This window comes from Lepeophtheirus salmonis, chromosome 13, assembly GCF_016086655.4.
Source record: "Lepeophtheirus salmonis chromosome 13, UVic_Lsal_1.4, whole genome shotgun sequence".
Classification (NCBI taxonomy): domain Eukaryota; kingdom Metazoa; phylum Arthropoda; class Copepoda; order Siphonostomatoida; family Caligidae; genus Lepeophtheirus; species Lepeophtheirus salmonis.
Genome location: NC_052143.2, coordinates 21396283 through 21467785, shown reverse-complemented (window position 1 = coordinate 21467785; position 71503 = coordinate 21396283). Strand labels below are relative to the sequence as shown.

General features: G+C 31.3%; 2 protein-coding genes across 3 annotated transcripts; one reads left to right on the top strand and one right to left on the bottom strand.

The window, feature by feature from the left end:
* The first annotated feature begins 24935 nt into the window (after positions 1 to 24935).
* Positions 24936 to 68346, top strand: LOC121127746 (uncharacterized). Of its 2 annotated transcripts, none has more exons than XM_040723227.2 (4): positions 24936 to 25133; positions 64153 to 64442; positions 66715 to 66929; positions 66996 to 68346. In XM_040723227.2, the coding sequence occupies exons 2-4, from the start codon at positions 64215 to 64217 to the stop codon at positions 67708 to 67710; spliced, it is 1158 nt and encodes a 385-aa protein (XP_040579161.1). In that variant the 5' UTR covers positions 24936 to 25133; positions 64153 to 64214; the 3' UTR covers positions 67711 to 68346. The 2 variants fall into 2 exon arrangements, with proteins under 2 accessions (XP_040579161.1, XP_071748847.1); XM_071892746.1 differs by lacking the exon at positions 24936 to 25133 and adding an exon at positions 63970 to 64076.
* On the bottom strand, positions 62196 to 63898 carry LOC121127745 (lipase member I). Its single transcript, XM_040723226.2, has 4 exons — positions 63625 to 63898; positions 63278 to 63573; positions 62829 to 63218; positions 62196 to 62761 (listed from the first exon to the last, which is right to left on the bottom strand). Exons 1-4 carry the CDS (start codon positions 63881 to 63883, stop codon positions 62438 to 62440), a joined length of 1269 nt encoding a protein of 422 aa, XP_040579160.1. The 5' UTR covers positions 63884 to 63898; the 3' UTR covers positions 62196 to 62437.
* Positions 68347 to 71503: the final 3157 nt, after the last annotated feature.

The window sequence follows — 71503 nt, the reverse complement described above, 5'->3', positions numbered from 1 at the left end:
ATGAAGTCATCCCTCGTAAAGGAAGATCGAGGCAATCGAAGTAAGATTCTTCTTGATCATCAATCTCAAGAGATATTTGAATTCGGAATGCGAATTCCACGAGGGTCGATGGGAGGAGAATTCATCCAAGGAAAACTATCAGACCTCATAAGGGATTAGAGTGGGAATCAGATACCAGGATCGAAACAATAAAGCGATCCATTCACGATGATAGATAATTTTAATACTATAAAATGGGAGCACTTAAAAATACGAAATCGAACAAAAAATCCTTGGTGATGCATATTTAAAAAAAATTATACATTGAATATTTTTCGATAATATAAGAGGTTTACGATTTTTAAAAAACCGAAATATTGTCATAGAAAAAAATACTTATGACAGGTCCGAAAAAAATTGGTCCTGAATCTAGTCTAAACAGTATAGTCCATCAGTATTTTTATTTATAGGTGGAGGAGAGCGGGTACAATTCAGACACTTAATGCTATTTCATCATTTACTAAGAGTGGATTTAACTTGGGCACGCCAAAAATTAACAGAATATATCACCAACTGAATTTATTTAAATATTAGATTTTTATGCGATCAGTCAAATGTGGCAACTCTCTTCCTAGATAGATTTTGGTTTCGAGTTAGAAATTATGAAAATGAAACTGAATAATATTTTTTAAGAAACAAATAAATTATTTTCAATTTTCTAGTTATATTTTACTTTTAATACATTATGACATAAAATAAAATACGAAAAGACATTTCGTTTCATACAATAGGTGAAATAAAAATTTCTGAGCGTTTTTCGCTTTTATTTTTACAATAAAATTTACATAGTTAGGATTATTCGATTTAAATGGTTCCAAATAGTTTTTTGCTAATCTTCAGCTCCTGGACAACGGAATTAGTGCTTAAATGTCGGTCCAATTCCATTATTTCCATTATTTTATGAACATTTCTGACGTACATATTACCAGAACAGAATCGTTGGAACCACCGCTTTGCTGTGGCATTCGATACTGTATTGGATCCATAAACGGTAAAAAAATTCCCGTCTTTACCATTTTACCTTGATCGTAGTGTTAGTGAAGAATGTATGGATTTTTTTTTTTACTTCCATTTTGGAACGTTGTAACACACAGCTGTTTTCATCAAACACAAAACTGTAAATTAACTTTGTTTAAGTGTACGCTAACCCCTGAAGCATATTTTAAGCTATTTTTGAAGCAATGTATTCATCGTGAGATATCACTCAATAAAGACATCTAGCAAGAATAATCAAAACTTTTTAGTGAACCTAATATTATACAGTCAAAATTATTGATCAATTTTATAGCTAATCTTCAATTCGATCCACGTGTAAATTTTGTATAAAATGATTATCCCTTGAACATCTCTCAATGAAAAGTTAAGAGAAAAGCAAAAAATTAAAAAATCCCCTTTTATTAAAATACCAAGATTGGGTAATCAGACTGTGAACAATATCTGATATGATTTTCAAAACTTAAGCCTACAGTCTGTACTATTACTATGAAACAAAAATAAAATATTTCTGAAAGAAGTGTCCGCAGGGAGCGGGCTGAAGGGGCTGTAGCCCACCTTAAATTAAGTCATTTTTGCTTGGTACTATGAAATGTAGTATTTAAAATTTAATTTAATTTTGAAATTTTTCTAACAAAAATTAAAATAATTTATATTTTAAATTTTTTTAGTAAACATCTACGGATTTTTGTATTTTTTTACAAACAACTTAATTTCTTTGGAACAAAATGGATTTTGAACTTTTTTTCCAAAAATGTAATATTTGAAGGTTAATTTTTTTAAATTATTTCCAAAAAATTTAAAATTTGGAGATTAATTTTTGAAATTTGTTTCCAAAAATTGTAATACTTGAAGTTTAATTTTTGAAATTTTTTCCCAAAAATATTGAATAGGTTTTAAGAACATTTAATCCTTCACAAAGTAAAGTGATTTATTTATTCATGCTTATGTCGTATGTTTATATATTTTTCTCATCGGTCAAAATAGATGTCTATATTAATTTAATGAATAAAAAGCAAAAATAATTGAAAATAGATTGGTATATGCTTTCTAGGGTACACATTTTATTATTTCAATCCGGAATGACATTGGTTCAAAATTGCGGAGTAGTACAGATTCGAAATTTTCTCAAGGCAACGAAAATTTGCAATTTTCTGATGAAAATTTTGTTCACCATTGATGCCACAGTGAATAAGCTGATCTGCCACTACATCTTAAATAAAAATCCAGATAATGCCTCACCTTCAGTGAAACGTGTCCTCAAAACAAAAAATCCAGTCGGAGCCGTGTTTTTTGGTTGCTATGAAGTATTCCCTCCTATTTTTTTTATTTTTTATTTGGAGAGGAAGGAACGGCTCAATGCAGATGTTTACATCGAACTTCTGGATAAGAAAGTGCTACCTTGGGCCAGATAAAAGTTTGAGCACAACTTTGTTTTCACTCAAGATAGAGCATTCGTGTCATTGCACCGCTAAGACCACCCAGGCCTTCCTAAGAGACAACTTTCGGTACTTTTGGGATCGCAACACTTGGCCTCCCTCCTCTCCATAGGCGAACCCCTCTGACTACTCTATCTAGGCGGGGTTGGAGGAAAAGGTGAGTGCTACTCCTCACAGAAGTGTCTAGTCTATAGAGGCTTCCATCAAAAAGGGAGTGGAAAAAGGCTCAAGTCGGACTACATATTCAAGGTCTTCAAGGGGTTTAGGCATTTTATTGAGGCAATTATTAGAGCTTAGGGCTTACATATTTGATTAAATTTGTGCCAAGCACTATTTACAGATGATTTTGTTAACTAAATGTCTTCACAAAACCTCTCGTTTAAATTTTACTCTTGAAAAGTTGGAAAATATAAAGTGTGTAGCATTAGATAAGATCAACCCTGTACCTTTTCAAAGACTCTCAAAAGTTACTTCTTGTGCAATATATATTTTGCACAAAAAAATACATCCAAAGAGGTAAAGGCAACTAGGATCACGGTCCACATTTTTACGCATAGTTATCAGCCTACCCCGGGACATAACAAATTTAATAGGAGAGCGCCTTTAGTGCTACTATATATTTGAAATAGGATAATTCAAAAAAAAAAAAAAATCCGGATACCGAATCGATGCCATTCTAGTAAAAATTAGCAATTCCAATTCTGATTTATTAATATTTTAAATGGTATTTAAAAGATATTATTGTGTTATTGGGGGAGTCCACAGTTTTATAATTAAAGAAGGGCTTGGCTTTTGGAATTTTTTCGAAAACTACTACAAAATTTTAAAAAAATTGGAAAATAATTTGAAATATTAAATTGTTTGTAATTTTTTTTTTTTTTAAATTTAAATTAGATTTCAAATATTAAATTTCCATGTTAAAACCAAAAAACCTTAATTATATTTTAGGGGCGGGGCTTGATTTTTGGAGGTTGTTTGGAATTTTTTTAAATATTACATTTTTTGACGCCAATTTCAATAACACAATTTGATATTCCATTTTTTCAAAAATTCACAACCATTAACAAAAATTAAATTTTTTGAAAAATATTTCAAAAACTCGTAGTTATTTTTAAAAAAGATAAGAAAATTCCCAGTTTTTTCGAAAAATAATTTTTTGTAAAAAAATTCAAATATTAAATTTATAATATAAAATTTTGTAAAAAAAAAAATTAAATATAACTTTTTTGGAGAAAAATTTCAAAAATATATAGTTATTCAATTGAATAGACGAAGGTAATAATACGTTTCTCTGACAAATAATCAATATTTTGAGTCTATGTTTTTAACAATAGTAATTAAGAAAAAAAAATATGGAAACGGAAGCTGAAATAGATGAGGAGTTTTATGATGAATTTAATCCAGAAATTGAAGCCTTTCTCTGAAGTAGAATACATCACCAAGAAACAATTGTCGAGGAGTTTTTTGATGAATTTGATCCAGAAACTGAAGCCTTGCTCTGTAGTAGAATACATAATCAAGAATCAATTGACGAGGAGGTTTCAATTGTCGTGAGTAATGCAAAAAATAAGTATTTTATTACTGGAAGATATTATTGAAACTAAGAGTAATAATTGTATGAAGCTTCTTCAAACAGATAGTGGTATTTGCTCCCAAAGGGTAGTTGATCCCAAACTCCACTAGAGGAAGAAAAATCCAGATTACATACAATATTAACCACGACTAAAGCCATGATCTGTTATCAAGTTCCTCTTCAGAAGAGGATGATGACAGCATTAAAATCTAATATAAACACATGAAAGTTCTTAAGGAGTCTCACATTACTCAAAAGAAAAAAATAAGAGACTGTACGGAAAAAGGAAACCGTCAAACTTTTCGTCCGATTCATCATCTACATTGGATACTGAAGAAAAAAATAAAGATGTGAATGTAATATTAAATATTGATAATGTTAAAACTATGAGGTTTCACTCTTTTGAACCTATTGTTGAAGAAACACCGTCCTTGGGTAGACAAATTTCAAAAAACAAATCTTGGAAAGAGAACTTGAATCCTTTTTACAATGACGTTAATGATAAAGCAAAATCCCCATCTTTAGGAAGTGAATCTAGAAGATAAAATATCCTTCAACTCTTCCTTCAAAGATCTTAATCGTTATTTTAAAAAGCCTTTGTCTTGTATCAATTGTCGAGAAAAAGGGCATTCGATTAGATTTTACCCCTCGCCTCGTAAACAGATAAAATGCTTAATGTGTTGTGGTCAGCATCAGTCTATGTACCTTTTTATTTGACTAGATTTTATTTGACTAGGAATGTAGGGGATTTTGTACGTTTTGAAAAATTTGTTAATCCTAAAGATAAGTGGTGTACTAACTATGCCAAAAAGTACATTACTTACATCAATGCCCAACATATTACGTGTCTCCGTATCCAGCATCCATTGGACATATATCTGAATATTCTTTGGAAAATGTTCAAAAGAGTAACAATACAAATCCAAAGAATATATCTAAACGTCCATCATTCAAAAGGAATAAATCCCTTGTACTTAAAAGGAAGTTTTCTCTAAGAAAGTTAAAAAACATGATGACCACCTTAACCTTCAAATTCTCAGCTTACATATCTCCCAAGCTAAGAATAAAAAAAACTTGTCAAAAGGCGAAAGAGTAAGAATAAAATGTCGGGATTTGAAAATTATCTTGGATATTAAACAAAGAAAACTGGCAAAAGCAAATTTTTTGACAAATGAAAAAAAAATGTGTTTTTTATTTTAAGTTGGAATCTTAACTAAATGGCTTGGGTTTAAGTTTGATTTATATTCTAAAAGTATATTATTTTTGTAAGAATGTAAAGAATAAAAGTATATCTATTGAGAAAAAAAAAAATTTGGAGAAAAATTTCAACAATATATAGTTATTCAAAGAAAATTAATTTGTTTGGAAATTTTTTTTGAAGAATTGAATTAAATTTCAGTTATTAAATTTTCTATTAAAAAGAAAAAAATTGCTTAATTTGGGGGGGGGACTTTTTCATGACTTAGAAAAGTAAGAACATAAGAATCGAGATTGCAAATTAAACTTTATTTTCCCGATGGCGATTCTGATTCAAGAAAAAAACATCCGATTTTCCGATTCCAATTAATCTTCCCATCACTACAATATATATATATTGTTTATTACCTAAATGTAAAAACTATCAAAATATTTTTACATACATTATGAATGAAATGATGTTGTAAACCATAATGTAGTGTGTCGTTTGTTTGTAATGACAAAACAGAACATTTGTCCTTTGTCACTCTGCAAATAGTTAGTTATTATTAGTGTTGTGACGGTCCCTATTTGGGACAAAAGACTGCAGTCCCGTCCAGTTCACTCTCGGTTCGGTACAGTTCACTCCTAAAACATATAAAGTTCCGTCCTTGTTGACGTCACTAAACTTTATTCCTTCTTTTTGTTATCAGTTCTAGTACTGATAGTCGAAGGACTGACAGTCTCAAGGATTGATGGAATCGGTCATCAGCCTGTTTTAGATCGAATAAATAAAGAATGACACAACTACAGTTCTTATAAAAATTTGACCATCATTGCAAATATATAAAAACATTTACGATATTTCATTTTATTATGTCATTATTTTTTTATGTGAATTCCAAAAATTGTGTAATATGTATGAGGTATATATACATTGTATTTAATAGGCAGCAATACTAATCTGGAGCCTTTTGTGGGTTTCTAAAAATAGAAACGAAAAATTAACGTGGTAAACCTGGCAATTTAAATAATGTTTGAATAGATACCTGCTGAACCATCATTACGTTTCATAAAATCAGCTACAATCTGCTGTGTATGGGGGGAGGGGGAGGAGATGGAAATAAACAAGGTCATAAGCCAGATTTTTACTCCAATTTTGATCCTTAATTCTACTCCTGAGTCCAACAAGGACTTACAATTTTAACTCTGCAAAAAATCCTCAAGGTTACTCTTCGTTTTTTATAAGCACACGGAAATTTATAACCCAGTTTCGTAAACATCAATGATATCTGATATGAAGTAGAAATATTCTTCTCGGGAATTAAATAATAATGATAACAGCTTAGGAAGATAATATTTACTTTTCAGTTTGCAAATTAAAAAAAAAAGGACCTTTTAAAAAATGCAAACGATTTTCATAACTCTTTATATACATCAAAAGCAGAATAAAGGCAAAAAAATAATTGATATCAGTTAGCCCATTCTTCTCAACTCCGAAATATGTATTCAATATTTTTGGGAATTGTTTACGATTTAAAAAAGCTCATTCAAAGTCAATACATAAGGTTCAGAACACTGATATCACAACGTTACCTCGCTAAAACAAAAATACTCTATGTATTTTGTTGGCAGCTGTCGATTCACTTATTTAGTTAATAGCTATTTCATAATTTATACTTTTTGAAATTACACGAAGTAATATTGTGTTTTATACTTATACTCCATTTCCAAAAGGACAGGAATACAATTTCTTCTTGATACCTTCGTCATATATATATATATATATATTGGCCATCAAATTTTCTAAGAAGAAATTTTTGCAATCATCTACAAATAAAAGTGTATAGATACGGTAAAGAATAAAATACTATATAAGATATTTATATTATTGTGTAAGTAATTCATTTAAAAAATTGTTGATAAGTATTATGACAATGATAGTCTTGGAGGAGTTAAAACATAAATAGCAATTGGTATAATTGGCTTATTTGCTAACTACCAGATGATTTCAGGCCTTTTATCGGTTTCTTTATGAAGGAAAGGTTGCATAGTGTAGCTCAGCTACGGTAAACTCTTGTTTCGTTGTTACAACCACAGGAATGAAATAGGTATATTTATCACTATAAAAGATAGAGCTGATTCGCAGCTGTCAGATTCTACCTGGCCGTCAAAGTTGTCATTTTTGGGTGATATTGAATCCCACATGAATAAATTAAACTTGAAACTTCATGTAAAGGATACCCTTGTCTTTGATATTCATAGAATCATCAAGGATTTCTGAGAAAGCTGTAATTGTTTGAAGCACAACTGGAAAACAAAAACTTTTCTTCTTTTTACTGTTTCAAAAGTTTTGCGCTACAGTCACCGAATATGACAACCTCGATTTTCACAGCAAAAGTATTCATTACTTGAAGGTGGAAGACCATTTTGACACCAGCAATGAAAGAAAACCATCTCCTCGGGTACTTTTTTAAATAAGTATTTGAATTATTTTTAACACTTTTGGCCTCCCTACAGCTCTTATTCCAACCCTTTCGGCTACACCAAATACCAAGGCCCTCAAATCTACTGTCAGCCAGCACTGGGATGCAATGATAGATAACTACATCAGTAACAGGTGTCTGACCTTCAAATGCCACCTGGAAGCCATCATTACCACTAAAGGCGGCTACATTAATTATTACGAGAGCTCAGATACACATAAATTTACAATTTACATAGATAATATTAATTTTGTTAAAATTAAATGCTTAATTAATCAATTATATCTTGTTAAAGTTTAAAATTTAAAGTATTCAGATTTTAATGGACTACACAGTGAATGATTGTACTATTTTTGTAATTATTTGATAGAAAAATATATAGTAAAGAAAAATATTATTGTATCGTCATAAGTGGACTCAATAGGGATCAACTTGAGTCAATAAATTAGAAAATAACAAAAATTAAGTAGTTACACATGACCAATAGTACCCATTTATTAATTTATATACACGAAATACTATGATCATCACTTACTTACTTTTCATGTAACTATTGCGGCAATTCCCCCTGTCTGAACTCTAATATGAGTAATGAGCTCATATTTTTTTGTTTTTAATTGTGTGATCGTGCTATTTGTTATTTCATACAAATTAACTATCATATCTTGTAGGTTGTAGGTGTTCTTTTAAATCAAAAACTATTATGAAATCAAACTCCTTCATATTCAAATCATTATGGAGACCAAAAGTGCTATAAAATATCTCTTGTTTCTAGTAAGAGTGAAATCCCAAATTTAATGGTAGAATTCGAAAAAATGATTGTGTCCTGTAGAAAGGTTTATAAAACATGTCATCGAAAGCGGGAGTCGCTTTTTTAATTGATAATCTGAACAGGATTTTTTATTTTATTTTATTTTTCCAAAACGATTATTATTTAATTTTTGAAGATAACGGAACATTTAAGTATAAAGTAGTACAAGATGCTAATGCTCATGAAAGTAGTATTGTGTCAGTCCTTATTGAGGATTGAAGGATCTAGTACTGACAGTCCAAAGGAGTCTTAGTGAGTTATAAGTCCTTTTTAAACTCTGAGTAGAATTGAGAGTCGTATACGGAGTAATTACTTACTGTCTATATCGTTGCAAGATCTACATTGGGATTAATGTTTATATCCTTCCTCTCACCCCTAGTTGCAACTGATCCAATACAACGTCATGACAACAGCTGAGCTGCTCTCCTCCCAAACATTCTTCTAATTGTTTGGATGCCCACGTCAATTTAATGTTTCATTTATTTTTACAGACTGGCAAGACCTACCGAGTGTTACCTTAAAATCTCACCTAATTGAATTTTCAATTTCAGCAAGATATAATTTATTCATTAGAAATTGTGTGTCTGAGCTCCATGAATCATTCATGAAGGCCTTGCCCCCATTGCGGATGTAGGTCTTTCTCATGGCATTCCAGTGCTGGGTGACAGGGGATGGAGGGCCTCGGTGTTTGGATGACGGACACTGCAGGCCTTCCTCCTAACATGCACCCAATAGGTGTAGTCGATGGAGTTGACATCAGAGCTGTTGGAAGGGGGAGGGGCAAAAGTGTCAAAAAAGAGTTCAAAAGAACTCAAAAACTCAGTTCAAAAGAGTTTTACAACAAAGGATGTTGTCTTCTTTTTTTTTTTTAAATTGCTGGTGCCAAAAGTAGCCAGTCCACCCTAGTAAGACTATTTCCATACACTTTTCGGTAGCTCTCTGGATAGTCTGTTATTAGACCCTAGACCCGATATCTCTTGTATTGAACTTCCTGTGCTTGAGGGGATTGACCTGTTTTGGACTTGCTGACGGCGTAGAGGGTGGTCCTGGTTACGCCCAACTACTTGCAATGCGCGAATGGAAATTCGTTAATCACGTTCCAATGTCATTTTCTCGACTTGTACGTAAGCTAGAGAACTCGGGTTTGTTTTGTTTTGTAACTAATTGTTCATGCTTTAATATATCGAAATATGAATTAATTTAGACCACTCAATCTTTATTAATTATTGAATTAGAAAGTGTTCAAATTTCAATGGACCACCCGGTATATCCTTCAATACTTGCTGTATATCCTTAGGAAAGAGATATCCCTTTACTCAAAGCATTTCTTTGAATTTTCAAGCGATAATATGTTAACTAATCTATGAAAATTTTTACTGATATTAGCGAATGAATAAGAAAATATTTTAAATTTTAATTAACTAAAGGGACATTTGAAAACTTTTCTTGTATTGTTGATACATTAGGTATTTAAATAATATACATCTTTATAGATTTTATACCAAGTCTCTTAATCAGGGTAGGGCTTTGAAAAGGGAAACATTAATGAATTTCTCCTATCTATGAATAATAATTACTAGTAGTCTAAAAAAATATTATTATATTACAAAAGTATCCAAATGATATCTCCATGAGACTATTAATATTAACGGTTTAAGGCATCATAAAATAATTAATATAAAGTAATAGTTGTGTAACTGATCATAATTAAACCTATTTTTAAAAGGCTGTAAAAGATAGAGCTCCATATTTCCAGAAAAAAATATCTAAAATGTATAAAAAGCCGTTTATAATTTCATTTTTTTTTTTTTTTTACAATGGCTACGGCTCATTTCATTTTTAATCAACTCTATGGTGTTTTCCACCTTTTTTTTTTTTTTTTATAACCGTGATAAAGGTATATCAATATACATATAATATCACAAGAGTTGCACCTATGTTAGAAGAAAAGCTTCTTGCAACTCTTGTTTTCAACTTAATAACGAAGGTAATTTTTTTAGTTTATGAATTATTCATATGTATTGAAGATTTACATAAATTAATATAGATATCATAATTCATTTGTTATGACAATGTGATAATATATAGGATTGGAGTTAATTTATAGTAGTGATGGGACGATTCCAAATAAAATCTCCATGTCGATTCTGACGCGATTCTAGTAAGAATTCCGCACGCCGATTATTTAATAGTTATAAAAATATAATTTTGCTATTAGGGGCGCCCATAGGATTACATTTGGGGACCCGGGAGCTTGGGTTTCAGATTTTTTTTTAAATCCAAAAGTTAACATTTTTTTGGAAAAAAATTGAGAAATTAAATCTTTTGGAAAAAAATAAACTTCATATATAAAATTTTTGACAAAAAAATTTCAAATATACTATTTGATATTTAAATTTTTTCCAAACTATTCCGAAAAGATTTAATCTTTTGGAAAAAAAATTCAAAAATCCACAGCTGTTTGCATATTTTCTAGTTAGAAAGAAAAATTTCATAATTTAGGGGGGGGGGGAATGCAATTTTTTTTTTTTTTTTTTTTTCATAACTTAAAGATGTAATGAATAGTAAAAACTACCAGTACTAAATCAGAATTGGACTTGCAAATGAAATATTTTTTTTCCGATAGCGATTGCGATTCCAGAAGAAAAAATTTCCAATTCCGATTAATCGTCCTATCACTAGTTTATAGAAATTTAGTTCCTTTGCATATTTTTAATACTACTTTCACTATTTTTTCAGACAAACCATTGTATATTTATAGCTATTTTTTCTATTGGAATGATATCGAGATATTGATTCTTCTTTAAATTATATTCATTATTGTCTTTAACCATACCATATTACCTAGGGATTTAGCCATCCTTAAGTTTTGATGTTTCAATATTTTTTTTTAAAGATTGATTTCTTAAAAAAAAAAATACAATATTTCGATTTTTTTTGTGAATAACGATGGATTTTTGAAATTATATCCAAATTTTTTTAATTTTTTGTGAATAGCTATAAATTTTTGGAAATTGTTGTCCAAAATTTTAATTTTTTGTGAATAACTGTCGATTTTTGTAAACATTTTTCTATAAAAGTTTATTATTTAAAATTCAATTTTTAATTTTTTTTTTTTGAATAACTATGGATTTTTGAAATTTTTTTCAAAAACAATAATTTTCTAATTTTTTTGTGAATAACTATGGATTTTTGGAATTTTTCTTACAAAAAACTTAATATTTGAATTTTTTTTCCAAAAATATAATACATAAATTTTAATTTTTGGAATTTCTAAATTTTTGGATTTTATTTGAAAAAAATTTCAAAACACCAAGCCCCCCAAAAAATATTATATAGGTATATATAATCCTACGTACGCCCCTCTCTATTTAGGACATATAAACATTCAGTATGAGCAATACCAAAACATTCCTTGTGCATGAAAGATAGATTCTTAAACGTATACACTAAGGAGGGGAGAAAGGTTTGAAATTGCGAGCAAATGCTATTATAAAGTACGATCATATTATGTACCAAGATTATTGGAAATACAAGGTTATAGTAGAACGCTTTTTCTACAATGTTTGACTCCCACCTTGTTTTTTAATAGTGACATAAAAGAGTATAACTGTTACTAAGAATAGCTTTATATCGCCTTCCTTGACTGTTACTGTTAGAGTACCACTGTTATACTCGATGACGTCATATTTGTCTGTGTTGCTAAGCAGCCGGTACGGTACCTCAAATTGAAAATTCTAGCATGCCCGCTTAAATTACGCCATAATCTTGCTATGTAACAAATATTAACATAAGAGGGGGGGGGGGGAAGGTTGCCAGAGAAGACTTAAAAAAATATCGAGTTTAAGTAAGAAATTTTGAAAATTAAGTTAAATAATAACCTTTCAAGATGCTGATTATTATTTTCAGAGATATTATTGATTATAATTTTGCAATCAGTTGATATTGTTTTATTGAAACTTAAGAATTACTCATTAAGAAGAAAATTGAGAAATTCTAAAGAATACAATTAGTAGAAAAAGAGTAAATTACAACCCGTTTCACAATTTTTTATGTATTTTTTTTTTTTCCTTTCTTTTATCTAGTTGATCTTTCGAAAGCGTATTTGATTCTTCTTCCCAAAAAGTCCTCGCTTTTCATAAGTTTTTTTTAGCCAACTAAGGTTTAGATTTTTCCAAAACACTTCTGTGTCAACTAAACCCAGTCCCCAGCTATTGAGTGAGGTAATAAGGCAATTGTTGGAGATAAAAAGTCGTTCGTCTCCCCATACAAGTTATTTCTTGGAACAATCTTGGATCTTGCATTTTTTTTTGGAAAATGGTGGTATATCAAGAGATGGACAATTTTGGAAAGACCAATTTGTCCCAGATTCGGAGTTTTTCTATTTTTGTAATATTCAACAAATTATATCTGTTGACTTCCATTGTACTTATCTTAACAATTTTTTTCATAATTATCTTTAATTGCGTATTCTTGGGATATCAACGAGACCACAAATCCATGTAGAGTTCTTGAGGATGTGTGCCAAAAGTTGGGAAATGCCGTTTCAAGCTTGTTTTTTAGAGAGGTGACTAATTCTGTTTTAGTTATGTTTAATTTCAGTCCTAATGTTCCTTCATATTCAGCAAGTTCATCTATAACATTTATTAACGAGATTTGTATATCACTTTGTGATCCTGTTGTAAAAATTGTGAGATCATCTGCATATAAAAAAGTCTTAAATGATTAGTAGTTTGTTTTTAGGCCTCTCACGAGATAGTTTAAATCGATTCTGCAATAGAGACTGTTAATGGCAATCAGAAGCAACAAAGAAGCGAGAGGATCGCCTTGTTTGCATCCCCTTTCTATTACAAAATCCCCTTCACATTTGGTAAATCAAGTCTTGAGAAAGAGTATCTAAGGACACAAGATATCATATTGATGAATGTAGGTGGAAGTCCAATACTGTATAATTGGCTTATTATAAATTCATGACTAATCAAAACAAAGGATTTTTCAAAATGAATTAGCAAGGCAGCAAATTTTGTTTCGTTTGACTTGGCCGTTTTGATAGCCTCTTGAAGGGATCTTGGAACGTCTTCTGCTAACCGGCCTTTCATAAAACCCTTCTGAGCTGGAGGTTTGATCAGCTGGAGAGTTAAATTAATTTTTTGTTACGGATTCCAGTGAGGATCTTGTACGATGTGTCTGATAAATCTGTAATTGACGGGGTTGAGAGGATACAACCCCCCTTTTTGGGAACAAGCGTTATGATACCAGTATTCATGAACTGGGGCACAACTCCATTCTGAAAAATTTCATCGTAGCCTTTTTCTAAGACTTGGATATTGGTTTTTTGAACGTTGGATAAAATTCAAAAGGGATACCCGAAGGTCCAGGAGATTTAAAATATTTATTGTTGTCAACAATATATTTACTTATTTCGTTTTGTGAGATTGGGAGTTTGAGTTGCCGTTGTTCTTCCACCTGTCACTACATTTTTCTTGGCTTGTCTCCATTGCGTAGAAATATTGCATCTCGAAGAAAGAGATCCTTTATTTCACTGAAACAGAGCAGTATAAAATGAGTGGGCTTCTCGCGCAATTCGTTCTGGATCAGAGTTTATTTTTCCGGAAGTAAGAAAAAAGCCTTTAATTTTTTTTATATATTTGTTTAGAGCTCTCAAGTTGTTTAATTTGAATTTTTCCTTTAATGTTGCACTATATCAATTTGATACTCATTCTAATGAGAGAACCTCTTGTTTGGGATTCTAATATATAATTTAGTTCATTTTCGACATTGAAATCATAGGTGTCTTGAGTGTCTTTTAAGAGTTCTAATTTTTTTGTAAACTTGTCTTCTGACTGCTACTGCTTCCATTCCTTTAGTCTTAAATAGTGATTTAGAAGACGACTCAATTTTTTGTAATGACATAGATGGTGTATATTGACTTTGGTCAAGTTTTCTAAACGTTTCATTAATCATGTTTTCTATTTCTAAACAAGTCGATACATCTTCTAAGAGAGATACATTCAATTTCCAACAAGACTTGTAAGAAGTTCTACTTGATGAAAGGATACCCCCCAACCCCCTACACACCTATAGAGTGGAGAGTGGTACAAAATTTTAGCCATACCCATTTTAGAACTAGCAATCAGGAAGGGCCCCCAATCCTTAAAATATTTTATACACATTTATTTTTTCTATAACAAACTGTCATATATTGCGATTTATTCGTGAAGTAACTGAAAATTCCGTAAAAATATAAATTTCAAAGCTCCTACAAAACATTAATTAATTGCAAATCAATTCCAAAGTATTCGATCAAACAAATTTCACACCGTTATATAAAGTAGGTTTATGAACTGACCGTAATGAGACGGCTGGTATTGTAGTTTTTTAGCCAGCAATTCTATCCTGGGCTCTGTTGTAAAAAATGGCACTCCTCAAGTCGTCTTCCATATCTAATTTATTTGGGTACTTGTTTTTAAGAATGAGAAGTTGGGAGACTGTTGTTCCACATAAGTAAGTTGTTGAGAACGGCAATAAATTCCTTATTGCGATTTCTGATATTACTGGGAAATTTTTGAAATTTTTTGCCCAAAATTCTTGTTATTGCAATTCACCAAACCATGATTTAGCATCAAAGCTGTTTTTTAAGTCGATTTAAACTCTTCTTCTACTGCTTCAGGGACATCAGATACACTGGCATTAAAAGGGTTGATTGTAAGGGAGAAAGATTTGGAACATTCATCAGGAAAATGACTTCTTATTTGAACAGTAAGATTTTTCAAATGTTCTTGCATGCCATACAAGTATTCGATGTCAATTTCAGCTTCTTCAACAACTTGGGCAAGTGTTGGGAACTTGTATAATTTCTTTTGATTAATTTATTGATCCAGAGTTCCAATTTTATTTCGAAAGACGATATATTTTCCGACAAAGATATTATCGTATTATCTTTACCCTGTAATCCTCTATTAATACTATTAAATATTGCAAAAATTTCGACCCTGTTTGCCAATTTGCAAAGCGTAAATTCATCCGTAAACAATGATTCATATTCGCTTGCATTTTGAGAATCAATAAATATTTGCAGTTCTCCTCTCAATTACAAAATCTGTTCAACCCCTTTCCTTTTGAGAGTCACCTTAGCTCTGTGTGAAACAATAGTGTTTCATGGGCTGAACTCAAATCTTCATATAAAACTCTGAAGAGCCGTGTTGCAAGTGGTCTTGATTTAACGATATTTACTGCTTTATTAACTTGGTTAAGCAATTCTTTGAATAGTTCAGGCAACATCTTGGTAGTTAAAATATGTCGATGAATCATGCAGTGAGTCCTAACTACTTATGGACTCACCTTTTCAACTAACGATTGGAAGCCAGGCTTACAACCGAGCATTGCAGGTGGTCTGTCAGTACAAACTCCGCACTATTTCACCCATTCGATTGAATGTTCTATAAAGAAATCATCAATTAAATCAAAAATATCAGCAGGAGTAGTTGCGTTTGCAGAGGCTCAGAAAACAGAAATCTTCCTTTATTTTTTTAAATTTTATAATAACGAACATACACAAAAAGTTGTGCAAAGTTTGTCAAATCAGTCGTTTCATCAAGCTGTATTCTGACCAGCCTAGTAGGAGTGTCTTTTAATTCTTGAATAATTTGGCATCAAATATCCTCAGACATATCTCTTATCCTTTGCTTTACCGTATTGTTTGACATGGATAGAGTCGATAATTTATTTACGGCTTCAGGACCGATCATGATACGCACAATATCTTTGGTGCATAGAAAAATAAAATTCTCAGCTATTGTTTGTGGTTTTTTTTTAGCTTGTGCTATTCTTAATGCAAACGTGTACGAAGCTTCAATGGCCTCTTAATTTTTGTTTTGAAATAATCCACTGCTATCAAGGCGGTGACTTTTGATGCCATCAACTTTTGCTTTAAAAAAATCAATACTTTAATCTTTCAAAGCAGGGTGTTTAGTTTCTTTGAAGTTTATCTGGTTTCATAGACTCAAGTGTAAGAACTTCCAAACATACTCAATACTGTGGTCCTTCCACACCTGCATTAACTATGCATTGAATCCCCACTTCAAGAAATAATCGCTTTATTTTCTCTTTCTTGCACTCATTTTTAAAGGGTTAAGAATCACTCGAATAAAGCTAGCTACGTGTCACTGCATGTACGACACCAACTCTGATAGAAGGAGCGACAGCAGTGGCGAAACCAAAGCAAAACATGTTCAAACCATCTCAAACGTTGTGTTGAGTGTCTTACAAGGAGCGATAACGGTGGCGTAACCAAAACAGTAACGAAGCATGTTCAATACTGTCTTAGACGTTGTGTTGAGTGACTTTAGGAACTGTTGCATTTATTTTCATAGTGTGTATTTATATAACATTCTTAATTTTATTTATTTAAATTTCTTCATTTTTACTGTGTTTTATATAATATTCACGTTTGGGTCTAAATCGATTAGCAAACCCATGGCATTGGTGTCGCGAACCCTTTTGGGGTCGCAACCCACAGTTTGTACTGCTCTAAAAGATCACAATCCATTACATTTATGTATTGTTGATATATTGTCGTAATTTTTTTATATACACTCCACAACATGTTTGTTAATCAGGGTATGTCCTTGAAAAGGACTACAGAAGTGCATTCCTAGGATCTATAATACCTACTTATTAGTAATCTATAAGAGAAATTTAATCAATAAATTGATCATTTAGGTCTTGTTATATATTATGCATGACATATTATTTTGTCTCATTTTCTTCATTTTAAAGTAATACTCCATTTTTTTCAAATATCTGTTGCTCTGGGAACAGTTGACTAATTTGACGGGTAACATTCAAATGCAATCTGTAGAAAAACTAATGACTGATTTAATCTCTGCATATATTTCCCCTTCATACAGGTAACAATTAGCCTACAACATAACGACGTTTTTGGTTTATTTTGCAATAGGTAGTGCTAGTGAAAACATTATATTGAATGAATACTTTTTGGGTATATTCAAACAGCTTTTTTGAGGGGGTACTGACTATTAGATGAGAAACAGTCAATAATCATTTATCAGTCTATAATATATTTTCCAACTACCTCTTAATAACCTAGAATAAATTATTATACAATGATAACCATGGCAAATCCGGTCACTCTATAATTTTTTTCATCATCATAGCAAAACAAGGTTTTCACTCTGACAAGGTTTTTGTATATCCTGGAATTATTTTTATACTGAGAACTTTAAGACTTTATTTTAGAATGTCGTTATATTTTTTGACAACAAATGATCGAGTAATTTTTAAAAAATAATGAAAATTATTATATTTAAAAGCAATACTACATGTTTTAAATTACATTGATTGTCAGGGTCAAAAGATTAATTATAATTAACGAGATAAAAAAAAGTCATCCTGTCAACACCAAATTTTTCAAGGGTAAACTGATTTAAAAACTTTTTTTAAATGTTGGTTTTGCATTTTAGGGAAAATATATAAGTAATAATTTGCAAACTTTGGCTGATTTTTATCAATCTCTTCGTAATCGACACGTCGATATATCGGCTGTATAGTTCACTGTATACAAATGGAGTGTGGCTTCAGTATTTTTTAAGTGATACTCGAAATATTTTATTCGATTACAAAATAAATAATTTTGATAATTTAATCGTGATCACAAATTATATATACAAGGTAGGGCAGCAAAACGTGGACTGTTAATTAATGAGAAAGAAATATACGTAAATGGATTTCACCAAAAGATGCCTAAGTTAGATGGAGTAATTGTAATACTAATTAGTTTACTTATACTTAATAAATTCAACTACATCTAACAAATTAAAGGAACATTAAAATAAAAAAAAATTCGTGATTATTATTTGATATTTTGTTTCAATCGTCCTTTTTACATAAACCAACTTTACTATTTATTCAATCATTTCCTCATCATGAGCGAACAACTAGCAAAAAGGCAGCGCCTCTCAGATCTTATAGATGCTATAGCTGATGTGATGAAGATTGTGAACATTGTTATGTATTACAGTAGCTTGGTTCTTATGTTGGCCAAGAGGAAAAAAATAGCGATAACCTCTCAAGGATGTCAGGAAGTGGAAAACATAATTTAATTACGAAGCTCTTGTTATGTTTGGAAAATAATATCAAGGAGGATCCCACCAAGTCGATGAATAGCCTCTCCAACGACTTCTCTTTGGCTCAAAGGACCATCAGGGGGGCTATTAAGCACAACTTATGATTATTTTCTGTCAGAAGGATCCCACACTACCTTCTGACAGAGGGAATGAAAGCCAGGAGGCTCGAGAGGTACAAAAAAATCCTCACATTGATCAAAGATATGTGTTAATTGTGAAAATTTTCTTGCATAAGAAGATTTTTACAGTTGATGAATTCTACAATCACCGGAATGACCCCTGGCTTGTGGAAGCAAGAGAAGAGGTCCAAGGTCCAAATAATGGTCCTCGGCGTTGAGGCCTCTGATGAAAACAAGATGCATCTGTTCTTTTTCAAGGCTGGACATAAAATTGGGCATGATGCATACTATAAGGTGCTTAGGTACACCATCTTGCCATGGCTGAAGCCTAACTACCTGGGGTAGGCTGTGATTGATAATATTGAGTAATTTTTTTCATGCAAAAACCTTGTCCACATGTACAAGGTGGAATTTCTTCCCCTTAAAGTGAATTATTTAGTTAAAATATTGGTCGTTCTAATGACCATATATTAATTGATACTATCATTTCATTTTGATCTATTAAAATTACATGGTTATTATGTATTTATGAGCAATATAAATGTGGACATTTAATCTTTATTATATGTCATAGAATAATTATATTTTAGTAATTTTGATTCAAATAGTCATAAATGAGCCCATTAATATATCAATCATCCATGGAATACTCATTTCTTGTGTTATTCTAATTAAGTAAGTTGTAAACCCATCATTTAAAATTATTTATCTCATCTTTGGTTAGAACTTGCACAATTTCCTATTACAATTTACAACTATACAAAATCTCAATTTGTAGTCAACATATATATATACACACATACAGGGTGCACAAGCTATCTATGACGCCACTTAGAAGCGCGCTCTTGAGCAAACACGGGCACTTAGGCAAGTTAATTTTTTTTAGATAGTTTGTTTAAATTTCCATCAGTTGAAAAAAAAACTAGGAGCAATGGACAAATTTTTCGTCCCGAATATTTGGCGAGCGAAAACATAACAATTGCTCAAAACTATGGGACTCATTATTACTCAACTATTAAGTAGAAGTTTAAGACCTCTGAAGATGTTTTTGAGGCAACAACAATGCAAGCATAGTCTCAAAGGAGGCAATGCAATTTTGTCAACTTCATTTCGCTGGAATTTTGGACTCCAAACTCGCCACATCAGAATCCGATGGATATTTTTTTTTTTTTTTTTTTTTTGTGTGTGTGAGCGTGATCAAAGCAGTCGAACGTCCTGCAAAAACTAAATACGAACTTATCATTTGGATCAAGAAGCAAATCCAGGATTAGCCTAGGAACCAAAGGGTATCAGCCTGGTCAGTGCTCACACTTTCGGCCTTGTATAAATACTGTAATTGAGGTTGGAGATGATTTTATTGAATAAAATAATTTAGAATTCATCAAGCTTTGAGAATCGGGAATTGTTTTTGTTAATTTGATAACTGGATGGAAAGAAAATGGCATTTAAAAAAATCATTTTTGCGGCAAAGATAGCTTTGGCCTATGTCTAGCAAATTTGATAGAAAAAGTATTGCTAAGGCAAATAAAATATCTAAATTAAACTATTCAGTGGGCTAAATATATTCGTCGACAGTCTTCATTTATATACAACCATTTAAAAATATAACTGTATTTTCATTTATGAGTTAGTCAAGCGGAATACGCAGTCAGCCCATTTGTTGCTAGATAAAAATCTACATAAATGTGTAATATTTGTATTTTTATATATAATTTGTCAATTGTTTAACTTTTTCTCAAATGAATGCACTCATTATATAATTAACATTTATTAACTATATATATTTTTTTAAATATATTCCCCAAAAATCAAATACTTATACGTTTTTCTAATTTGCTCATTGTTAATTACTCGAGTTTCAAGGTAATATGAAGCATTCTGGATAAATGTTTATTTTTATTCATGTTTTTCTTCTTTACAGTAAACCTTACATGAGTGATTTATGAATTGAGTTAGCGGATAAAACTCACTCATACAACTCAAACTATCCATTTTTAGAGTCAAAAGAAAAATATATTCATTCAACATATTTTATGAAAAAATATCTAGATCAAATAAAACATTAATTATCAAATTGATCCGATTAGTATAAATGATGTACCTACAGTAACAACCATACAAAATTATATGATGATATATCATTATATCCATCAATAACAAGCACAAGGTCTCCACCATGATATATATATATATATATATTTGCAAATGATACAGGATTTTTATTATGATACGATTATGTGATGGAAAAACAATCAAATATCTCTATTAAAAAAATTAGATCATTGATTTGATCGCCCTAATTATAACATTTTGGAATTAATCAATGACTCTGAACACAGTCTTGATCTTCCATAAAATTAGGTTTAAAAAAAAAATCAAAAATCCACAGATGTTCACCAAAAATTCCATTTATAAAAGTTTTGGAAAAAATTTCAATAGTCCATAGTTATTAACAGAAAATTTAATTAATTTTTTTGAAAAAAGCTGGAATGGGGGGCTTACATCCCGCCCAACCCACCCTCAGTGGATGCCTCCGAAAAAGGACTTCAATTTGGACTCAATCAAAATATTTAAATTTTGAACCTCTGATTTTAAGCTATAGAGGATTTGTAATGAGATTACATCATTCTGGAAGTAAGCCATCTTAGAGCGGGGGTATCCGCAGAGGGTGCGCTTTAGGGGCTGTAGTTTGATAATGAGTTTTGAAAAAAGTTTCTAAATGAAGTTTTCTTCTAGTTTTTAAATACGTAATTTTTTTTTAATAGGTGTATTAGCAAAAATGATCTATTGCATTGATATTTTCGGGTATAGATAGAATAGAAATAGTTTAATATAACATACTTGGTTTATCTAAAAATAAATGTGAAAATACTTCCTCTCCCCTAAGGTTTATAGAAATACAAGGTTATACCATAACGCGTGTACCACTGATGTTTGACTTCCACCACGCATTTTAATATCGACGTCATAGACTACGAGGGGTTGCGTGTAAGAAAAACAAAATCTGATTTTCTTACCTTGCTGTTGGTAGGATACGTAAATTGAAAATTCTGCAATAGTCACGTCATAGACGATGTTTGGTTGCACATTTTGTCCAAATTTGCCCAGCAGTTGGTAAGATACATCAAATTGAAAATTCTAGTAAGCCCAATTGTATGATGGTCTAACCATGTATTCCTACTAACCTAGCATACCCCTAAATAATAGATATGTAGATATGTATGTATTTATAAATAACAAAGAGTTTATGCCGAACATCATATTAAACTTTTGGATGGTTTATAGAGTACATGACTGGAAGAGTTTAGGAAAAAATTACTTGTTTGATATTTTACAGGATGTGCAAATATAAACTTATTCTTTCCAAAAAGCAATAGAACAAGTTTTATAAATCAAAAATATTTTATACTGAATTTTATTTTACACAGTTACTTCATATAAGTGATGTTCCCCAGTATTCATACACTGAATAAACCAAACTTCAGCCTTTTAAAACCCGGTGATTTTTTTTTTTTTTTTTTTTGTTCTCTTTATATAACTTTTTATTGAGAGATTTTAGAGGGATAATTATTTAATACAAAAAGATCCCAAATTTTATAAACTTCATTTTTGTATGTAAATAAATGTACATGATTAGTAGATTATATAATTAGTCATTGTCGTTTGCGAAAAGGTCTTAAATATTAAATCCTTATCCGTTGAGTCATTTGTGTTCGAATATTTTTTCAAATTATATAAATGAATTGAAAAATTGTTTTTGTATATTAGAAAATGAAGGAAATAAATGATTTTCATAAATATAGCAACAATAAAAATTCAGGAGCTAAACTGCAATTAGTTTAATTTATAAAATATTATCTCAATATTATTGGAATATTTATTTTCGAAGGTAAACGTACGTTCCTCACCATAGCAACTTGAGAGTCTTGCCTCTAGAATGAAAGCACACTCACCCCCCTACTACTAATACAGTTTGATTACACATATAATACTAGAAACCTGCACCCGCTACAAATGGGTTAGAAGAACTGAGAAATTACAAGAATGACACACGATAAGTTCTAAAAGCCTTTTGTCATAATACCCATTTAATAGATTCAAATAGTCCATACCAATCAAAAGAGACCTATGATAGGCTTGATATTGAAATTAAATCATTCATGAAACTGTAATTTATGAATTTCTTAGCCTGAAAATTTGACTATTTAAATCTAACAAATACTATTTTTCCATAAAAGTATCACAAATAGCTTTGAACTTATGTTATGTCATTGTTGTAATTTCTCAGTTCGTATACCCCCATTTGTAGCAAGGCTTTGCTTACAGGTTTTTAGTATTATATTTACTGATGTAAATCCGTTGAATTTTTTAGCAAACCCATTTCTTTTGGAATTAGTAATCTATTATTTAATTCCTGAGTAATGATTTTACTTTTGTATTACGTTCAATTTCATTCAACCCCTGAATGAAGATTCGTGTGTGCTCATAAAACATTGACTGTAGCCCTCCTTTCCTTCAAAACATTCTTCAAATTGTCAGGATTACCCAGGGGGGGTCCTCAGAATTATATATATATTTTTTTTTTATTGGGGAGGGTGGACTTTGTTTTTTGGAATTTTTTAAAAGAAAATTCAAAAATAATATTTTTTTAGAATTTGAAAAATTAAATTTTTCTGAAAAAAAATTGAAAAAAAATTGAAAAGTTATATTTTCTGAAAAAAAAATTTTAATAATAATTTTTTGGAAATAATTTTTTTAAAAATCCATAGTTATTCACAAAAAATTAATTTTTTTGGAAAAACAATCAAAACTCCAGAGCTGTTAACAAAAACGGATATGTTTTCGAAAAAATTTCTTATATTAAATTTTGGGAGAAAAATTTCAAAAGTCCATAGCTATTCTCAAAAAATTTTAAATGTTAAATTTTTTTAGTAAAAATAAAAATTTCCATAGTTTAGGATGGCTACAGCCCCTCCAACCCTCCTTCTACGGGCGCCCCTGTTACCATGTTGATTTTTGAGGGTTTTTTTAAACATGCTTGTTGTACACAGGATTTTCATCACTAATTATATTGTTTAACACGCATTATAAAAAAAAGAGGTCATGTTGCCGCACCATATACAATGTTTATTATCGTAGTTCGGACTTGAATGAAAATGAATATTTGTAGAAAATTTATAATAATGTGAGTTACAGGCAGTATAGTGTAATCTCCTTTGAAAACATTAAGAGATATCCAAAAATGATTTACGTCAATATTTGTTTTATTGGTCATTTATGGACAGTTACTGTACAAACATTATGACCATATTATCTAATAAGGTCAATTTTCTTCTCGGGTATATGTATTTATGTACATATATTTTATAACATTTAAAAAATTATATGGTAATCAATGTATAATGTCATTATCTAGAACTATGGTTCTTGCAAGGTTAATAGAAATACAAACCTTGGGTTTTTGATTCTATTCAAAGTATTGAATTCCATCACTTCTTTATGTGTGAATAGTCACTGAACCTTTCTCCAGTGAAGTATAAAATATGATCACGACAGGGCGGGAATCTCTCTTTTGGACAAAGCAGGAGTAAGATATGAGAGGAATTCATGTCTAGAGCTCTACAAAACTCCTGAGAGTGATTCAATGAATCTCTAGGGGTCGATCAAACCAAGGTTAAGAACTGCTGATTAATATAAAATCATTTAAAAATTGGAAATCATTGTTATAGAGTTCGACTGTTAATAAAGGCGATAGTCATAGGTTTTCACATGTACATTGAACATGCTAGTACATAAAACACCCCCTGTTTTTAATCAAGAATTTCATAAACCGCTCAATTTGAAATACATACGTAGAAACATGGCGAACTTTTTATTTTAAGGATATCCATTATCCATACTTGTACATTGACCACATACATACGTATGTATTGTAGGTAATATAAGTAGCACATATTCCATTCTTGAATGGTTGGTCACATATAAATAATACAATAAATACTACTAAAATAGCATAGCCTGTTTGGAAATGCTGATGCAGGTAAAAAATCGTACTCGAAATAAACGCGGGCTCGGCAGAGTAGTAAGAAGGATAGGCGCTTCAACAGACCTGTACAATGATGGGGATGAAATAAATGGATAGTTTTTCTGAGGGGTAGTCTTTCTTAAGGTAGCAACCAAATAGGTGAGCACATTCAAACTCTCTATAACAACTATTACAATTAGAAATAGTAATTAAAGTGAAATTCATTGGCCAGTGAAGCTGTGAATCAAGTTAAAGTGATTGAATAATAAGTATACTGTTGAGAACAAGTATTTGAGTGCTACTCATTGCTTCATCAAATTTGAAAAGGTAAGAACTTATCTCTAAATATCTCATTTGTCAAACCAACGAAATTGTAGTAATTTGTGGCTATAACATTATGTGTTTAGTAAGTATTAAATTCATACGTCACGATATAAGATATACGTCAGGCAATAAGCCTAACACATACAAATTCAGCTTATTCATTCCATTTATTGTAGTGTTTGGAAGCTGTTTCTCATTGAGACACATAGATTCTTGAACCAATAAAATGTATGCCAGTTCTTCCTAGTGTTGTGCGGGTCTTTATTTAGGACCTTAAATAAAACTCGAATTCCCGTCTAGCTCAGTCTCGATCTGCTCCAGTTCAGTCCTGCATATGAGTCCTGCAACTTATAAAGTTTGTTTCTTGATGTCGTCACTCAACTTTATTTATTTTTTTATCAGTTCTAGTACTGACAGTCCGAAGGACTCATAGACCGATCCTAATAATGGAAGAGATGGAATAAATAAGGACTGACCCAAAACTAGTTTTTCCGCATTGGTTAAAAGATACAGTTTAGTAAGGAGATTGAAATTCCATCTACGGATTTCATTTTATTCAATATATAATAAGAATCACTTTTTAAAATGAGCAAAGTGTCTCATTTAATTAATGACAAATTACTGTTATAAAATTAGAAAATGATATAACTGTGATATGGATCTACTGTCGTTTGATATAATCAATTACATTTGTAGGAAATGAAACAAATATGTATTTATACAAAATTATATTTCCTTCATTACAAGCTATGATCCAATTATCTTTTTTGCATTAAACAATTGCTCTAGATACGATGGCACATAATGGTGTGTCTTATTTTATATTCAAAACGCAGAATTCATTACCTACATATACATAACCTTTATCAATGCAGGGGTGTCCCCAGGATTAAATTCACATGGGCCTTGGTCTTGGAATTTTTTGGAAAATAATCCAAACAATTAAATTTTTTGGAAAAAATTCAAATAACAAATTTTTGAAAAAATCTATTGCTATTTACAAGAAATTAATTTTTTTGAATAAAAAAACTCAAATATTAAATTTTCTAGTAAAAATAAAAAAAATCATTAATGGGGGGGGGGAGCTATAGCCCATTCAACCCATCCCCTGTGGGTTCCCCTGCAATGTCCTGAATAAGTGCATAATGAGTATGTTTTTGGAATGTTCAAGAATACCTACTTCATAAATGTATCTGTGATTCATGTAAGATGTGTAACGTCACTTGGTGTTATTTTTTAATTATATATACGAATGAATATAAAAATTCACTTCACTATTATATAAATATAATCCAAGAATATAAATTGTTATTAATAGAGTTTATTTTTCATGGAAAGATGTTCACATGACAAACATTTGTTTTACACAGTACAGTTATTAGTAAACAATTTATTTATTTTACCATGTACCAACCTAATTCTTTCAGTTTATTATAGACATACGACGAGAGATGTCTGAAAAGTTTCCGACTTAACAAAGATTCATGACATTTTTCTTAATTTTTTAACTAGAGGTAGATTCACTTACGACGCGTCAAATTTTAACAGAATAAGTCTTTATATGTTTACGATTGTTTGAATATATTCACAGGTTTCACCTTCAAAAACACATATTTAATCACAGTTTGATACTCAATTTTATACATTTTCACTAAAACAGTCACATCAACTCACTCAAGTGACTGTTAAATAACAACCACGCGTTCAAATTGGCTGAAACTTTGGTGAGTAATTGTCAACTGATGCTTGATATCTGTTTTATTATGAGGGCTACCATCTTCACGTTGAGGTCGGAAACTTTTCAGACGACTCTATTATTTATTTTCTTGGGCATAACGAACCTACTCCCTTTCATTATTACCATATTAAAAACTTTACCTTCATCAAGGATTTTTGAATCCATCCCACTCAAGCTATTATTTAAAAATGAAATAAGGAGATCGACTCGACCCACTTTTATACGTATTTTTATTGTAATTTGATTTCCATATATGCATATAAATTTATACACGAAAGAAACAATCGGGATGAAGGACTCTTGGGATGTGTCTCTTCTATTCATTTAAAGTTTTGCTTGAAGGTTTTAATAAACAGATGAATGTATAACAATGAGGAAATTGTTCGAGATTGTGTTACGTATTTGGTTAGTAGGTAAGTCTTCCTAATATGACTCTACCTAAGGGTATTAATATTTATACATTCATAATTATCCTTTATAATATATGAATCAGAGCATTTTGTCCCACAAGTATTATAAAGATCCCGCCAGATGTCGTGCTGTTATTTATAAGACTGGTACAAAATTGAAGAAATATATAAAATAATATATTTTTGACTAAGTGTGTATTATTAAATAGGAATTGAAATGGTAAATTTGTATGCCTAAAATCTATTTTGAATATCTACATTCTTTTTGATGTGTTGCTGACTTTTTTATTGATATCTTAATGATTCAATAGGTTTGGATTATTTATTTGTTGTTATTGAAGACTGTTACATTGTAGTAATGATAAAGCCATAATTTTACGTGTAGTTGCGTGTTCTATTCAAACATTGAAACTTTCACTTCTACATCAATACAAGTCCATTACTTTAATTATGCCAAACCAACAAGACATAAATCAATTGTCTGACCAACTTGGCACAGTTTTGTTATATTACATAATTTAGTAGACATAATACATATGTAAATATCTTTGTTCTGTCTAAAACCACGTTACCATGACTGAAAGATGCCTTTAAATATATGAACTCTATAATTTGTAAAAATGATAATATGTTTGAAAATGCGGAATGACTCTTCTTACCTCACCTAATGACAACATTCGTATCCTCAAATTCAATCCCTCAATTTAGAATGCTTAAGAAAAAGTGGGCTTTCACATACAGGGCAAAAATTGTCCTCATTTTAGGGAACTAATTTTTATAGCAGGAACACAAATTCAAATGGTTTATTCGAGAAAGTTATCATTACCTCACTAACACAAAACTTTTATCTGTATTTGTAGTCAGCTGTCGATTTTCTGCTTCTTATCTCTTTATCAGGGTTCTGAATGTTGATTGGTCAGATTTTAATTATCTATTGTTAAATTGTCAACAATTTCCAACAATATAGTAGAATAATAATTTCATAGTTGGACATAATTGTCAAATTATGTCCAACTGATTTTGGGCCTTTTCTCTGATTCTCTTTGGATGAAAGGTTGTGAAATATAATAAAAATGACAATATTTTACTGACTAATTATGTTAAGTGTTTTTCCCCCTCGTGCAAATTCTTTCTATAAACAAATAACATTTGTGTTCACAAAACCTCTTTATTTGAAAAGGAGATTTTCTGGAAGAACTTACAATATTAAAAATATATTAAGTTCTTCCAAATTTATGTTCGTAAATTGACGACGAATTTCTTAGTGAATAAAAAAATTAATTATAACTAGAAAATACATTCACTAAAGAAATATTTTGACACTCATATATGTATTTACATACGTAATTAAAACAATCAAAATTTGTATGAGTGAGCCAATTATTCCAAATAAGGTGTAATCATACACAGCTACCCCCTTAATTACTATTGTTATTTCTTTCAAATTTTTAGTCTGATGATGACAGGTACATATACAACTAGCAGAACCTACCTAATTAATTGAACATGTGGCCAAAATATTATAATAGTAATATTTCTGAGGGAAATACTTCTTAGGATTCAAACAAATGATAATTTTGTATTAATTTTGTTTGAACTTCTTTTTTCTCAAGGAGGTTATTCAACTCTTTCTAGTGACAGTTTGATTCTTTATTACGAGCATTAGAATTAAAATAGTAAATGGAGTCATGGGGTAGATTATTGTTTATATTAACAATACAAAAAATATATGGGATTAGCCTAACTATTGGAAAATTTAGTCAATATTGAGTTAATTAATAATTAATTAATGTAATGAAAAGGAGAGTCAACGTTGGTTATTTGTACTGACTCTACCACCACACCAGTAGCCCCTACTACAAAAAAATAACCACAAAAAACATTTTTCTACATATTATATTGATTTCTTTTTGTTATGCTCTACATAAAGTAGAGCTTCGTCCTTCTATTGGTGCAATTCAAGCCAATGTTGAATCAAAAAAGTAGTCCATTTTGTTTTTAGAGTAAATCAAATGACTTGACTTTTTTATGAATCCAAGGATGATGATTAAAGTAAATTACAATATCCTCGTACTAAAATGAAAATGTATTATCAATTATTTTTTGATAAGCTGTTGATCAGTTAAACTCCTCTTCTTAGTTTCATAAACAGCTCAATTCTAATTATGTATTCCATTCAGCTGTTAAATCCTTGATATATGTAGATAAAATATGGAAGAGGTATTCTATAGTTGAAAATATGTAATTTAGAGCCACTTTCTTTCCCATTATTGAGGAAAGGTTGAGAGAGACAATGCCACCAATCAATAGTCAGAACACTGATAAAGGAAAATAAGTATAACAATCAACACTTGACAACATAACACATTGAATTTTTTAAATTATAGTGAGGTAACACCGTTTCATTTGCCTGTTGTTGCCCTTTTTTCTTATTGTTTTTGCAAATATCTAGATATGTATAAAAAATGTCCTAGAAAGTGGGAGCAGTTTTTTCTTCTTGTTAGTCTGAACAAGATTTTTATTTTCCAAAGCAGTTGTCATTACTATTTAATTCCTCAGAAGTGAAAATCTTTCCCCTAAATAGATTCAATTATATTCCAAATCTGATGGAACACTCGTGTGTGTTCATAAATAACGGAGCGTAATCCTGAGGATTTGTTGCAGAGTTTGGACTTGGAGTATAATTGGGGATAGACATCGGAGTGATTCTAGGTAATGTCTTTCTTTAGTTTCTTTTCTCCTTCCTTCCTTGTCACAGCTGATTGAAGCTTGTATAATGAAACGTCATGAGCAATATTCTTTCCCTCCTATTTATTCATTTCTCCCCTTGCCCCCTGCTTGCAGCTGACTAATAAAACTTCATGACCTGGTAGCTACTCTCCTCCCAAATATTCTTCAAATTGACAGGGTGACTCCGTTTATTTTCTGCTTCATTTATCTTTACATACCGGTGGGACATACATATATAATATGTCATTCACTGCTTATATCTACAATACCCTTTAGTTAATATCGTCTTCACAAAATGTCATTCCTTTCGTAGATTAAATACACCAATAACTTAGTATTTTTATTACAAAATTTCTTACATTGTAGAAAGGGTATTGGATATTTTAATATTGAGAATCCTTTATAATTCATGATACAGTTACCAAAGTGCTATAAAATGACACTAAAAATACGAAGCTTAAACATATTTGTATGAATAAGCCAAAAGTCTGTTAAACGAAAGTTTGAAGAGATTAACTCTTTTTCCCCAATGATTTGTGGTGTGATACTAATTCATATTTCGATATATTAAAGAATAAACAATTAGTTACAAAACAAGAAGTACAGGACGAGAAAAGGACACTTGAACCTTATCGACGAATTACCTTTCGCGCACTCCAAACAGTTAAGCGTCTCCAGGACCACCGTCTACGCCGTCAGCATGTCCGAAACGTTGGAAGGAAGAATTAATCTATCAAAAAGGTCAAACTGGACTCGGAGGAGTTAAAGAAAACATCCCAGGCCATTCTCCTCAAGTTCATGTGGGGCCATGGAAGAGATCTCGGAGTTTCACATCAGACTGTCCGTAGAGCTATCAGAAAAGTGAATGGAAAGAGCCTTGTGAGGATGGAGAGACCACTTTTGACACGAGCAATGAAATACACTCATCTTGTCTCTTGCAAGACTCTTTTGAATGAGTTTTTTGGTTGTTTTAAGCTCTTTTTGACCAACCCCTTACACCCCTGATGCCTCCCCCCACACACACACTACATCTTTTTTGTGCATGTCGAGGTTAAGGCCTGCTGTGTACTCCATCCCAATACCAAGGCCCCCAAAGCCACTGTCGGTCAGCACTTAGACACCATGATAGAGGAATTCATCCCCAGCGGGTGTGAGGCCTTCTGCCACCGCCTGAAAGCCATCATTGTCGCTAAGGGCAGTTACATTAATGATTAAGAGAGCTCAGACACACAGCTATTTATAGTATTAATTTTGTTGACGTTTAGTTGTTAATTAATAAATTTAATCTTGTTGAAGTTTAAAAATTTAAAGTGTTCATATTTTAATAGAGCACTAGGTATTATATAAGGTTAACATTTCTTAGAGTTTAAAAAATGACAAATTTAATTGAGACTTACTCCGATTTGTTATTTTCCCCCTTTGGATGACTATTATGAGATAAATATACACAAGAAAATGTTATGTAATATCATTTTTGTATTTCTGTCAGTTTCCTTCATTTATTAGGACCATGTATTTAGTAATACATGGTCCCTTTAGATATGTGTACATTACTATATTTCCTGACACAAATAATATAATATTTTATGTCTAATGGTAAGTAAAAGAAAAACACAAAAAGGACAGACTGGCCGATGATGATGATATATCATGGACAACCTCAAAAAAAAAAAAAAAAAAAAAAAAAAAAAATGCTTCATCATTCATTTTTTTGCTTCACTCTTATGAATGAAAAAATGATTAATAATAGTTTTGATTCAATGAGTAAGGATTTCTTGGCAATCATTAAAAAATAGAGTTGTATTGCTCCTTAATATAAAACTTAAAATTGGCCCTGCCCATGTCCTGTCCCTATCATGGGTTATCCTCTCCAAGGAATCAGGTACATTGGTTAAGTTTCCTGCACGTCATACTTTCTCTTTCAATCTCGAAATTGGCGACAGCTACATCGAATATAGTTGACATTCAATTATTGCAACCTTTTATTAATAAAAAAATAACTTTAAAAAGTGAAGAATATATTACTGGAGTAGGATTAGACAGTCATTGGAGTTTGTGCAGTCTATTTCTATATATCCATGTTTATAGTAATTTTCTGTTTAAAGAGCTAATGGATTTGATGGCATAGAAGTTCATTTACATGATACATATTACAATCATACAATAATGATACTGTAGTGATTCATAATAAATAGAATACAAAGTCGTAGTGCTTTACTTAATGAAATGTGATCTCATCCACAGTCCACAGATCGGCCCTCCTACTCCAATAATATATTCTTCGCTTTACGATGTTATTTGAAAATTATTAAAAGGTTGCAATAGTTTGATATCAACTATTCGATGTCGTTGTCTCCAATTTCGAGATAGAAAAAGAAAGTATGGCGTTCCCTAAATGACTCTAGGGAAAGAGCGGTCAAGAGAAAAATAAATAATTTAATCTAAAACACTGGGAGGAATATGTCCCTAAAGTAGTCGCCCTTATTCTTCTATTTTTTCACTAGGGAGGAGTCTCACTCCCCCGCCCCCGCTGGCGGTCCACTCTTTGCCTGGAGTCCTTTAGCATTCCCTAAGGAATCATTTTCGCTAATTTTATAGTGAGGTACCTCAGTTGATTAATTGAATTCGTAAAGTAACCCTGTAGGGATCTTTTATGCACGGTACTATTTTAGAATTATTCTAAATTTAATAAATTTAAATTAAAGATTCATGAAGGTTGATTGATGACGACGTCACGGGCTGATATTAATGATGACTTCATTTAATAAACATTTTTTATGATACGAATCTTGCGTGCTATTTGGATACGTCCTTTAAACTTACGACGGAACCGGATGGGATAAATTTTGGTATTCCAAATACCTTTACTAAAAATCTAACTAGTCAACTCTAATCCTTATTTCGATCCAAGGGATTAAATATAAATTATAAGTAACTGTTCTTATATACCTATAGAAAAGAAAATGAACCATTTATTATTTTCTCAAATACCTTAATTTATTACAAATCTCTGTTTTCCCAAAATATTTTATGGATTAATCATGTATACTTACTTTAATTTGTTTATCTATTCTTCGTATTTTGTCGTTCATTCATTTTATAAACCTTGTTCTGCTTGGTTTAACACGCATATATATATATATATAATATCAATATAATTCTTTACAAAATCTCTTTCTACCCTACTACCATGACATTTAAAGTCCTCGGATGATGTAAAGACCAAAAAAACAACAAATACTAACTACTCACTAACACCTTTGGCATAAACTGATTGTATGCGTACACAAGATTTAATCCAAAATTAGGGATGAGACTAGTTCAAAAAAATCCCGATTCCGATTCTTTAATATTATATATGCTAGTTAAAAAAAAAGCATATTTCTATCAGGGACGTCCACAAGATTGGTTTCTGGAATTGTTTTGGAAAAATAAAAAAAATTGTTTAGAAAAATAAAAAACAATTTCAAAAAATTCAAATATACAATTCTATATTTATTTATTTTTTTCAAAAATCTACAACTTTTCTCAAAAAATTCATTTTTTTGGAAAAAACATTTCCAAAATCCACTACTATTTAGAAAAAGTTAATTTTTTGGCAAAAATTTTTGGATTTTTATTTCCAAGAATCTATAGACATTCATAGAAAATTAAGTGAAATTTCAAATATTAATTTTTTTGAATTAAAATTTCAAATATTAAACTTTCTAGTAAAAAGAAAACAATTCCATAATTTGGTATTTTTTTCATAACTTAGAAAGTAATAGATGAGAGTTGGAACCCCGAATTAGATATTTTTTTCCGAAGCCAAAACAGAAGTATCCGCTTCATATTTATCGTCCCATCACTAATGCAGATATCCCTGACCTTGAAAGCCTTAAGCGTTATGTTATGTTACCAAATTGTTAAACATAGTTTAAAAAAGAAGCTTTTACCCTGCACAAAGACCTTTTTAAACGGGTTTTGTATTTATAGACACATCTTGATCCCACACCATTAATGCAGTGAAAAACATACTTTATTTTTGTATATGTACTTTTGATGTTGATTTTGGCTAGTTATTGGGTCTGATGATGTATTTGCAGGAACGACCACAAGATTTTATATAAATATTTTTTATTTTGGGAGGGGGGGGGAGAAAAGGGGCTTGATATTTTGGATTTTTTTAAGAAAAAAAATACATACATACATTTAATAAAAGTAAATACAGTACTACTTAAGTAAGACACTTGCTAATAGCAGTTTTTGGTTTTTTTGGAGGGGGAGAATATGAATTACTGCTATAAAGAGGAGAACCTTCTAAATCTAAAATAATATTAGTACAGAAAAAATATATAAGTTTATATATATTTATTTTATTATGCATCTAAAAATAATTACCACAAAAGAAAGGGGAGAATCCTTACTTCAGAGGGAGAAGTTAACAAAACGATGAAATATAACTAGTGATGAAAATCTTATTTAGTTTTTTGATGAATTTTCTTTTCCTTATCCGTAGCACTATTTAATTCCTGAGCTGATTATATTCGAAACCTGATTGAACATTCCAGACGAAAGACGGAACGTAACACTGAGGATTTGATGTGGAGTTATAATTATAAGTCCTTGTTGGACTCAGAGTAGAATGATTGTATCTGATCTCCTCCAAAACATAGGTTAATATTTACAATCATCCAAATAAAACCACCACCTATAAAAAAATAATGGTATCATTTGAGGTATTTGGAATGATTTTATATATTCTTTTGTATGTTTTTTTTACGTTTGTACAAGAACCAATAAAAAAACCAAACAATATTAAAAAAAGAATGTATGAGGAATCCGAGGTTTATTTCTAGAAAATAATTAAAGTGGTCAACCCTTTATTTGGTCTGGCATATAATCCCCCACATATTATTATGTACCTACTCGAACCCATATTCCCTTCGACTCCTAATTAAAATTCATTTATGACAGTAATTATGCACTAGCCCATCTGCTCTCTCTAATTACAGTAGTTTAATGAATAAATAACTATAAATATTAGGGATGTGCCGATACGAAAATTTCAGCCGATTCCGATACCATCTTTATAATAATTTTGATATGGATACCGATTCAGGGAATTTTCACAGGGTGTTGGCTGAAAGGGCTATACCGCCCCTCCTCATCCCCCCCCCAAATGGAATTTTTACTTCTTACTAGAAAATTTCAATTTTTGTTTAAAAAAATTTTAAATTCGAAATTTCATTTATTTTTTCCAAAAATTTAATTTTTCTTCTTTTTTCAAAAAAAAATTCTGTGTATAGCTGCAGATATTTGAAATTTTTCACCGACAAGCTTACTACTTAAAATATTTTTTTCATAAAATGTAGTATTTTATATTGAATTTTTGAAATTTTTTTCAAAATGAATTTATTTTTTCTAAACAGCTGTTGATTTTTGATATTTTTTTTCCAAAAGATTTAATATTTTAAATATTATTTTTTTCGAGAATTTAATTTTCTCAAAATAGCTGTGGATTTTTTTAAATATATCAATTCTAATTATGATTATAATTAATTGTAAATCATTTGAAATTAAATCATTTCATAAGTTCCTTTCGGTTCTGAGAAGTCAATTTACTCCTGTTTAGCTCATATATATACAGTGCAATTCTTAATTGATATTCATTTTCAATGGATGGACTGGAATTTTGGTCGTGCAGGTCTATTCACTTATTGCATGCTAAAATCAAAATGAGACAAAACATAATTTTATCCGGGCACCTACGGGTAGGAGCCCCTAGTCTTAAATCTAAGGTAGTCTATACCATGATCCTCAATTCATTTTATTGGCTGACCATTCGAAATAATAAAATTATATATATTTTTTTTTTGCTTATAATGTATGTAATTAAGAAAGTACAGGTATTGATGAAATCGTTATTATTGATCCGATTTCGATGACCGAATCCGATACTTCAAAAAAATCCATCCAACATTAGAAATTTCTATTTGTTCTAAAATATTTTTTTTTTTTTGTGAAAATATATTTTAGAACAAATAGAAATGACTACTGTTGGATGGACTTCTCATTCAACGAATATATTGACAATGAAATTCTTTACGAGGGTAGAGTAAAGAAAGGAGACCTAAGAAGGAAGAAAATGAAGAAATATATAATATGTAAGAATGAATTTTCTCCTCTAAAGCTTTTATTGAGGAATATAATATGGGTCACCAATCATGTGCCAAGGAATTTTGTTATTTCAACATGATATTTTATGTACTGTACACTGATTGATGAAGGAGGGAGAGAATGAACAAAGGATTATTCTAAGTCGAATAAAGTATAAAAAAGAAATCCGTTGAATGAAATGGTTTTTATATCTTTTAAAAACATTAAAATGATACACAGTTCAGTTAATAAAAGATTTTCCTTTTGTATGGGAATACATCCAAACTGGGTTTCTTACATGAATCTCTTTTACAGAATGGGCTATGTCTTGTTAAGTTCTGAACATATTTCTACTATTAAAAAAAGTAGTACCACAGTCGTCATTGGCCAACAACCATATAATTTCAGTGCTTGAGGCACGGTGTTGCCTCATTAAATCTACAAATGTATTTGTCATTCTCTTTTGCTTTTTTCTGCTTTATTTCTCCATATTAGTTCTCTGAACATCGCTTGGTTTAATTTGAACTAGCTCTTGTTAAGATATGAACTATTCCCAACAATTAAAAATTGGTTATTTATTTATTTAGCCCTTTCTTTTTTTCTTTTTTTTTTTGAAGGAAAGGTTGAGTGATGAAATTAGTGAATTATTTGTTTACACAATCAAAGTCCTTGTTGGTAAGTGGGAGCCGGACACCTACTCCGTACGCTTTATCCCAATCGAATACCCCCTCGTCCTTTTAACCACTATCATTTCACTCCCCGAACACATTACACCTATCCTTCTTATTATTATTATTCAGAAGTAAAACTAGTAAACGATAGAGGGCCAAAGGCATAAATGAATCTTATAGAAAATAGTGCTCGTAGCATGAATTGGTTCGTAGGCTTTCTAGATCCCAAATAAAATAATAATAAAGTTAAAGTAAAATGCAAGAAAAGAGATGACGTCAAGATAAGTTAAAAAGATTACTAATACCAACGTCATTAAGTTAAATTAATATTTACGTTGGTATAGTTGTTCAAAAATTTAATGTTTGGTTGTATAGATGCTATTTACTTTAATCGTTTGTAAAATGCTAAGGGGTAGATGGCTCGGGGAGTGAAATCTGGGGGGTAAAAGGGCGGAGTTACTCGCCCGGGGGAACATTATGGGGGTAGTCTTCCGTGGGGGATAGCCCCCTATCACTGAGGTTTCTAAAGAGTACAGCTATTTGGGAGTGTTTTTGTCTATATATATATGCAATATTAAACGGTACTAAATAGTGTCCACTCTTTGTGGAAGCTATTGTAACATATTGATAAAAAAAATCATACGGTTTAGCCTATTTAAAAAAAAGGTACTCCATAAGATGATTATGGATTAAAAAATAAGAGTAAAAAGGGCCTACATATATTGTTCCAATCCATACCTTGCAAAAGATTGGTAATGCACTTCTTGAGACTGATGATCCCAGATCTGTTATCAGCATCAAAGGGTCGACCTGGAATTTGCCAGTAAAGTCAAGACAAGTAAATTCATCCAAAAATTCTTACCATGATCGGTGATGACACATATGTACTGCCTTGGATCCAGTAAATCAGTGGAGACCGCCCCTTTGCTTGCAAAAAAACTCATCACCTTTTTATGACTCAAGACAATTCCCTGAAGTGGATGAGTGAGCACTGTCATCACTTCATTTTGAAGGACATATTGCCCTCCAGCCATTCGAATTTTGATGTGATGGATTATTTTGTCTGGGTCTACGTTGAATCTAAAAAAAATCGAACATATCATGCCATCAAGAACTCTTTGATTGCCTCCGTCAAGGAACAACCTAGTCAACTCCTACTCCTCCTTCCAGGCCCAGATCTAGGCCATGATTGTTGTTGGAGACAAATCCATCAAATGAACTCTTTTTCAATATTCGTATGTAGAATTGAAGCCAATTTTCAAGTGAATTCACCGAAAAAAATGCCCTCAATGACAATTGTAAGATTTTTTTGTAAAATGTGCCGTTTTGATTTTAACACCCTGTATAAATATAATAAGATTTTATTCTTTATCTATATGCTCTAGTATTTGTTGCTATATTCATTCCATTAACCAGCGTCTTCAATTTTTTCCTGCCACAGGACCCTTCCTGAATATGAAACAAAGACCATAGATCCCCCATTGACATGGTATGTTTTCTCATCCATTTATCCTCAGTTTTGTTTTGACTTGTATACTTTTACTTCATTCACCTAGTCAAATTTGAAACCTGGATCTACTATGATTATAATTGGCAGTACATCTCCTATAACCCTTTGAATTTGAATCCTGCATAACATATATATGCATTCCACTCATAACTAAATCCATACTAGGCAATATAATAAATTATTCTTATCGTAGAGCCTGGACATAAAACCATAATTTAAACTCATTAGCAATGGTAATTACTTATTTTAATAATACACCTTATAGTATTCTACTCATATTAATAATTAGCATATGTATACGAGTACAAATTCATTTTCCTCTCTCTTTCTCTCTCATATTTATTGCAAATAATTACTTATTAGATACTTGTCTAAAATATGACCCAAAAATGATTTTATTTTAATTATTTATCAGTAAGATAATTTTTTTTTAAACCTTTGTATGTATATCTAATTATATACAAATTTCTTTAAGTTCAAGAATACAAGGATAAAAACATTCATATAAAAGTGAAACATCATTTATGTGGAAGTAAATTAATGCTTATTTATAATATCAAGGTACTCCCATACCATTTTTTATACATATAAACATAGATTAGTATCAATGTTTCATTCTGCCAAGTATCCTAGCTTGCTTTTATGTTATCGCCACACATATAAAATATTTATTTTTCTTAACATATACATTATATATGATGATTTTGTTTTAAAAAAAAATACACTTTCAAATAAAGCAGTGATTATAAAATATCTGTATCTTTCTGCTTCAAGTATCAAAGTTTCATTCTTTTGAAAGAGATACATATTTAAAGTTGAATTTAATGTTGTAATATTGAAAGAGTTTAAGTAAATTATTCCTTGGCTCTTTTGATCATCTACTTTTAAAATGTGATCTACGCACGAGCCGTGCTTTTTGAATAAACAATGATATTGTGCCTTTTCCTTAATGTTCATAAGCTGACTCATGTATAATTTAATCTACGAACAAAAAAGCTATTATATAAAACTTGGATTTCCATATTCATTTATATCAATTAAAGGTACCATTATCAGTTCAAGTTGAGAACTCAAAAATTAGAATCCTCTGCGAGGCTGTCTAGCCCCAGTTCGTTAAGTCTGACAATTTTGTACTTGTCACCATTCGAAAGAACTGACAAAAAAACTACTATATGATGTTTGTTTTGTTTTTGAGCGATCAATAATGGCCAAGCAACAAGCAAAACGGGAAGAGAAATGCCCACTTCTTGCCTAAATCAAGAACTCAGGTCGAAGGAACCTTCAGAACCAAACATCCAGCTCAGGTCATGGTCCTCGGGGTGGTGGCGTCCAACAACAACAAGATGCATCCCTACTTCTTTAAGGCCAACGAGAAAGTCAACACGGACACCTACTACAAGTCTAATGTAATGTAATGTCTTACCATGGTTGAAAAGTACGTTCCGCAGGGAAAATTATGCGTTCGCCGAAGACGGCGCCCCGGCACACACGTACAAGAAGGTGCAGCATTTCTGCAGGGAGGACATGGCTGCCTACTGGCCGGCAGAGCTCTGGACTTAGTCACCAGCCGACGTAAACCTCCTGGACTTCGCTGTTTGGTGCGTCTTGGAGGACTTTGCACCCAAATTTCTATTCCTTGAAAGCCGTGGTCCCGGAGGAGTCTTAAAAATTGTCACCGGACTTCATCAAAGCTAGTTGGACTTCTGTTCGTCCCCGTATGGAAGCCATCATTCAGAATGGGGAGGGGGCATATTGAATAAAAAGTGTAGGAAATTGTTGAATCACCATTTTTTGCCTCAAAAGTTTGCCATGAAATATGAAGAAGTAAAAACGGCTTTCAAAATTTTCTAATTTTTTAGTCCTCATCCCGTATATCATAATTAATAACAATTATCTAAAGGATAATTAACAATTGGCAACAAGAAAAACACAGAAGGATAGCTACCATGTGTTTTTTTCTCTAAATTTTTCCTTTCCCTTTTGACAATCGAGGTTAAGATTGGGTAAAAGTTGTGACAACTTATCTATGTTATTACGTTGCATCGGTAATTTGTCGATTTATTTATTAAAAGGTGAAATGGGAGGTTAGATCGCTATCAATAAGGATTGATAAGGAATGAGGATATGCGGTAGGGGCACCGCAGGATTATATAATTATTTATTTATTGGTAGGAAGGGGGGTATTTTTTCGAAAAACAATCCTATAATACTAAATTTTTAGTAGAAAATTCCAAAAAATTAAATTTCCAATATTCAATTTTTTGGAATTTTTTTTCAAAATCCGATAGCTGTTCACAAAAAATTTAATTTTTTGGAATAAAAAAATCAGAACCCCACAGCTGTTCATAACGAATATAATTTTTCTGTAAAAAAAAATTTGAAAAAATATATTTCAAATATTAGATTTTTCAAAAATTAAATTTCAAATATTATATTTTTTTTCATAAGAAATTAATTAATCAAAAGACAAGACTGATGGACTCACATCTGATTACTGTACTATGTTTTCATCAAAAGTGGTTCATATCCGCACTACCACGATTAGCTTTTTTATCCACTCTCAACCTCGACTGAGAAAAAGGGAAATGAAACATATGGTAGGTAGTCTTCTGTATTTATCTTGTTGCCAAAATTATTAATAATAATTCTATACTTTAAATTGAAATTCTTACACATGACTGAGTATGAAATTACACGAATTCTAAACAAAGACTCTTGATTAATCTTAATTCATATATTAAAATTTAAATCCCTTGTATTACGTATTTTTAATTCATAATTCAGCTGCCTGAAATTATACAATTAAGACTTAGGAGTCCACTTATGAAAAAAAAGTATTAAACACAAACTGGGGATTATGATACAGTTTGAAACAAAATACACTACATCTTTGTTTATTTAAAAAAAAGGGCCCTGTACATCAATAATGGCTATTGATCTTCTTTTTTTTTTTTTTGGTATATGTCATCTGTTGAAATGTCTACTCTACCCCCTTATTAGTTGATTCATACTGATCCCTCAACAATGTACCTGGTTACATAGTCTCGGTCTCATACAAAATGATTTTGAATACTGCAACAAAAATTGAATAGATCCTAGAGTAAAAATATGCATTTACAATAGTCACAGCTTCTATACTTAATCATTTTTTTAGAAATTACTTGGCTTTCAATTAATTGTAACGATAGTTAGCTGCAGCGGCGAACTTTGAATCTATATAGTTTACATAAGCGGAACATAATTTCTTAAAAAGAATTGCATTTTAATAAAAAACTTGGGTGTGAAAATTGTATTAACCTGTACAATGGAACAATCACACATTATACATATACTGTGTTATAAACAATTTATCGGATGTAATGGAAAATATCCATCAATTCCTCACAGATGAACAAATGTTTTATTGAGCCTGAAGCGAACATTATTATCTCTGTGTAGTCCTAATTTACCCATTAAAAATCCATGGCCCTTGATTCATTCATCCATGTAACCCTTTCGTTAGTACCAAAATGTTCTTACTTCAGGCCTAAAATCATTAATTAATTATCATATCTTTATGTTGTAAGCATTTGATATTCTCGGAAGTGAACTTCATACAATCGCATCAACAACACCTTGGCAAGAGTCGTTTTGTTCCTTCCAATACAAAATGATCGAGCAAAAAATGAAGCATAAGTCCTACATATTTAATACATATGTATGAATGTTAACGTAAACAGGAATGAAACAAGGCCTTCGTGAATATAATAAACCACTTTATGAGGCGTGAATGCTGTTATAGACTGTTATGTAAATGTATGTACACAAGGGATATATTAAATCGATGAAGAGCAGTGAGTTTAAAGCATGATATGACGATGAATCAGTATTGATACATACATTATTGAACAAATACTATTATTATTATAAATGCCAAGCTAAACCATTTATGCTTTTCCTCGACGGTAAAGACAATATTTTATTATTCCTAATTGATTGAAATAAAAATGGATTATCTAAAAGAAATAGTATAAGCCTGTCAACAAGAACACATAAATTTGACAGTAATAAATGAGTCAAAGATCATTTAAGATTTCTGAAAATTAAAACGGCGTCATGGATACTTTTATGTTACGCAGATATTATGCTGATTGGTTAAACTCAAATTAGTGGTCCTAAGGACTGATGCATCGATCTTTTAGCCCCATGTTTCTAGCTGTATCTTTATTTTCTTCACTCATAGTTAGAATGGACGATTATAGGAACTAAAAAAATAATTAATGATTGCTAGAACGCATAATAATACATTCTAGTCACATATCTCTTATTGGTATGTTGTCTCTTTAAAGAAGCTTATGAGTTATGACGTAACTTCGGTGACTCAAATCCCATAGTTAGTAGTAACTACGCCATTTTAGCTCTTGTAGTTTCTACAAAAGACCGATAAGGACGGGTCCTAGGACTGACAAATTTTATTAGGATTGGACCGATAGGACTTTTCAGGTTTTTTAGACCAGTTCAACACTATGTAGTAGTAATAAATTTATATATTAAAAATATAGAGGACACTTGAAATATTTTTGTGTTCGATCCTCACTTTTTTTTTACATTTCATTCTATATGTCTTTAAGATATGGACAAAGTGTTAGCTGCCGGTGCCCTGGGCTCACTTGATATTTCATGGATATTTCATAATATAGACTTTTTGTTAAATAAACGAAATAATAAGTTATGTAATACTTCGGCTCCATAAAAGCATAAAGGACAGGAATACAATTTCTTGTGGATCTCTCTTCGTATATATATTAGACTGAATTTATATGAAGAAAGTTGGGCTATCATACATAATTACTAATGTATAACTTACCTTTTAATTTAATATAACAAAAGCAATATTATAATAAAGTATTGAGTAAAATACAATGTAGGATTTTAATATTATGAAATGTATATTTGTAATTCATTTTAAAAATTGTGGATGAGTATTATGACAATGATAGTCTTGGAGGACTTAAGAGATCAATAGCTGTTGATATGATTGACTTATTTGGCTACCAGATGCTTTCGGGGCTTTGTTCTGTTTCTATTTTGATTAAAGGTAGTGTGGCACAATCAAGTTAACGACGTTTGGAGTCATTAAGGTATAAATAACTATAATTTCCATTGTTTTGGTCACGTAACTTTTGGCTTTTGCATAAGCACTTATTATATTTCATCTCTATGCAATTTCTTTTTATTGACACCATCATTGTATTCTTTCATCTCAAAAGAGAAAGAAAAAAGAATCAAAATTATATCGTCGTTAGCCAATTCTTCCCAACCATTGGATGCTTCTTCTTTTGATTGTCGGCTATTGTTCATAGCATAGCAATAACATATTTGTGTTCAGGCAATAAGCATTTAGAAAGAAAAAGAGAAGTAAAGAATCGACAGTAAGCAAAAAAATACTGATACATTTCTATACAATTAGAAATACTATTTTGTAGCTACCACATGATTTTTGGTCTTTATTTTCCAATTTTTCAAACAAAAAGGTTGGGAAATTTAATGATAATTTATATGTGGTGACCAAATATAATTTGATGGTTTGTTGGTGATATCTCTGATCCCTTTCTAAGTTTCTTTAGAATTGCTCTGAATATTAATAGGTTCATTTATTAGATTTAGATTCATTTTCAACCTTATAATTAAAAAATGCTTCATTGACTCTTTGGATCTACTTTTACATTTTAGTCATTTGCTATAACTAACAAAATAATTATTCTTCATATTATGTCACGTCTTCACCACTATAATAATAGTAAAGCATCCTCATTATATGACGTTGATGAATATTATTTAGTGAGACAAATAGAATGTATATCGCAGGTTTTATTAATATGCAGTACAGTAAGGAGTAACTAACTCCCTCTTCGTAATGAATGATTTAATAGGGTGTAGTTCATTGAGAAAGTACATATGTAATTCACATTAACTACTTCAAATAAAAAGTTTTGACTCACATAAATTATGTATAACTTGATTATAGACTTTTTTTTGACAAAGTCCATGACATGAGAAAGAGCTGTATTGTTGCTTTTAAATATGAATAATTAACTAAACATATTTAGTAAGTTATCCATGGAATTATAGAACTAGTTCTCTTAAGAATTTTAATTCATTTAGTAGACATATGCAAAATTGAGGGTAGGATTGAGATGATAATTTTTATAAGATCAACTTAGCTTATTTTGAATAAAAATCTAACTTTTAAAGTAAATGTTTTTATAAATGTAATTTAAACAGTTTATTGAATATAATCTTTTTCATAGTACAGATGTATAAGGTTGGCTCTTCCCTACTTTTTATAACATTTTGATAAAAAAATCAATTGCATCAGATGAAAAAAAAAAAAAAAATAGATTAGAAACATATGTACAAATAATTGAAAAGGCTTTTGTACAAAGTAGGTATGGATCCACCTACAAACAGAAGCGGCCCTTAAATAAACAAAGATATATTCTAATTTATGATTTCAATAAGTATGGTAATGGGTTTGAATTCATGCCTTTTGTATCCGTGATTCATCGTTGTATTACGTAGTATTATAAACTACATATAAAAATCCTTGTTGAAATGTATTTTTACATACTTGAGACCTTTGAAGAATTGTACGTCTGTTTATAACATCACTTCTGCTACGTTATATTATCTCAATTAGATATTTTTTGTTTGTAATTTACCTATTTTCAAGGTTAGTTTAATCAATCAAAATATCAACACATTACTTCAATGGATGCTTCATTTATCATTTAATGCTAATCTTACCTACCTAATGAAATATGATTTTCACTTTTAAAGTATTTCTTTTATTCAATCTGTGTTATTGACATTATCCGTTGTTAATTTAGTGTAAAGATCAAGCCTTGGCATTGAAAATGCAATTTTAATTGTTTGAAAGGACCTTAGCTTTTATTTTAGTATGTATGTCCATGGATTATTTATTAAATACTTAATGTTAAGGCCTGAAAATGATATGATTTTTTTTTAACTTCATTATTATTTTTTTAATTCAAAGCCATCATATAAATGATTGATTTATTTAAAATTCCTTGAGATCCCAAATTATCATGCATTAATTGATAATAGATATCTTTAAACAATATTTTAGAAGAGTGCTAAGATTTCAAATTCAATAACACTTGCTAATGTTCAGTGTACTTATCTTTCTTGTTCCTCTCAAACTTCCTCCCAGTTGGTAATTAGTCAATGGTGCAATTATTTTTCATGCTAAGTTTAGCTAATAATTCATAGCTTAACAAAAACTAATTAACTATTTAATGTACATTTTTTATGTGTGAGGCATCCAACAGTTGACGTCGTTATCTTACGAGACACTAGCGCCCTCAAGAAATCTATACATATCTATGGCTGTTACAGTCCCACATTAGGTCAATGCATAACTCATTTTTATATGAGCACTGCGTAGCATTTCCATTAGATTGTTTTTCATTCTTTGAATCAGGTAGAATATGTTATTTCGCAGAAAACACAAATATTATGTATGTAATGAACTTTCATCATGACAGACCTTGAAATAGTCCGTTACTCAAAGAATTCGTGAAAAAAATAATTTTTTCCCCTTAGGAAAACACAAAATACATATATTATAATGGAAGGAAATTATTTCAGCGGACGTACATGTACGTATACTCAGTTAAAGTGAAATCTGGAAGACCTTTACCTGATTATAAATACCTCTTCCATTCATGGTTTAATAGTGAATGGTACTAGGTATATGCAACCCCTGTCTTTCATTCCCAGTAATTTAATTCCAAGTAAATTCATTCTCTCCAAAATTCATCCCGGACATTCCATTCCCATTTTGAAAAGGGGTCTTTCGTGACGTCATACAAGTTATGCTTTTAAACTAGTTAACAGTTTTGTGTAACACTATACGGGGAGCTAAGAATTTGTTTATTGCTTATGTAGTTTTGAGTTGTGAGAAGAAAAAGGAAAGAGATAATTTGGTTGTTGATTGATCTGGAGGAGTAGTGATAGACGATACTCGATAGAAGGGGAGATAAATAACGGGATTTAATTGTATATATCCTAAGGTACTATTCGGAAGCGTTGCTAGCTTTCATCATTTGAGGGAGAGGGGGCTTATCCCCAAAAACTATCAACACCGTTATATAATTTTATATATAAAGTCTATTTTTGTTTTTGGTATTGTAACACGTGGAATCCGAAACGGTCGAATGGATAGGTCTGAAATTTAGCAAGTAGACGTATATAATAACGAAATATGTTCCTTTTTTTTTTAACCCTCGAGATCATTAAGAGGCCGTTTTTAACCGAAATAAAACCTCCTTTCTCTTCTCTCAGTCTCTCCTCTCTACTCTTCACCCTCTTTCTCTTCATACATCCCTCTCTCTATTTCTTTTTTTATAGCTTCATTCTGTATTTCTATTTCCCTCTCTAGATTAAATTTATGTAAATTTTAAAAACAAAATCTCGGGAGGGGAAGGGGGGAAAAGGCTTCAAAAATTACTCACTCAGATTTATAATGAAGTCATTTCTACACTCTAAACACCATAAATCATATCCGTCTCTCCTGCATCCCAAGTCATTTTCACTACCAACTATCCGGCTCTCTCGGTATAGCATTACACAAAAACTACTAACTAGTTCAGAAACATAAATCGTTTGACGTCACTATATATCCTGTTTCAAAATGGGAATGCATTTTGCAAGGAATACATTCACTGGGAATGAATTTATTAGCAATCTAATTACCGGTCACGTACTGAATATACCTATGTTCATATCCAGCTATAAAAGCATAAAATGAGAATCCCTTTCATGTTGAAATTAGATCTTTTTGAAAAAAAAAAAAAAGAAGTTCATTAGTCAAATTTAGAAGTTCAACTGAAACTTTATTACTCTATGTGGATTCAAAGAGTCAAAATTAATGTGTATTTATCATGCATAAAAATGAAAACTAATCCATACTTCATGCATATTTAAAGTTTTCTCTTGACTTGGAAATTGTTATTAAAGAAAATAATATTGTATTACTATGTCAAGGAGGAAGAATTACATAAATAAAAATATATTCATCAATTATTATTTTTATTTTTTTGCACAAATCTGTTTATCGTTCATATGATTTTGTACTGAGTATAAGGATTTCGTCTCAAAAATGCAGCTTATTTATAACAATTTGAGTTGTATTTATAATTTAAAGTCAATGTACATTGTACTCAGTACGTTATCACTAAATTTTAAGCATCAAGGTTGTGTGGGGATATATTATGAAAACTTGCAATATTATTCAAGTTAGAAGATGAAACCATATCAGGTTTTTAGTTTTTGGAATTTTTATCCGATTTTTTTTTAAATCTGCATTTATTCACCAAACAATTAAGAAATTTATAGCCTTTCTCACAAAATTAAATTTTTTGAAAAAAAAAAATTGAAAAATCCAAAGCTGTTCACAAAAAAATCCAAAAAGTAAATTTCAAATATTATTCTTTTTGGAAATTATTTTAAAAATCCATAGCTATTCACAAAAAATTAAATTCTACGAAAAAAATTTGGAAAGTTAACCTCCTAGGTTTTTTTTTTTGTAAAATTTAATTTAATTTTAAAGTTTAAAAAAAAAAATCAAATATTATTATTTTTTTAATAAAAAGCAAACAATTCTTAATTTAGGGAGGCTACATCCCCTACAGCCCACCTCCTGCGGACGCCCTGCATATTCTTTGGTTTCTGATTTGTTTTTAAATGAGTGTAGGGAAAAAGAAGCCCAAAGAGGATTTTTAAATTACATCCACTTAAGATTGTTTACGTATATTTATAATGTAATAACATGGCTCAAAGTGAAAAGTTTGATTCGTCATTCCATTACATATTTATGTAATAGAATGACGAATCATAACGTGGAAAATACTTTAATTTTATATTTATCAAAGCATATCTGTACTTAATTTGAAATTGCCTAATATTTGTTTTACTAAAAGTTGAATAATGTAAAATATATGTACACATTATTTGTAAATTTAATTATGAGAGACTTAAGATGAATTAAATTTTTTTTTTTAATCCTTACATCTTCAACATTTATTATTGAACACATGGTACAAAAATTATATAACTTATAATTTTTTTTTAATATTAAGTCTTTTGTCCTCAAAAAACGTGTTTCATGGCCTCGAAGTAGACTTTAATAATATAGTCTTGCTCAAGTTTTGATCATTCCTTAGTAGCTCGTTTATTGAGGAAATTCAAATTTGATGCATGTTGAATTCAGAATATATTCACCTATATGCTGTAATCAAGAGTGTTGAGGTAGGTTGAGGATGGAGCCCAAAAGTACTTTGGCGGTGAAAAAATTTTTTCATCGAAAATTTTCTAGGTAGTTTTAGTAGTATGTCTATGGTCTGGTCAAGATCATTTTCTTTCGTTGTAAAGTTCACCGGGATACGTTTCACTTCTTTCTAAATTTTACACACACTGGCATATCATAACTGAAATGATTTTTTTTTTTTTTTTTTTTTTTTTTTTTTTTTTTTGTAAGCAACCAAAAATTTCAGATTTTAAATTTGTTGGAAAAAATTTCTAAAATCCATCGTTATTTAAAGAAAATAACATTTTTGGGGGGGAAAATTTATGAATTAATTTTTTTAGATATTGGGGGGACACTCCAGACACCGCCTGTGGATCCCGCTTATTATATATAATCAGCTCTTCCCATAAACACATAAATATGGTGAGTAATGTGTTAGTCCTTATTTAATACTAAAGACTGCAGGCTCGATCTAGATCAGTTCAGTCCGGCATCTTAGTTTTGAAACTTACAAAGTTCGGTCCTATATGGCGTTACTCAACTTCATTTTTTTTATCAGTTCTACTACTGTCAGTCCGAAGGACCAACAGTAGTAAGGACCAGTCCGAAGGACTTATAGGACCGGTCCTAAGACTAGGCTGGACCGAATAAATAAGGACTGACACAACACTACTTTTGATTTTATATTATAAAGTACTGATTTTTTTATTATTAATGAGTTAATTTCATCCCACACACAACTATACTGCAATATTTTTATCGTAATGTTTTTGATATATATGTATGTTTACTTAATTCTTTGTTACATTCAGAGCAATATTTGTTTATTGAAATGGATTACTAAAGCAATTTAACTCTGTCAATAAAACATAGTTGGTATTCTGCTTACAACATATGTTTATATCTCAACGAGTTTGTAGGCTTTTAAGGGATTATATTTCAGATGAAAACATTATTAGAAAATAATATATTGGCAATGATATTTTGTACATGCAATTAACGTTACGGTGAGTAAATTTCTTATGAATTATGATCGATTATTATACATTTATTTTTAATAATAAAGTATCGTTAAGATTGCTTGTTAATGAGACTGAGAAATAGGAATGGATGCGAAAATTCTAAGCAAATTTGTTAGATCCCAGTGGTCCAATAAAAATCCTTACACTTTGAATTTTAAACTTAAACAACTTTTTAACTTTAATTTATTAATAAACAATAGAATCTCAAAAAAATAATTATATAGATAGATATTTGTCTATTATTAATGTAGCCGTCCTTAGCGGCAATGATGGCTTCGAGGCGCCAGAGGGCCGCTGTGAATGTATTCCTCTTTCATGGCGTCCCAGTGCTGGTTGAAAGTGGCTTTGAGGCTTTCACGGACATTGCAAAGCTTACCCTCGACATGCACTCAAAAGGCGTAGTAGATGGGGATGGCACCAGAGGTGTAAGGGCTTGGGGGGGGGGGGACAAAAATGTCAAAAAAGAACTCCAAAGACTCATTCAAAAGAGTCCTTCAAAGGAAGAGATGGTTTTCTTTCATTGCTGGCGTCAAAAGTGGCCTCTCCATCCTCACAAGGCTCTTTCCACCTAATTTTTCGATAGCTCTCTAGACATTCTAATGTGAAACCCCGAGATCTCTTGACCCTCATGGACTTGAGGGGGGTTGGCCTGAGCTATTTTCTTTAACTTTTCTGGATCCAGTGTGACCTTTTTGATGGAGTTCTTTTTCTTTTCTAAAATTTAGGACTTTTTGACGCCCTAGGCGGTGGTTCTGCTTGGAATGTGCGAATGAAAATTCGTTGATCATGCTTAAATGTCATTTTTTGTACTAGAACGTAATCTAAAGAGATCAGGTTTGTTTTGTTTTGTAACTAATTGTTTATTCTTTAATATACTGAAATATGAATCAATTTCAAATACTCAACCTTCATCTAATTATTGAATTGGTAAGTGTTCAAATTTCAATGGACTTCCAGAAATTAGATTAGTTTTTACTTTACGTCATTGAATTCATTTGCTCAACGTATTTTGATGCATTTGAGGTCAAGGAATGTACGAGATTATTATAAAATCAGTATAAAAATATGAATTGTATATGAGGGATTCAAAAATTGATATCGAGAACCATTTTTGAATTGTTTTGTTATATATTTTGTATACAAGTTGCGATTTCTATTGAAGGATTTACAGTACATGGGATGAGGATAACACAATATTTGAATATTCCATGAATGATTGATATATTAATGGCGTCCTTTTTGACCATCAGATTAGCCTGGAGTAGTATGGGATTGCTAAAACCCGCCACCAACACATCCAAAACCCCTTCTAATAACAGAAATAATAGTTCCCAAGTCCTTTGGTTTCGTAGGGTACTTGGGATTACCCTGGATCCTTAAAAACCACCCCCAATACAACCAAGGAACCCCTTTAATACTACGTTCAATGCAAAAAACATTAATTATATTGAAATAGGCATATCAATAATTATTTTTTTCTTTAATTTTGTAATGGGGAAAACTCAATTTTAAATTACTATTTGTTTTTCTTTGTGGAAAGGTTTGAGTATCTGACTGATTTGTGTTTGAAATAATTAATCTAATCCTATGAGTAAATGGTAAATAATATGAAATTTTAATAATTATAATTTTGTTGAGGCAAATATCCATATTTTATAAATTCCTACTTAAAATAATACAATTAATTTGTAAAAAAAAAAATTATAAAATACGGACAATTTTCCTAACAGGCAATTTTCTCTAGAGCAATCTTCCGTGTGCAATTTTTTCCAGGGCAGTTTTCTGTGAACGATATTAACCATGTAATTTTAATAGATCAAAATTAAATAAAAGTATTAATTATAAGTTGGGTATTGGAATGATCAATGTTGTAATTAAATAATGCCTTTTAATGCGATGAAATTGCAACTAGTACTATCTGCTTATACAAGTTGCAATTTGTACTACCGACATGGTAAATTATACATAAATGTTTTATTTAAACATTGTACAAAGGATATTTTGAAGTAATATGGTCTCAATCAAGTAGTTGAACGTGATGTGCGCATACATACATACCATTCTTCAGCCATTGTTAAATATAATTAAGGGAATAATAATTAAATACAAATGTAATTAAACCTGCCTGTAAGCGGGAACGCCCAAGAAGTATATTGAATTGTTATATAAAATACATTTAAATGGTGTTTGGCCGGGAGGATTACAAAGATCCTTGACGAGATTTACAGGGTTTAACAACATATGTATTTCTGAACATAGAAATTTAAGCAAGGGGAGGGTGGGGTTCATTCAAGGGTGTCACTAGAGAAATGTTACCTCCCTACCCTGAACTACGTCCTTGCTCAATATTTGTAGTCCAAGATGGCCCCATGTTCCTTGCAATGTGAATTTTTACAATCAAACTCATTTTAGAGATTTTTTCAAAAGATTTCAATGATTTTATCAATAATAGACTTGACTTTTATAACTCAGGGTGTCTGCAGGATTAAATTTTGGAGGGGCCTTGGTTTTCCTACTTGAAAAAAATTTAAAAAATCTATATTTAATCACAGAATATTTTTTTTTTGGAAAAAAAAAATTAAAATATCTATAGCTATTCACAGAAAATTCAACTTTCTGGAAAAAAAAATTGAAAAATTAAATTTTTTGGAACAAAATTTCAAAAATTAGAGTATTAAATTTTTTGAAAAATAATTTAAAAATCCATAACTTTTAATATAAGTTAAATTTTTTGAAAAATTAATGTTTTTGTGAAAAAACTTAGAAACTAAATTAAATTCAAAGTATTTAAGTTTTTGAAAAAAAAATCCAATATAAAATTTTTTATTAAAGAGGAAAAATTCTTGGGCCCCTGTAGCCCTCCCACTTCAGACACCTTAGGCGCCTTACTATGTATTTATTTATACTACTTACTTGACATCATTACTTTTCTCAAGGAAGTACCTAAATAAGTGCCTTGAATATGTACATATATTATAATCATCAATCTGCTTTGTTTTTTTCGTTGACTTGATTCCCATGAGTATCAAGGAAATTCGTTCAAGGTTTAAAAAAAGCACGATGTTCGTTGTCTATTTAAAGGCATTAAAAACACATAATATGCCTATATAGGCCTTTGATTGATTCTATTAATTACACCAGGTATATAGATAGTGGTGTAACGTCAAATTATGTCCGTTATGACTATACATATAATAATTAATTATTTTTTAATGACTCTTTTGTTCAACTATAATGTGAAAGTAATTCCCATTAAGATTTCCTCAAAACAACTTGATTGTAAAAAAAAATTTCACAGTAGAAATATTTTTTGACTTATAGCGTTAAATTTAATTTACGGGTAAGGAACATTTTTATTACATCAGAGGAAGGAATTTGTGGTATTATTCTTGTTAAACGCCATTTATCATCGGAGGATTTCTATTTATGTAATACATAAGTTGTAAATTGTTACATTTGTAGATTTATAAATTTTTATTGCAGGGGCGTCTGCAGGATAATATATAAATTTCAAAAATCCACTGCTATTAACATAAAATTTCGAATATTAAATTTTTCTTTAATTAACTAATACCCCTCTATCCACCCCTTGTGGATGCCCCTGTATTGGCTTATGATAATTTGTAATCTCAGTAAAACAAAAGTACTTTTGAGTTTATTACGATAGTCCTGTGCAATGTAGAAAAACTAACATAATTTTAGCAGCTTCTGATGTCATTTCAAGCTTATAGATTAGTTTACAATCTCATGCTATAAGATTTAACAGAAGTGTCATAATTTCCGTGCAACTTCCGGTATCTACATATATTAATACAGCAACGTTTATCTCTTTGTATGAAAAAAAGTCATCTGATATACTGTATTTAGTGTTCCTGATGTATATCATATACAGTATAATGAAAAAGAAAATAAATTATTAATTGAAAGATTTAATTTTTGTTAGGGGCGTGGGAAGAAGGTGGGAGTGAGACTTAGGGCTTTACTCAAAAAGACATATGTTTATATCCCCTGCCTGTGATCAAGGTTAATAGAAATGCAAGGTTAGACCATTTTGTAATCGGGCTTGCTATAATTTTCCATTTGATATAACGTAACAACTGCAGTGCAAGACAGACAGATTTTGGCAAAACACGTAAGCAATCATATTCTTTGAAGTCACTATTGTCATAATTTTCAATTTGATGTACTGTACCGACTGATTCTGACAAAACAAGTGACCAATCATTCTCGATGACATCACTATTAAAAAGCGTGGTAGAAGTCAAACATTAGTCGTACACGCATTATAGTATAACATTGTATTTCTATTAACCTTGCCTGTTTTATTATTTTGGAGGGAGAAAATGAGTTACTGCTAGAAAGAGGAGAACATTTTACATTTAAATTAGAATTAGTGCGGGAAAAGTTTTATAATTACATTTAAATTCATATATATTTATTTTTAATTATAATATACAGGATGACTGAAATATAGAAAGCGATAGTTCAACTATATTAAAAAAGAAAATAAAGGAAGTGTTTTATATATATAAAAATGAATGCGACTTTAGATGAGGTTTAACAACGAGCTAAAGTTCACATTAAATCTTTTTTTTTTAAAAGCTATTATTACTATTTTTATATTTTTGAGGAGATAACGTCCAAGCATTGAGTGATTAGCTTTGTGTGAGTGTGCTCATGAAACCCTGGAAAGTAACGCGGCAAGGATTTGCTGGGGAGTTATCTTCCATATTATTATAAGCAAAATTTGTATGCTTGTTTACGCCTAATAACTCCGAGTACTAGCACTAGTACATGATACACCTATCTTTCTTTGTGGTAGGTGTGTACATGTCTAAAATCTCAATAAACATTATAGACTCCCACTTATTAGGGCCATTAACCCATTCTTTCTATACTCAAAAATAACAATGAATTTAGATTAAGTACCAATTAATTCATGTACCATTCTCATTTTGCATTAAACAGAGCTATTTAACTTTTATATATGTACAATGGCCTAATATAGTCGATGTTAATTTACTTTAATTGCTGTAAGGCTTCATTTATGGGCTTCTGCTGTGGTGTTCTTAATGGGCAATGCTTCTTGAATTATTTAAATTTATGACATGTAGTAATACCATTAAGTTATTGGAAGGATATATGATTTGCAATTATGCGTAATAATGAAATCATTTTAGTTTCTCCAAGACATGATAGTTTTATATTAAAAGCACTCATATTATAAGCTTCCCATAATATATTGATTCCTAGTCTTTGAAGTACGGAAATGCAGATTTTTTGTATGTATACAATTAACACGCAGAGAAAACGTGCGACTAGCAGGAGGTGGAAAAAATACTTAGGAACAGTTTACAAACATGTAAATATCATTTCAAATGGGGAGATTATAAAGCCCCTTTGAGGAAGTCACTAGAAAAGAGGGTTCATCTTATATTTTCTATTTTGTAGAAAAATAATGATGTTTTTTTTCTCTCTATATGGAGAAGTCACGGTTCGAACATGGGAAGGTTCCATTCATTTGTTTATTGTGGATTTTTGAGTTATCTTTCGACACAAGGCCAGTTTTATGGGGATTAAGGGACACTAGCTTCATGTCCTGTGCACATTTATCTTTGTTCTAGGCCGGCTTACGGCAAATTTAGCTCTCTTTTCAGATAGTTTAATTTATTAGAAATTCCACATATTATCATTGAAGCCTTTGAAGATGCAAGCAATCCGGTTAAAATTCAAATATCCAGAAAAGAAACTCACTACAAAAATTAACCAATACGGTTGTGGATCCTTAATAATTTTTTACGCAATTTTTAATTAATAAATTTAATAATAAAACATCAATAAATTTTTATTATAGACTACATTTGGAATATTTTAAGTATATTGGCAGCTACCAATTGCGCCCAGGACCGATGGGCGTTGCTGCCTTTGGGATGAAGAACAATCAACAAATTACCCACATGAAGTCAAACAATACTATATTGGTCATTAGATCAGATATTCATTATAGGCAATACATTAAAACCACATTCAATGTTAATGTTGCGTGAATATGACGTAAGCCTCCACTGATCACTTTTATGAAGGAGCATGCATGTCCGTGTATGCACCTACATAAATCAATGTATTTCAACTATGCCCATGTAACGGAATAGAAAACCAGATGCTTCTTCTACTCTGCCTCTCTTTTTCTCCTTCTCAATAATCATTAACACGATTCTATTTTACTTTCACAAGTAGCCATCTGTCATTTATTTCAGTTAGTGAAATTTAACTAATCAAGATTTTCCTTCAAAAAAGGGTGCAAATCAAATCCTTAGTGGTCTAATATTGAAGAAATGTACATATGATATTCACATCTTCATTAGATATAATGAATGAAATGACCTTTCCAACTTTCCAAAAGCATTTGATTTGAAGGAAAACAAACAAACATAAAATTAAGGTTATGAAAATTAAAAGATTTATATCATTGGCTCTCAAAGAATGTAAAGTCATAAAAAAGAAAAATGAGTTGGAAGGATGCTCTATTCATTTATTATAAATACTTGTACGAGGGAGTTATATCATTACTAGGTTTCGAAATAAACATAACATATCCTAAAAACAAAAGTAAATGAGATACTTTTACGCTGTAGCCAAATAATATCTCTATAACATCAACAGCTTCTGTATGTAAATGGTATTTTCAAAATATCAGCGGGTTTCTTATGTATTTTTTTGTCAGCTGTCGATTTTATTCACTAATTTTTTTCATTCCCTGATTACTATTCTGAAGGTTGAATGGGTTTAAGTTGCAAACAATTATTTACTATTAAATGAGGAATGATACAACTGTTGTGAAGAAAAGGCTAATCAAAAATTTATTTTCTTTCTCTTTTTTTGAGAAAAGGTTGAGAGATACAAAGAAGATTGCTATGTTTGTTTTTTTGTCAACTGTCAATTTCTCAACTCTTGCTTATGATAAGTGTTTTAAAGAATATTAAAAAAGGCACTCCTCCTATCCGATTCTTCACATATATTACTTTTGTGAGGATCATAATTGTGTAAATTAAGCTCCAGGTGAATCCTTTTATAAATTGGAAGTTTATTTAAGCATTTCAATACCATGAAATATTACGTGGATTTATATTTTTTTTACATTTGGAAGACCTTACCTTTTAATAGAATTTATGTGTGTTGATGTTATTATATACGTATTTATAATTTTAGTTAGTATTATTAGATTATTTTTGAGAGTAAATGCACGATAAACAAAGACCAGAAGCACAAAGAGTCAATATTCATTCAAAAATTGCCAAAATGAATCATTCATTTCTTCAACACATTATAATGTTCCATCATAATGATCTGTCAAATATTTACTATGGGATTCCCATTGATAAATATCGAATTCACGATTGGGAACATAGGGCGTATCCCGTATGAAATGTATTAAAACATGGTTATTCCTTTGATACATAAATTATAATCTTGAATGGTAGTATTGTCGATTTAAGATATGTTGAGACTTGAGTTACATAACCAAACAATTTTGAGAGATAATTATGCTATAAGAACAAGGTTCTTTCATTATGATTACTCTCATTATGATGATGAAAAAAATAAGTGAATAGATTCTACAAGGTCCACTTATACGTCAGCATTGTAAAATAAAAGCAACATCTTTGAGAAATTTCAAAAGAACTTCGTATACTTAAGTAGATATAGAAGTACAAAGCATAGAAATGAAGAGATCCTGACATTTGGATGATTCATTTGATGAGAATACAGCACTAATTCACGCACATATAATTAATCATCCTTGAAACATCACGCTTGATTTGTCCTTCCTCTGTCTGACATTTGGATTCAAAGAGGAGATCTTCTAAACCTTATTCCATTCATGGGGGATGAATTTAAGAATTTCTATTGACTTTGAGAGAGACCAAAGAAACTTTACTTACTCACGACTCCATGGACTTAGCAGAGCTGGACAGCGCACAGAAATTTTGAGTTGGGTATCCGTACCATTAAACTACTAGGGGGTTCGGTATCCGTAACTTTTTTTTAAATTATGGTTCCGTACTACGTATATCCGTACTATCCCAAAATTATTTGTTACGGATCAACGATATTCTAGTAATAAATATTCAAAAAGACATCAAATAACAAGCATAATAATAAAATATGCAATTTTATTTTTTGCATTATCTTCTAATAAATACAATTATAAATGTAAAATAATAAATATAATTGCTTAATAAATAAAAAATACGAATAAAATATAACATGAAATGGATATATTATAATGAGAAATAAAAAAATCAAATACACAATTTACACCTCCTTTTTCAAAAGCAAGTCCAAGTTTCCTCCCATCAAAATTTTGGAAGCTACCGCGTGATCCATTAAATTCTGAATATTTTGAATTTTAAACTTGAACAAGATATAATTTGTTTAATGAACAATAGAATTTAAACAAAGTTAATACTATTAATAGATGTTTGTCTGAGCTCTCTTAATCCTCAATTAACCTTAGTGCCAATGATGTCTTCCAGGCGATCTGACACCCGTTGCAAATGTAGTCCTCTGTGTTTGTATGTTGGACACTCCAGGCCACCCCATCGACATTCACCCAAATAGGTATAGTCGAGAGGCTTAGTATCAGGTTGTAAGGGGGTCTAAAGTTTCAAAAAATAAATCAAAAGTCTTGAGGAGATTGATTTCTTTTATTGCTCTCCGCCTTCACAAGGCCCTTTCTACCCACTTTTTTGGTAGGTCTTTCGTTAGTCTAGTGTGAATCCTTCTTCCTCTCCAATGTTTCGGACTTGCTGACGGCATAGACGGTGGTCCTGGAGACGCCCAACTGCTTGTAATGTGAGAATGGAAATTCATCAATGACATTCAAGTATCATTTTCTCGACTTGTGCTAAAGAACTCAAGTTTGTTTTGTTTTGTGACTAACTATTTATGCTTCAATATATCGAAATATGAATTATTTGTACTCACTCAACCTTCATTAATTATTGACTTAGTAAGTGTTCAAATTTCAATGAACCACCCAGTGCTATATATTAGAAGAATAACAAGGGGGGTTTATTAACAAATTTTGAGACTCGCTGATCCATTTTTTAATTAAACTATAAAAATTAGCGTATATCGTGCTTCAATGGTACTTTATTCTGATGTGAACAGAGGAGGCATTTTTCCCTGTTGGTTTCTATGTACTCTTCGATGTACTTCCTTCCCACCCCTTCCACGTCCACGTCCAGTAATGAAGGAATAATAAAGGGAGAAATATATTGATCAGCATAGAAAGGATTTTAATCTAAAAAAGTCGCGGAACAGACTAGATTTGAATAAAGTCCATATCATTTTTTTTTTCAGACGACCCGTATCCGTACCATTTTTGGTTCCGTACCGGTACGAAAGTACGCTTTTGGTACAGAGTTGCCAGGCTCAGGGACTCAGCGTTTGCAACTCAACACGGAGTGGAGCTCACAGATTCAAGTTTTGACTCGTAGTTATGAACAGCTCTGCCTTGAGGATCAATTAAATGAATTTTGTTATGAATATTGATAGGGCACTGCAAATAATATGAGATGATGACTTGATTTTACGGGGGAAAAAAAAGTAAAAACACATTGACAATATAATAGTTTATTTTAAGGAGTACATGAAGCACCAATTGTTGTTGATACATTCTCACGGAAACCAAAACCTTTTCTGCTTCCTATTTGTAGCCTCACATTTGAAAATCCACGCAGTTATAACACAAAACCATGACCACAATTGTATATACATAATATTTGCAATAATGTTAACATCAAAACATTCGTTGGCGACTCTTTGGCTAAATGAACCACAGGAAGTGCACCATGTCCAATTGACTCTCTCTATCGAAACGTCTTGTCGTTGAAACCGTACATAAAAGATTGTAAATGCATTATTTAATTCATGTTTCAAAAAATTATGTAACTCTAAGGTATGAATGTATATACCGTGGCATTACCTCACTAAGATAAAATTTGAAATAGTATTCTATTTTCAGTTGTTTATTTTTTTTGCTTTATTTTCCCTTAGGGGTTATACATTTATGACTTCATAAAAAAAGTAGAATTTTTGCCCCCTCCCCCTAGTCTGTGCTTATCCAAAACTTGATATCCCCCTCTCATTAGACATCCTAAATTTTAGGCCCCCTTTTTCACCTTTACTTCAATTGGTGGTAGTATTTTAATAATTAATAACTTACCAATTTAATTGGATGGACTTTCTATTTGCAGCCTCGCCCTCCAACGATTGAATAAAGTTCGGGTACTACTAGGGAGACCCTTTCACTCCTCCTGAGATTTATCGTGACCTTTTTGCTTCTTAAAATGGGGATAAGCTCGATAATATAGTTCGATCAATTTTTTATACTGTGCTCCTTACTATTTTGATATTTTTTCGAAATGGAATCTGGTTGGGAGAGTAAGAGTAAAATTGCTTATAACTTCCAAAAATAACCTGTAAATCCTTCATTCTTGGGGCTTCATAGATTTCTGGCACCAGGGGTTCCCACTTAGAAAAGTGTGTTATACTGGGTGTAGAAAAACTTCTGAATTGTCATTCAAATACTCATAATTGATAAGGATGATGTTGTAGATAGAATTTTTTTTTATAATATTTATTTCTAAAACATTTTTTATTTATTATGAATCTCACCATCATCAGTCTTAATAACAGTATCCGGATACCCTTGCACACATTGGCAACGTATTCCTTTTTCATGAGCCTCCAATGCTGGTTAACGTAGGTTTTAAGGTCATCAATATTCGGTTCACCGACTTTTGCAGGCCTTCTTCTCAATTTTCCATTAAAAGGAGTAATCCAGTGGAATCATATCTTGGACCAGGAGTACATGTTGCTACCCATCCACTTTTGTATAATATTAGCAGAAGAGAACCGGAGCCTGTCCTGCTGAAATACGTACGTGACCTTGTTGGACTTCTTCTTGGTCTTGGTGATCTATGGGACTTCATTTTGCTCCACCACTATCAAGTAGTCGGCCACAGGTAACCTGTAGTCTACAGGAAACCAAATTGGAGTCATTTTATCTCCAGTTGATGCCACAACCCCCGACATCATCACAGAGGCCGAATGTTTGGTCTTGGTGACTCTCTTGATGTTGCTATCAGCCTTGACAAAGCATATCACCCGATCATTTTGCTTGTTGTAGACGGAGTGGACGGTAAAGGTCTTTTCATCAGAGAAAAAAAAAATTCTGTTTGCTGTTGGGCTTCAGATCATTCAAGAGTTTTGGTGAAGACGGAGTTCTTTTTGCAATAATAATTCCATTTGAAGTTGAGTAGTACTGTCTAACTACTAACTGATTTCGAACATTTTTTTTATGTTTGTGTGCAGGGTAGTACTTTCATTATACATACAGGTTGAAGACTCAAAAATTAAAATCATCTTCGAGGCCGTCTAGTCTGAGTTCTAAAAGCCTGAAATTTTTGTACGTGGCATAATCGAAAGAGCTGACAAAAAGCTACAATTTGATGTTTTTCGATCTCCGACAAGAAGATTTTCACAGTGTACGCTATTCAGAACAGGAGAAATGATCACACACACTTCTTGGCAATCAAGAGCTCAGGTCATGGTTCTTGGCGTCATGAAGTCCAACGGCATCAAGATTGGTATCTACTTCTTCAAGGCCAACGAGAAAGTCAACAACACGGACGTCTACTACAAGGTCCTCAGGTACCATGTGTTGCTATGGTTGAAGAGCAATTTCCCCAGGGACAACTATGTGTTTACTCAAGACGGCACCCCGGTACACAGGTTCAAGAAAGTGCAGGATTTCTGCAGGGAGAACATGGCTGCTTTCTAGCCTTTGTCCTCACCAGACATGACCCCCTGTACTTTACTGTTTTTATGTGTCTTGGAAAGCAAGGCTTCCCACCCGAATGTCGATTATCTGAAGGCTGTGATCACGGATGAGGGGAACAACTTGTCTTTGGTCTTCATGAAGGCCAGATGTGCTTTTGTTCGTCCTTACATTGAAGCCATCATTTATAATTGAAGAAAAAGGGTAGAATTTTTTTTGAATTACCAACTTTTGATTCAAAAGTTTACCTTAAAAATGGCACAAAATAAAAAAATGTATAACTTTTGAGTCTTCACCCTGTATAAGACTAAATATTACAAGTCCCTGATAAATTCTTCATAAAAAGTCTGTCAAAGGAACCCTCTTTTACCACTTTCTTTTAATACGTGACTAAACATTAGCTCATACACAAATATTTTCATTATTATATCCTTGTTAATGATCGTAAGCTTAGAGTGGAGAAAGGGAATACATGTTTATTATTATACGAGGGGTCATTGCTTGAAATGATCTACCTATGTAGCAGTCAAAGGCTTTATGTATTGTGGGATTTTTTAATTATTAGATGTACATATATAATCCATCAGTAGTTAAAGTATGTAAGTACATGAGTTTTCATTCATGTGTAGGTATCTAATCCGTATATCAAGTAACTTTTCTTTTCTTTTTGAGTAACCAGTATCAGATGGTTAAAGGCATTTTAAACATATTTATTATATCTATATTATACATTTTTGGAAGCATTTTAAATACTAAGCTAAATTATATCCATTTTTCAAGTATATTTATGTTTGTAAATATATAATATTTTCAGGGTTACATTAAATAAATAATAAAGTCAAACATTAAAATATAGACGAAGAAATCCATTTTAAAATATGTACTTCATTAAAAGATGGGTGAATAATACCCCACATTGTCTTTGTTTATTTCACAAGCAAAACGGTGGTTTTGCTGAACTTTCTACAGTATATTCTCCAGGACTGAAACTATTTGGATCAATCCAATATCCCATTGTAATTATTTTCTTTCCAACGTAGCTACAATTTTTTGGAATGACGTGAGGGTCTCCTTTACAGATGCGAGATGCTTCACAAACGGCATCATCAATGGAGGATCCATAAATCTCATGTGCTCGTGCATGTGAACAGCTCACTACATCAAAAACATTATCACACCCAGGTTGATCTTGCCCATAGAGTCCATTAGTTCCCGGATAAAAGTCGATCATACCTAGTCTTTCCAATGTTCCATACTGTAAGAAAGTATGCATTTAATATTAAAAATGCAACAATGTAGGTATATTACTTTTTAATAGGTACCTGAGGAATATACCCAAAGTAGCGTGCATGTCCATCAGTATGGATAACATCCACAAAATCCGCATATTCAGGACCTAAACGAGCCTCCTTACGCGCATTGACTCTATCGAAAGGATATGGAACGTCATTACAGAATAAAGGTCCGGCAGGATCTAATCCAGAAATACGATTTAACGGTTTGTCATTGTTCTCTACTAGGAGCTTTCCAAGGAGTCCACATGCATGTCCACCTAAGCTGTGTCCAATGCAGTGAATGTAAAAATCACGACTGTAGACGATTCTCCGAAGCTCCTTGATTATTTCATACATTGCTGTGGATACGTATCTAGTGTTGGCCGCAGATTGCCAATACTTGAATAGGTCGAAAATCCCTCCACCCCAACCTACAATCTTTGTATTATCAGATGGTCTTATTAATACTTAGAAAATGCATAATTTATAAAACTCACAATGACGGCTGTCCCGGGATCTAGTTTCATGATATTTGCCTGATACTCATGAAGCCAGGGGTCTTTAAAACTCTTTAAAAATCCGTGTATCAAAATGACGATTTTCTTTACTGAGATCTTTTCATTAAGGGTTTCAAAACACAGCCGAGTTTTTCTATTGGGCAGATTAAAGGCATCCAATTCACAATCAAAGCCTCCAGGCAGATATAAATGCAGAATGGGGCTCACACGATTGCCACATTCAGGTAAACCAAGGACATCGAAGGGAGGATCATTCGTGAATGTTACTCCAAGTTCTATAAATAAAAGATGTACATATTGTTAAAAGATATCTATCAATACTTTACCTGAGCAGGTAATGGACATTTTTGTGTCCTTTGAATGTTCCAGCGACTCTAAAAAGAAGGCTTGATGCTGTAAAATTTCAAGCTCAGGATATTGGATATGGAATGGGCCATTCGTAAAGATTCGAATTTCATCGTTACTACTACTGTAAAGTGGACTTGTAGGACATGGAAGGGCAAATAAAATATTAAGAAATATTGATAAGACACTAGGAAACATGTTTCTGAAGGAAACACTCGACTGACATAGACAACAAGACATACTGCTTCCAGATAAAGAAAAATATCTTGTTTTTTTTTTTTATAACTTACATTTAATATACATGTGTAAATTGATATATGCGTTAAAATATTTAGTAGCAAGAAAAAGCGTCATCTACGCTATTAATTTTCTATGTAGTATGTATACATATTTTTTATTCAACTTCTTTTGATCAGGCTACAATTATTAAATGGTACAAATTAAAATAGCTATGACATTTTTTAAAACCTTCATAAATATTTTAATTATATTTATTTATTTATTTTTAGAGTGCGTGATGGAATCACGAGCCTTCAATTGTTGATACCCAAGTTAATCCCTCAAACAAAGAATGATACTTTTGATAATATTGAGTATATTTATATCACTGAGGGTTCAGGTCGTCCAACCCCATGGAAGACTGATTGAGCCTCCTTCCAGATCCTCAATGTGGCGCTATGGTTTTCATTCACCTCCAAATTACAATGATCATGAGCTCTACTGTGGTGGATACTCTCGACAGTGGCAAAAAAATGGAGGGAAATGCGGAATATGTGGAGATCCTTGGGATTCCAATGTGGTAAGGATTTTTTGTTCACCTACGTCATTCTACATAGTCCATTCATATTTTATTATTGAATATTTAATTACAAAAATACTTCAACATCTGCAATTTTGTGATTTTGTAAATGTTATTATACCTTATTTAAAAGCTAGGTCATGTTTTGAAATGCAATTGTAATCAAGTTAGTTTTTTCTTTCATTTGCATTTATAAAAGTATTTTTTTTTTTTTTTGTAAAATGTACATAAAGTTTATTTCTGATCTTTCATCTAAAGCGTATTGCAGATGAGTCTGAAAGGATACATCATGTACAAGGGCGTCCGCAGTTGTTGTAAATAGCTGCGGATTTTTGTAGTTATTTTCCAAAAAAAATGATTTTTTTGTGAACAACTGTGGATTTTGATTTTTCAACAAATTTAATTTTTCGTGAATAGCTATTGATTTAAAAAACAAATTATGTTTTAAATCATTTCCGAAAAAAGTTAATTTTTGTGAATGGCTGTGGATTTTTAAATTTTTTCCAAAAAATTTCATTTTTCAAATATTTTTGTACAAAAATTTAATTTTTCGGATTTTTTTTACAAACAAAATGAATAAACCAAGCCTCTCCCCCCAAAAATAGAATCTTACGGACACTCCTGATGTATATATGTGGATAAAACATAATATTCCTTCATCTTGAATAGGTGGAGTCTCCACACCCACCAACCACACTGTATGTTACTCTATTTTCTTTAATTATTATTTTATAATTATAATATGTATCTCTGAAATATATAATGAAGGATCAATATAGACTCCAGTTATTACTTATAAGTCGATGGGTCCATGAAAAAAAATATTTTTACCTTTGACAGATCAATTAATAATTCGTATCTTATTAAGTTGATGTTAGCTTATTTGATACCCACAAGAGATTTATGCATTAGAAAAAAATACAAGGGTTAGAAATACTAATATAAAACTAATATATGTTATATGTTCAAAAAATTAATGACATATTTTCTAATTAAGATATTTTCATATGATTTATCGAATATGTTGGTAATATTTATTGGTCAATATATCTATTTATAATTTACAAATAAGTCTATAATATATGTATAACCTCAAATACATGAGTTCAAATTCAAAGTGCAAGGGTGTTCGCAGGAGTTGTGCTGGGCTGGAGAGATTGTAGCAAAAAAAAACCTCCCCATTAAGGAATTTTCACTTTTTACTAGTAAATTTAATAATTGAAATTTTATTTTATTTGTCAGATTTATTTTCCAAAAAAATTAACTTTCTGTGAATAGCTCTGGATTCTAAATTTTTGTTTCCAAAATATTCAATTTTTGAAATTTTCTGTGAATAGCTCTGGATTTTTGAAATTTAAAATATAATTTATTAAAAATAGCTCTGAATTTTTGAAAATATTTTCAAAAAATAATTCCCAAAAAATCCAACATTCAAGCCCCCCTCTCTACCCTTCAAATATAATCTTGGGGACACCCTTGTAGTGTGTAAATTAATGGTAATAATTAGAATATGTCTTTTTTTGATAAAGTTTATCGACTGATATAATTAGTAATCGAATTTAAAAGTTTATTGGTCATTAGTTATTTCAAAGAATCAAAAGTACATTAATCTTTTAAAATTAAATAATCATATCAATATCGAACATTTTTTATACTCAGTGCATGCCCATCAGTCAAAAACTGCTTGTTCTAAATTAAGTTTATAATGAATACAGCAATAGCTTGCATAAATATTTCGAATATTTCATATTTTAGTAGGTATCTATTTGAAAATGTTTGTATGTCTTATTCAAAACTCAATATTTGGTTTGGTTTATATAAAATTTATTATTATGTTACGACTTAAACTCCAAAACTCAAGATTTTGATAACTTGTAAGAAAAAAACAGGAACTGCGTGCTTTTCAAAGTACCTCCATGATTTGAAATAATGACTGTACCTATCAAATAATTGCCTTGTATTATTCATTTGATTTTGTTTCGTAAAGTTTTTTGTATGAAGTACAATAATTAAGTCAGTATTTTAACATTGTTTTTTACAAAAATGTTTATAAAGTTAAATCACACATACTTGCATAAATGTATTTATTCTAATGTAACTTTTGCAGTCATATAGGAATCATAATGCAGGACAATTAATCTTTTATGTGTATCTGTCTAAGTATTATAAATTGCTGATATGGAATAGATATATCTTTTTAAATTGTACTAATAGTGATATTTACAACTAAAAAATTAATTTATATTACTTTATTATTTTACTCAAACTATAGCCACGTGATAACGAAGCTGGAGGTATTTTTGGCCAAGGCATTATCACACGAAAATATGAAAAAGGGTCACCAATCAAGATACGTATACAGCTAACAGCCAATCACATGGGATACTTTGAATTCCGTATCTGCCCAAATAACAACAAAAAGCAGCCAGCAAGCCAAAAATGTCTAGATCAATATGTTCTCGAAAAAAGAAATGCTCCAGGAACAAAGTAAGATCAATCTCGAAACACACATATTCCCTTCTATTCTAAACATGCTGTTTTTTTCCATTTCAGATACTACCCTGGTCCAGGAGCAAAGATATTCGAAACGACTTATAGTCTTCCAACCGGCCTTACTTGCAGTCAGTGTGTTCTACAATGGAAATATGTAGCTGGTAACAACTGGGGTATGTGTAAAAACGGAACGGGTGCTGTGGGTTGTGGGCCTCAAGAAGAATTCAGAGCTTGCTCTGACATCACCATTACAGAATTGGATGGATCTGCCGATGATACAGCGAATGATATCTTTGATCCTATTCAATATACTCCAACTGTTTCTACATCTACAACAACAATGAGCTCAACTACATCTGATATTGAATTTGTTGATAACAATGACTTGGACGCGGATGTTTCCTATGAGGATCGTTTGGCTGAAGAGCTGCGCTGGGAATCCATGATTCTCATTATTTTGGCGTCCATTCTCTTTACTGGTGTCTTTTTCTGCTCTTTTTTCCTTTATTTCCTTAAAATTAAGGATGTTATGCAAAATTTCAACAAAAAAAGGGATTTATCGTCCCCTTATCTAGAAGGAGGGAGTAATGGAAAGTCATGTGATTTTGTCACAAAATGTCGACAATTGCTACAAAATATATCCTTTTGGAATAAACCTTCAAATAATCCCACGGACGTTTTCAATTCAAAGCCAAGGAAAAAAAAAGGTTACTATTTCATCAGAGTTACCCACTATTTACACCAACGAGGCCGTCTTAGAGGAACTAGAAAGTGAAGCCTCCTCAGAAAACGGTAATCCTGTGCCTCCCCCCTCGTATAAAAAAGTTGATCGCTGCTTCCGCTAATGGGGGCCCTCCTCCTCGATTAGCTACAATTAATGCTCGAGGTCCAATTCAACGACCCTCTTTACCTCCTCCCACTGCGCCTGATGATATTCCCTTACTAAAAACTCCTCCCATCCTTCAAATCAGTCACCCAACCTCTGTTACTATAAATGGAGTCTCAGTGGCAAGGAGTGTACCTTTGCAGGACTCTATCGGTGTTATAGCTCAAGCACGATTGGCTCTAGCGAATGATGAAATACCTGATTCTTCTGTAGAGTCAACTACCTTACCTCCTCCTGTTCCAACTACAAAGCCTCCGACAATGGATGAGGAATGAATTAATCATCCTATATTACAAATCATCTCTTTCAAAGACTTTATAAAGGCCTCATATCCCACATTGTATTAAATTGTACTATACTCATAACTTTACTCTGTTTAGTTAAATTCATTTGTTTCTATTAATATTAATAATTATAATGAACTATTTATCAATATTCATTATTCTATGTCTTGAATATTATTATTTCTATTTCCTTATTGTCAGATACTTCCAATTTATGAAATACATTTGTGTTTTATAAAAATGGTATATAATTAATTGAGATTAGCTATTTCTTAATCAACTCATTAATTATCACTGTGTAAGAAAAAAAATTATGAATAATGTTTAATTTCTGACGGATCTAATTCAATGAATAAAGCAATTTTGTAAACATTCATTGTAAGCTTTAAAATTAAGTCAATTATACCGAGTGGTCCATTAAAATCTCAACACTTCGAATTTGAAACTTCAACAAGATATAATTTATTAATCATCAATAGAATTTCAACAAAATTATTATTATAACTAGATCTGTGCCTGAGCTCTCTTAATCATGAATGTAGTTGCCCTTAGCGGCAATGATGGGTTCCAGACGGCGGTGAAAGTCCTGGCACCTACTGTGGATGTATTCCTCTGTCATGGTGTCACAGTTCTGACTGACACTGGCTTTGAGGGCCTCGATGACGGACACTTCATGCCTTCCCCTCGACATGCAGCCAAGAGGTATAGTCGAGGGGCTGACATCAGGGCTGAAGGGAGGGGGGAGAAGTGTCAAAAAAAACTTCAAAAGAGTCTTGCTACGAAGACGATGGGTTTATTTCATTGCTGGTTTCAATTGTGGCCTCTCCGTCTAACAAGACTCTTTCAACCCACTTCTTTTGATAGGTCCCTGGACAGTCTGGTGTAAAACTCCCATATTTCTTGTCTGGGCCCTATTGGAATTGAGGGGATTGGCCTGGGCTGTTTTCTTTAACTCCTACGGGCCCAGTTTGGCCTTTTTTACAGAGCGCTTCTTCCTCTCTAACGTAATGGCTGACGGCGTAGAAAATGTTTCTGTACTCACCCAACTGCTTGGAGTATGCGAATAGAAATTCGTCAATGATTCTTAATTGCCATTTTCTCTATTTGTACATAAGCTAGAGAGTTCAGGTTTGTTTGTTTTTTAACTAATTATTTATGCTTTACTATATCGAAGTATGAATTAATTACAAGCACAAAGCCTCCATTAATTATTGAATTAGTATGTGTTCAGATTTCAATGGATCACCCAGCATCTAGAATCGAAGACCCAGTTCCGGTTTAGTCAAATCTGTAAAAGAACAGGTACTTTAATTTTAATAGTAGGCTTATTTTGACAGTGAGATACCTTATATCAAAATGTGTACAGTAAGAAAAATGCTCAGTATAACCCCAAAATGCCATCATTTTGGGGTTATACTGATCATTGTTTTGGAAATACTATCTTTTGCTAAGGGGAAATCACGACTCAGTGCATTGAAAGGAGGATGAATGGAGTAATTCTAGAGTTGATCTACCCTAAGGGGAGGAAGGGGATGGCCTTAAAAACTTGTTTTATGTAATTGTAGTAATTTCTATATTATCCTACCCTATTTGTAGCAGGGGCGCTAGAACCTTCTCTTACAGGTTTCTAGTATTATGTGCTATATTTATCTTAAATAAATTAGTTTTATCTGTTAACTCTCTCAACTTAACTTAACGGGAGAGGAGGAGGTAATTGCCCCCTTCCAAAAATGAAAGGAACTAATCAATAATTATAGACCAATTACTATGATATATTCGGGCAAGTAATATGGTAGTTTTCTGTAATAAAATATTGGTAATCTAAAATATAATTTTAAAAAAATATATCAAAATTGTCATTCGGGCAAAATTATGTATACACATTCATGTAAATCCGCTGTGTTTTTTAGCTGGGCCGTTAATTTGTAGTATAAAGAATGAATTTTATTTTCCTTAGCAGGTAGCATTATTAATTAATTCCTGAGTAGTGAGCATCCTTTGCTAAATAGATTTAATTATATTCAAAACCTGTTTGAACGTTCGTGAGTGCTCATAAAGGAAGGAGCAGAACCCTGAGGATTTGTTGGGGAGATATAATTGTTGGACTCCGAGTAGAATTGGGGATCGACATTGGAGTAAAACTACCAAATTTCATTGCTTATATCCTTTTTTCCTTCCTCTCTTGTCACCTGATTTTAGCTGATTAATGAAACATCGTGAGCATTATTCTTTCTCTCATCCAAAACCTTCTTCGAATTGTAGGGTTACCATGCTCATTTTTTTTTTATTTAAACATGCCCATTCCACACTAGATTTTTCCCTTTGGATACATATTACCCACATACAATCATGGCAAAAAATGACTAAGCTCAAGCAAATAACACATAAAGTAAGCATTTATTTCAGGAATAAATATGCACTTTGAACTATACACACATAAATAATAATAAAATAACTGTAATATTAATAATTACTCATATTTTTTTAATATTCTATAGCTTTTATTGCTTTTGGCTTTTTAAAGGATGAGCTTTGAAATGTTAAATACTAAACATGAAAGGCCTTGGCCTGAATAAGCCCTTTTGAAAAAATTAGCATTGGAATACAAATTAAGCTCAGGTATGTAAGGCAGGATTTGAATAATGAATTTACGAATCAGCTTGTTTCATTATATCTCTGCCAAAAAGGAGTAATGATATTTTTTAAACTGATAAATTATATTTATAATTGTAAAATTTAAAAAAAACATAATTATGACATCCCTTAAGAGTTCTAGGTCCATCTCAGATTCATATTTTAGTATCATAACATAACAGCAACCTTATTTTCAATCATTACCCCACTTCTATAGAGACATGGGATGAAAATTCTGGGCTTCACACATAGATGGCGCTATTTTTTCTTTTAAATTAACCTCGTCTTCAGTGAGTAACAACATTCAAAAGAGAGTTGTCATATTTTCATGACTATTTGTTACGTAGTTTGTGACTTTTAATTGTATACTACTTCTTAATGGGGGAAACTACGGTTTAAACTAGGCAATGGCTTGAAAAGTTTTTTGGGGACTCCGTTCCATAAAGCAAATAATAATAAAATAATAATTTCAAAAACAAAAATAATTTTGAACAAAAAAAAAGTTTTCTATGTTAAGCCAGGGACTTTTCAGCCCATTTATTATGTATATTGTACATATATATTAGCTACAGTCAGCTGTGACAAGGAAGATGAAGTAGACATGGACATTGGTAAGAATTGGCTTTGACATTTTTCGCCAAAAATGACATTTCTATTTAATTGATTTCTTTTAAACCTAAGGAAGCTTGAATATTTTTCTATTCATTGGTGAAAAAAAAAAAATATATATATATATATATGTTGAAAGACGGAATCAGTTTTTA

Bases quoted from the DNA above. Each gene is read 5' to 3' on its own strand.
- LOC121127745 (XM_040723226.2), bottom strand. From the start codon at position 63,883: ATGTCTTGTTGTCTATGTCAGTCGAGTGTTTCCTTCAGAAACATGTTT. The intron at 63,574-63,624 runs GTAAAGTATTGA...TTTTATTTATAG, and splicing joins AATGTCCATTACCTGCTCAG to AACTTGGAGTAACATTCACG. The intron at 62,762-62,828 runs GTACCTATTAAA...ACTTTCTTACAG, and splicing joins ACTTTGGGTATATTCCTCAG to TATGGAACATTGGAAAGACT.
- LOC121127746 (XM_040723227.2), top strand. From the start codon at position 64,215: ATGATACTTTTGATAATATTGAGTATATTTATATCACTGAGGGTTCAG. The intron at 64,443-66,714 runs GTAAGGATTTTT...CTCAAACTATAG, and splicing joins ATCCTTGGGATTCCAATGTG to CCACGTGATAACGAAGCTGG. The intron at 66,930-66,995 runs GTAAGATCAATC...TTTCCATTTCAG, and splicing joins AGAAATGCTCCAGGAACAAA to ATACTACCCTGGTCCAGGAG.